This window comes from Myodes glareolus, chromosome 13 (assembly GCF_982192425.1).
Source record: "Myodes glareolus chromosome 13, mMyoGla1.1, whole genome shotgun sequence".
Taxonomy (NCBI): Eukaryota; Metazoa; Chordata; class Mammalia; order Rodentia; family Cricetidae; genus Myodes; species Myodes glareolus.
Window position 1 is genome coordinate 68072565 of NC_142038.1, and position 64045 is coordinate 68136609.

General features: G+C 37.9%; 2 protein-coding genes and 1 pseudogene across 2 annotated transcripts; 2 read left to right on the forward strand and 1 right to left on the reverse strand.

The window, feature by feature from the left end:
- Positions 1 to 16796: 16796 nt before the first annotated feature.
- Positions 16797 to 17590, reverse strand: LOC125410141 (acyl-protein thioesterase 1 pseudogene; annotated as a pseudogene).
- A 19494-nt stretch (positions 17591 to 37084) lies between these two features.
- On the forward strand, positions 37085 to 37729 carry LOC125410139 (ferritin light chain 1). Its single transcript, XM_048449534.3, has one exon. The coding sequence runs from the start codon at positions 37116 to 37118 to the stop codon at positions 37644 to 37646; it is 531 nt and encodes a 176-aa protein (XP_048305491.1). The 5' UTR covers positions 37085 to 37115; the 3' UTR covers positions 37647 to 37729.
- A 14900-nt stretch (positions 37730 to 52629) lies between these two features.
- On the forward strand, positions 52630 to 58477 carry LOC148120048 (sperm motility kinase X-like). Its single transcript, XM_087896276.1, has 2 exons — positions 52630 to 52752; positions 56739 to 58477. Exon 2 carries the CDS (start codon positions 56750 to 56752, stop codon positions 58475 to 58477), a length of 1728 nt encoding a protein of 575 aa, XP_087752402.1. The 5' UTR covers positions 52630 to 52752; positions 56739 to 56749.
- Positions 58478 to 64045: the final 5568 nt, after the last annotated feature.

Sequence of the window (64045 nt, forward strand, 5' to 3'; positions counted from 1 at the left end):
TTCAAATTGAGCTTGTTTTGCCTTTTAGACCTTAGTTGGGGAAGATAAAGATATACTTACAATGCCTACATTGGAATGATTCCAACAACTAAGAACAACTAAGCAAGTGCAGAGAAAGGACTCATAAAACAGGGAATACACATATGCACACACTGACAAGCTCTCCATGGGTTGCAGTGTAATGTGCTACAGAGTAAGTCCTTTAGAAAATGAAATTAGACAATATCAAATATAGAAATGATTTTTTTTGTTTTATGGGTGAATCTCTTTTTTAGCATTGAAAAGTGGTTGCCTGATTTTTTACACTTGGCCTAGATACGTTGGTAGACATCCTGATTTCCTGATTATGGTCTCAAATTGGCATGCTAACTCCAGGTTAAATTTCCTGATCAAAAATCATTTTTTCAAGCCTGGCTTGACTACATGACCACACCCTTCGCTATTCGTGGGACTTTGCCCTCCTGTGTCTTTTAAAGAAAGAACCTGGTGAAAAAAAATATAGTCATTTCTTTCTTCCCTGCTGCTAGAGGAACACGCAGAATTCCAATAGTGCTCATATGAATCCTAGTCCTTAGAAAAGCAGTAGTGAGCAAATAAGTAAAAAAGTGGTACTGTACCTATGAGCAATTATCCCAGAGTTCCCCATTAACATGCCTGAACTCACTGAGATCATTTTGATAGGATCTTTTTAAGCACCCATCATTCATTGCCTGGTTGATACTATAATGATGAATTTTGACTTCTGCAGCCTTTCCATATCAGTCTCTGCTTGAAGTCCTTTGTTCAAAATTGACATTTTCCTCCCTATTGTCTGCCTTCTTCTTCACTCTTCTCTTTTCCTTGTTTTCCCTTCAATTTTTATGGCCTCATGTGTCCAACATTGACTTCAAATATTAAATAGTGATAGACTCGAATTCAGTACCAGACAATGGTCATAAACTCCTGAATCTCTGGCCTCCATCTCCCTACTAGGTAGTGGAATTTCAGGTTTGTGATACCATGGTAGACTTGCAGAAGTATTTTCTCCCATAATTGTCATGTGTGACTCTCTCTCTCTCTCTCTCTGTCTCTCTCTCTCTCTCTCTCTCTCTCTCTCTCTGTGTGTGTGTGTGTGTGTGTGTGTGAGAGAGAGAGAGAGAGAGAGAGAGAGAGAGAAAGAGCAAGCGAGAGAGAGAGATGTCTATGTGTGTATGTGGTATAAGTCTATGTGTAGAAGTCAGGGGAGGCTGTCTTGTGTTCTTCTTGCTATTCTTTCATTTCCCTTGAAATAGGTCTCATCATTGCACATGGAGCTCATTTTGTTTCCTTCTCACTTCATGTTAGTGACCTGAAAACTCTTTCAATGCTCTTGTGACCCCTTCCTCAGAGTTTGGAAATGGGACATGCTTGGCGTCTACAGGTGCTAGAGACCATACTCACGTCCTCATTCCTGTTCGCAACTTTAAAAACAGATATTTTACCTTGCAGCACGCTGTCTAGACGGACAAATGGTTCTCAACTCCGGATTTACCGAAGAAGCCTGTCTGTATATATCACGTGGCAAGGACAGGCAGAGAGATGACAATGGAAAAAGAAAACACTCTGCTCCTGCAGAGGTCCCATGTCAAACAACATACAGCCATGCATAACTCCAGCTTCAGAAAGTCAGGCACTTCTCGTCATCTCATGCCTGCATCCACTGGTGCATGTGCGTGTACACACACACACACACACACACACACACACACACACACACACGGAAATAAAATGATTGGTGTAAGTAAATAAATCAGTTGATAAGTTGATAGCCCAATGTTTGTACACACACTCATAACCACACACTCATAAAAGGGCCCACCCATATACAAACATTTCTGCACACACTCACATAGTACACACATAAGTAATTTTAAAAGAATCACCAGAAAATAAAAATGGATGTTTGAGAAGGGATTTTGGGGAATATAGGAAATAAAAATCTCAAGAAAGAAAACCACAAAGTACCTGGAAATATAATATAATATCTTATATAATAATTTATTGACAGCAATGAATTGATATGCAAAACATTAATTCCCCTAGATAACAAAGCAGAGTTAAAGACAACCCCATTTTATAAGACAACGAAATATTGCAGTTCAATTTAAAAAGTAAAGAGCTATTTGAAGATCATCACGGGATGTTTTTACATTCCTCCCTTAATCCCAGAAATGAACAGACCTTGAAGAAATAATTCATAATTGTAAATTCTGAATATTCCAGGGACATAAGACTGAATTTGCATACATCAACTCAAATAGCTAGATGGAGCTAAGCCAAAAATAGATTTAAATACAAAAAGAAGTTAATAAATCCATAAGTAATTCAGGAAAGTTTAAAATTTATATTTTAGTAATTAATAGATAAAGGAAACAAAATGTTTAGTGTGCAAAATATTAGCATAATTAACCTGAAGCAATAAGAAGCTCTCTCTATATATATATGCATTTAAATGACAGAGCCATATTCTTTGAAGGCCCACAAGCAAAATGAAAATGGAAAATATATTAGGTTTCAAGTGCATTATAACAAATTTAAAACTATTAACATTATATAGCCCCATTTTCTGTTCTCAGTGAGATTAAATTCAAATAATAAAATGATAATGTAAATGAGGAAATAATATTAAGAAATTAACTCCTTAGTAACTTAGAAGTAAAGAAAAAACATACGCAAGTGAATCGTATTAACAATATCAATATTTTTTATGGAAAACAGATAATTTTCTCATACAATCTATCCTGATTATAGCCTTCTCTCCCTCTATTCCAGCCAGTTTCTCTTCATTTTCCCTACGTACATCTGGATCCACTTCCTTTCTGTGATTAGAAAAGAACAGGCTTCTAAGAGATAACTAAACATGCCAAAATAAAATATAATAAGATAAAGCAAAAACTATCATATTGAAGATGAACATGGCAACCCAAGGGAGTGAAAAAGTCCCAAGAAGAGACACAAGTGTCAGAGACCCATTTGCTTGCACAATCAAGAGTACACAAAAATACTGCTAATGTAATAGCTCTAATATATATGCAAAGGATCTGGTGCAGACCCCCTTGAAGAAGAGGCCCTGTGCCTCTTCTTCAGTCTCAGTGAGCTTATGTGTGTCTTGCTTGCTATATTACAAGGACACCTTGTTTCCTTGGTGTCCTCTAGCCCTTCTGGCTTTTACAATCTTTCTGTCTCTTCTTCCTCAGGATTCCTAAACTGTGAGGGAAGGAATCTGATGGAGACCTGGAATAGACTCTTTCTCTTCATAATGCCTGGCTGTGGGTCTCTGCATTTGTCCTCATCTGTTGCCAGAGGAAGCCACTCTGAAGGGAAGTGGATAAGACACCAAATCATGAGCATGCCAAAAGATCATTTGGAATCCTTTTATTGATAGAAATTTTGGGGCCTGTACTGTTTGGTTTTGCCCTATGTTTCTGGGATATCTAGTCTCTGGTTCTTGGTTACCCTAGCAGTATTGAGTATAGATTCCTTCTGATAGAGTGGACCTTACGACAAATCAGATGTTAGTTTTAAACTCCCACCAGTTCTGTGCCACCATCACCCAAGCACATTTTTTAGGCATGACATACAGGTGGACACTTTTGTGGCTGGATTTGAATTCACAGTTTGTTTATTTGTTTGTTTGTTTTCAGTAACCTGAAGAGTACTTTACTGCAACAAAATGACTAGAATATATGAAGCAAGGGCTCATGGAAGGTACAGCTCAACTTCTACGTGTTCAGTGAGTTGTGTGGACATTGTCCTCAGCAATGTGACTGCTATGTCGGTTTGCAGAGAACAACCCTTTGTCTTGTTTACAGCTTGGGTTATTTGAAGATTTCTAAGGTCTGGTCAATAATTCAATTGGAGGCAGCCAAATCCCGCTACTGGTGCCTTGCTTGGCTACAAGGAATGGCCGCATCAATTTCCTTATTTTCCATCTGTAGAAGTCCTCACTGGGTTTACCTTCATAGATTACTGGGAGATTCCACTGCAGTAGTTTTTGTTATTACACTCCAAGTGCCCAAAATTCTTGTTGTCTCTCCCTGCATTTTCTTCCTCCACTCTTAGCAGTTAATATCCACTTATGAGTAAATACATAAGATGTATGTCTTTCTGTTCTGGGTTACCACTCTCAGGATGTTTTTTTTTTTCTAGTTGCTTCAATTTACCTGCAAATTTCATGATGTCATTTTTTTTTTTAGTAAATTTTATTAAATTATAAAAGTTTCCATTTCCGCCCCCCCTCCCAACACCCTCCCACTCCCCCCACTCCCCCCCCTCCTTCCCCTCCGTCCCCCAGGGCAGTCAGGGTTTCCTGCCCCGTGGGAAGCTCCAGCTCCCTCCCCCCTCCCTCCAAGTCCTGGAAGGCGAGCGTCCAAACAGACTGGATCCCCAAAATCCAGCATATGCAGAGGAAACAGGTCCCAGTGTCATAGTCAATGGCTTTTCAGAAAGACCCCGGGCCAGCCACAGTCAGAGAATCCGGCCAAATTCCGAGAATCTGGCTAGATCACGTCCTCGTTCAGTCCCAGTCCGACTGGCCCTGGTAAATTCTCATCAGATCCGTTCCCTTGTATCAGTGGGTGATAGCATCCCTCGCAGTACTGATTTCGTCTTTCATGTTCCTCCTCCTTCCGCTCCCCCTCCGGACCTCGGGGGGCTCAATCCGTTGCTCCAATGTGGGCCTCCGACTGCATAGCCGTCCTTCTCCAGACAAAGGATCTATGGTGATAAGCAAAATATACATCAGTATGGTCATGGGCCACGGCCGATTCAGGCACCCTCTCCTGCATGGGGTGCATGGGGGGGTGGGAGGGTCGTTGGAGGGGGAGAGGGCTAGAGAGAAGGGAGTAGGGGAGGAACGGGGAAAGCTTGGTGACCGGGGATGGGGGGGAGGGAGGTAGGGTGAATATGGGATCAGGGAACAATATATTTCAACTAAGGGAGCCATTTTAGGGTTTACAGGAGACTTGATTATATATGGGATCCCAGGTCCAAGGAGAAATCCCCCAGATGATGTCATTTTTTAACAACTGAGAAATACTTCAATGTGCAAATATACCATATTTTCTTAATTCATTCTTTACTTGAGTGGCTTCTACATTGTTTTAAGTTTCAGGCTATTATAATAAAAGCTACAATAAATAAGGTTGAGCAAGTCTCCTTGTAGTAGGTCAGAGTGTCCTTTGGGTATATGCACAAGAGTGATTTATCTGGGTCTTGAGTTAGATCAATTCTCAACTTTCTGATGACTATCTTGATTTCCATAGTGACTGTACAAGTTTGCACTCCCTCCAGCAATGCTGGAGTGTTCCCCTTGCTCCACATACTCACCACCATGAGCTGTCATTTGTGTTTTTGATTTTAGCCATTCTGACAGGCGTAAGATGCAATCTTAAAGCAGCCTTGATTTGCATTTCCCTGATGGCTATGGATGTTTAACATTTCTTTGAGTGTTTCTCATCCATTTGAGTTTCATCTACTAAGAATTCTCTGTTTGAATATGTACCCTATGTTTTAACTGGATTATTTGAGGTTTTTTGATATCTAGTTTTTTATGTTCTTTATTATTTTGTATATTTGTTATCTATTAGAAGTTAAGTTGGCAAAAATCTTTTCCTCTTCTGTAAGCTGCTGCTTTATCTGATTGATGATGTCCATTGCCTTACATAAGATTTTCAGTTTCATGGTTTCCCATTTGTTAATTATTGATCTTATTGCCTGTAGTATCAATGTTCTATTCAGGAAATTGTTTGCTATGCCAATGCATTCAAGACTATTCCCTTTAACTGCCCTTCCCTTGTGATCAGATTAATGACTACATTATTTGTCATCATAGACCTTTCATCCAGTAACTGATAGAAACAGATGCAGAGATCCACAGTTAACCACTGGACTGACTTCCTAGAGTACAGTCATAGATAGGGAGGAACAATAATATGAGCAAAGTGGTCATGACCAAGATGGGTAAACCCAGAGAAATGGCTGACCTGAGCTAGTAGGAGGTCACAGATGCTAGACTTCCAGCAGATGAACTTGCATAGGACTGAACTAGACACTCTGAATGTGGGTGACACTTCTGTGACTGGGGAGAGCTGTGGAGTCACTAGCTGTGCAATCAGTATTTATTCATAGTGCATGGCCTGATGCTTGGAGCTATTCCCTGTGGAGGGATACCTTGTTCAGCCTAGATACAGGCAGGAGGGCCTTGGTTCTGCCTCAAGTGATGTGACAGACTTTGTTGACTTTCCATGGAAGACCTCACTTTCTATGAATAATGGATGGGGAGTGGGGTGGACAGAAGTTGGGTGGATCAGAAGGAGGAGAGGAATAGGAAACTTGGATTGGTATGTAAAATAAAAAAAATTGTTAAAAAATAAAATAAAGACTATTTCCCACCTTCTGTTCTATCAGGGTCAAAGTATCTGGTTTTATACTTTGATCCATTTGGACTTCAGTTTTGTGCTGGGTGATAAATGTGGATATATTTATATTCTTATAATTGAGATGCCCAGGTTGTCCAGCACAATTTGTTGAATTAAATTTAAATAATCAAAATATTATTGTAAATGAGGAGTGAGAATTGAGAAATTCATTCCTTAATAAATAGAAGTAAAAGAAAAAATATATGGAAGTGTATCACATTAATAGACTCACTAGTTTTTAAGTATAAAATTTAGGCAATGCTGAGAGAGTATATTTTTATTGTAAATTGTAACAAAATATGTAATATCTTTTAGTAGAAAACCCGAAAAAAATGTCTGGAAAGATGGTGCAGAGAATAAGACAACAGATGAAGCCTGGTGATGGTGACACACGCTTTTAATCCAAGCACTCGGAAGGCAGAGGCAGGCAGATCTCTGTGAGGTCAAGGTCAGCCTGGTCTACAAGAAATAGTTCCAGGACAGGCTCTAAAAAAAAGAGAGAACAGATGAGGTGGAATGAGAATTTGAAGTAAAATCCTAAGAACTGATGTAGAAAGTCTGTGAGGCTTTGCACTGTAACCCAAAGCTGTGGTGACAGAGACAGGAAGATCTCAAAGCCTTGAGAGCCGCATGACTAGCTTTGATGAGAGATAAGTTTCAAAGAAATAGAATACTTAATGATAGAACAGGACATTGGAAATCTTCCTTTGACCTCCGTAAACTTGTGCACACCAGAGTGATCCCATTCACACACAAATGCACAAAAAGCACATGAAGGCGTGTGTGTGTGTGTGTGTGTGTGTGTGTGTGTGTGTGTGTGTGTGTGTGTCCCAGCAATGTTTAAGCATGCATGGGCAGCCCATTTGTGGTAGTTCTCCAGTTGTTCCTATTCCGGCAGTCCTAGATGCCTGTGTTACTGTCATACCCAATGTTCCACAGTCTTCCTTTGTGCTGTCTATCTAGTTTCTTGGAGGGCCTTCCTCTTTGCCTTATCCCTTGCACTCCTCCAAGCAGTGTTATCGTCAGGTATCTGCTGTCATTCACTCTTTTTTTCACTTTGATTATTTTTTGTGATTCTATTGAGCTATACATTTTTCTCTGCTCCACTCCTTTCCTTTCCCCTCCCCTTCAAACCTCTCCCATGGTCCACATGCTCCCAATTTACTCAGGAGATCTTGTCTTTTTTCACTTCCCATGTAGATTAGATCCATGTATGTCTCTCTTAGGGTCCTCATTGTTGTCTAGGTTCTCTGGAATTGTGATTTGTGGGCTGGTTTTCTTTGCTTTATGTCTAAAAGTCACTTATGAGTGACTTATGACATATGATATATAAATAGCAGCATTGTTTGTCATAGCCAGAACCTGGAAACAACCTAACTACCCCTTGACTGAAAAATTGATAAGGAAAATGTGGTACATTTACACAATGGAGTACTACACAGCAGAAAAAAGTAACGACATCTTGAAATTTGCAGGCAAATGGATGGATACGTAAAAACATCATATTGAGAGAGGTAACCAAGACCCAGAAATACAAATATCACTAATTTTATAACATGGCCGAAGTTCATCTTATAACATGGCCTAAGTATCTCAAATACCTTTGCAGCTTACTTTGTAGCTTACTTTGTGCTCTAAATGGAGATGTTTCTTAATGGCATCATTGCACGGCCTCTCTATTCATGGGACACCTAGAATCCTCCTGAGACATGTCATCTCAAACACATTCAGCTGCTGTTCTGAGAGCCTTTCATTGTCCAGGTTTTAGAGTTGTAAAGAAGGTAGCTCAAGACAAGTGTCTCATATACTTGCAATTTTGTTGTTGTCGTTATGTCTTTTGCTGACTAAACCTTTCCTAGTGTGTGGAACGCAGCCCCTGCTATCCTTATCTGCCTCTTAATGTCTGAAATGGTTCCCTCTTTTGAACTGACGTTTCCTCCCAGATAAACAAAGTGGACTGTTTGCTTGAGGTTTTGATTCTTTATGACAACGTTAAAATCCTTGTGTGCTATTCCCATGTGTTGTATCTCAGTCTTCTCAATGTTTACTTTCATACCAAGGTTTTCACTTACTTCCACCACTCAATTTATCATGGCCTGCAGCTCATTTTGACTTTCAGCAAGCATTGCTGTATCGTCGGTGAAATGTGAGTTATTGATTCGCACACAACCTATCTGCACACCTATCTCCTCATCCTCCAGGGCTGTTGCTATTGTTAATTCCAGGAAAGTATTAAAGAGTAGTGCAGAGAGGATGCATCCCTGCAGCCTTCCTACGATTGCCTTAACCTGATCACTTAGTTCTCCAAGACTTTCACTGATGCAAAAGTATCTTTATAGGTATTTTCTAATAGTCCTATAATTTTCTCTGGGTACCTGTAAGGCATCATCGTTTCCCAAAGTAATTTCATCCAAATGCTATCGAATGCCTTCCTGAAGTCCATGTAACAGACATATAAGTCTTTTCCAAATTCTTTGTATTTTTCTTCCAGTTGCCTCAAAATGAAGATCAAATCAAATGTGTTTCTCTTAGTTCTGAATCCACACTGGGCCTCTGCTATGATTTCTTTGTTCTGCCTTTGATCCCTTGCAAGATAATGAGGGAAGACCTTACTGCTATGGCACAACAAACTAATGTCCCTGTAATCTGAGCAGCCCAGCTTTTCCTTCTTCTTGTATATGGGAATTATGACTTAGTGCTTCCAACCCATGAGAATCACTTTGTATTCCCATATCTCTCTGAAGAAGTGCCTCAGCCCCAGCCTATTGTAGTTGCCTCCAGGTCCTCCACCATGCTATCATCCTCTCCTAGGCCTTCCTGCTTTTTCCTCTCTTGGTCTTCTCTATTTTACTTCTGTCACTATTTAATATTTCCTCATCATCTCTGGTGTACAAGTAAGTGCCGAAGTGTTTCTCATTTTAGTCTTCATTGACAATATTAGGGTCATTGCAAAGGAAGGACATCCAAGCATTGTCTCCATCTATGCTTTACTCCCCCTGTTCTGTTAATAAATGGCCTTGTCCATCTTTAGTGACTTAAATCTGAGGAGCATATCTGGCAGTTATGTCAAAGAGCTTCGTAGACTATATGTGTTTTATGGAGTCTAGCCTCTTTGACCTCTTTGCATTTTCCTTGTATATACACTTCTCTATCCTTCTTTGCTTGTCTTTTGACCTCCCTACACAGATAGTTGTGGTGCTTTGCTATCTGCAGATTGCCTCTTCATTTGCTCTTAAGCTTCCTTCTTTATTCTGTCTAGTTGTTTACCTCTGTAGTAAGCCATTCTACTGGTTTTGCCCTTTTTGCATAACCAAGCATCTCCTTTGAAGCCTCCTGTATAGATCTTTTGATTTTTCTTCTATTTGCTTTCTATATTTGTAAAGGGTTTTTAATAACTTCCCTCACCTTTTCTTCAGTGGTTCACTTATTCTCTCTCCATACAACTGGGATCATTGATTGTTTACTATCAATCTTCCGGTTCATCTTGCCTGGCATGCCGCTCCTAAGTTTCGGTTGAATGTTGACCATAGAAAGTTGGTGATCTGACCCTAAGTCAATACTAGGAGATGACTGGCTGCTTTGAATGCTAGATAAGAGTATTCTGTTAACCAGAAAGTAGTCAATTTGGCTGTATGCTCGTTTGTTAGGGTATTTCCATGTACAGCATCTTGATGGTTTGGCATGCTTGAATTTTGTGTTGGATGTTTACAAATCATTTACATAGCAGAGGTCAGGAAGTCGTTCCCCTCTATTGTTCCTTTGTCTGAATCCATATGTTCCCATGACACTATATTCCATTCTTTCTCTGGATTCAACTCTTGCAGTGAAGTCACCCATAACGATTAATATGTTTTTCTTATGCACCCTGCTGACCTCGTTTTCTGTGTAGAAACTGTTAATGAATCCTCTTCTGCTTCCACTGTTGGCACCTTTACCTGTATGATAGTTACTGGCTGTGTCACTGTCTGAAATCTGGCTGATAAAATTCAGACATTTACAAGTCTGTACCTGAGCATGCATTTTTGAGTCAAGCTGGATAGCACTAAAGCTACACCTGCTGCATGTTTTCCTCTTCACCTCAGTTTATCATATTGCATCCATTTACTGCAAGTTCTTGTGTTCCTGTCCAGTGCGTTTCTGCCAATCCAACGACATTCCACCTGAAGTGGCTGAGCTCATGCATGAGCAGACCGGTTACCTAGACTGTTTTTAGTGTTCTCACATTCCAGTTAGTATTGTCGTGACTCTTTTTGGCCTGAGGAAATGCCGTTCCTACCCATTTCTATCAGTTGCCCCCTTTTTTGGCTTTAAGAGAGAAGCATCATCTGTCATGTGCTTAGGACATAGGGGTACTGGGACACTGTCAGATTTTGGGTCTTTAACCCTCGTGTTTCTGTTGAACTTGTACATATTTGGTTTCATGGTCTGAGTTGATGAGGACAATTGACCAGGTGTATGTGTGTGTGTGTGTGTGTGTGTGTGTGTGTGTGTGTGTGAAAGTGAAATCCATTGTAGCACAATTAATAGGCAGGAATAGGAAGAAAAAGGAAGAATTTTAAAATTTATATAATGTATTGCTTTAGTTTCTATATGAAATCTATCTAGGCTAAAAATGAGGAAAATGAGATTTATGACCTTGTTGTATTTTTGTAGTACTATTAAGTCTTAAATATGTAGAAATATATTTACTCAAAAAAGTGAAGCTGTTATATTTGGAACATATCAAAAATGCATGCTGCCAAGGTGTTTCAATTACAGTAGCAACAAAATAAAAATGTAAAGAAATGAATCTAGACTAAGGTAAGGAAAGGTCATTCACGCTTCTTAAAAACTGTGCAGGCTAGAACCCCTGACCATCTGCAGTACAATATGTCATCATAATGAGCTTCCATAGCTATGTTTACCAATCACTTTCATTTCCATTCAGCCATAAAGAAACTCTGAACTTTGAATTTCTAGTTTTAATCATAATCTGATTGTCAATTTCATAAACACCAGCCATTATAAACAAATCATCCTCCAATATTTAACTACATGTAAGTGCACTTGGTCAAGTATGTCTATGTGTGTGTGTGTGTGTGTGTGTGTGTGTGTGTATACACACACACATACAGTAATATATATAATGTATCACTTAATTCTGGTTCTCCAAAATCAAAATAAAGTCTACATCAAAGAATCCATCATTGAAGATTTAAACAATTTTTTTCTTAAATGTTTTTCTTGAACTTGAATGTATGAATAATAACACATAAAAATTTAAGTCCTGTTGGTCAATTCATACAGGAAAATTAACATTTTTGACTCGACATTATGTCAATGATCAAATGGGGGTCATCAACTTGCCTAGAACTGACTTAACTTTATAGAAAATAGCTGTATGAAGTACTGTATTACATGTTTAAACTTGTTATTTAAAAATGCATTTAATCCATTTTTATAAGAGGGAGAAGTGATAAAGATATACTTTCATAACAAATATCAACTCATCTCAGAAACTTTATGGTAAACAGAATAAGTGCAACACAGATAGTGACTACAAAGGAGGGAATATTAAAACAAAATACACAATTCCTTGATAATATCATGCCTAAATTATTAATTTAGGATATAAATCACACTTTTGGTTCAAACAGCTTGTTATAGAATTGATGTTTTCTACAAAATATTTATATGGATGTGAAAATTAGTTTTACATTTGGAAATATCAAGCTTCTATCAATGAGTGCAGTAATAATAAAACAAAATGTACACAAGGTCATGTAAGTAAAGGTAGGACATTCAGTGTTTTTGAGAGAATCAAGAAGCAATGGTGCAGTATCTTGGACTCAAAAGAGTAGAATTATAACTGAGAAAGTATTTTCTCTGGTATGAGAGGGCAGTAAGGAAATTCATTCATTTGACAAACACAGGGAATAAAAAGGAGAATCTACCAAAGCAGAAAGTCAGAGAAAAGGAAGCAAAGCCCTGTGTCTCCACTCTCCACTCTCCTCACTACATTTGAATCTCTAGAAGACCCACCACTTCAACAACTCTCCTGGAATGCAGAGGGAGATGATCACCCAGAGTAATACTAAATAAGAAATGGTCCACAAATGATGAAATCAGATGTTGGTGTTGATGATCTGACAACTCCATGGTCTGACAACTCCAAGAAGTTTTCCACAACACAACAATGAGAGCGTGATATGCAGACCAGAGAAGGATGGGGAAATTGCTGAGTCGTGTAGCAGGTGAAAATGACTCATAAAGACTATGTGAGGACTACTTAACAAGAGTCACAGAAATTGCAAGCAATATATTAGTTTAAAACTCTAAATCGCTCCATCATTGTCAACTGGAAATCAAATCACCTCTGCTCTGCCTTTTCCTGGTATTTTTGAGACCAGATGTAATTGCATTTCCAGCAGGCATCCATCTCCCAATCACCCTGCCTCAGCTTTACAAACACAAACAAGAGCCATTGTATTTGCCCCAGCTTTCTTTTCACTCTTTAGTTTATACAACCAAAGATTTTTGATCCCTGTCCAGCTTTCCAATTTTTCTTTCTGTTTTTTTAAGCCTACTTTAAATAGGGCTTTTAGGCAAAATCTTTTCTAAGACACATTTAAGTCTCTGACCCACAGAGATTATTCTGCAATTCAATTGCTCTTATAGTAAGAACTGCACAATGTAGTGCTGATTGATTTCTGAATGTTCATAAGTATTCATTTTACTTCACTTCCTGATGCAAAATAGAGAGATAATTTTCCTCTTATCTTTTTATGTGCCCTTTAATACATAGCGTAAATCAAAATTAAAGCAGTATGACACAGTTAAATATATATTCTTAACAAATTATATATGTTTAAATTAATTTTGCTTTTAATTTCATTTAACTAAGGTATAATCTGATGCTAAACTAGATTTTGGATTTGTAGGAATTGAAGTTCAGGTCGGGAATAGCATTCAGCTCAACTGAAGTGGTTATTAGTTGGGTAGAGACTATACACATCAGAAACTCATCTCTTTTGCTATGTCTATAGCAGGAGTAGTCATGTTCCTTAAAATTCCTGAGGGCCAGAGGTTGGATATTGCAGCTCAGAATACATATATTGCTAACCTGTTAGATTCTCATTAAGCTCACTGGAAAACTGGCTCTGGAATTAGATTGCCCCATTCTGCTTTGGACCTTTATGCCTAGCATCTTCCAGAAGCACTGGTCCTGAGTCAAGCTGGCTTCTAGTTCTGTAACTGGTAGAGCCAGCAATGAGTTATAGTTATTAAAACCTTTGGAAGAAGAAGTTGGGAAGGAGACAAGCTTGTGGATTCTGGAGGAGTTGAAAGAAGGTAGTAGGAATGAATAGGATGAAAATACATGGTGTATGTATATAAAATTTTCAAAGAACATATTTTTAAAGCATTATCACTGGGGAGAATCCTAAGAGAGGCACACATATATCCCCCTGGGAAGGGGAAGTAGACAAGATCTCCTTAGTAAATTGTTAACTTTTATGGGTGTAGTGAGTAACCAGGAACTAAGGAAAGTCCCAGGAAACCTCAAGAATGACTCCATCTAAGAATCTAAGCAGTAGTAGAGAGGGCATGGTACACTGCTCTTCCCCTGTATTCCGACGGAAGACTACGATAATTGTCATCATAGAACTTTGATTCAGTAACTGATGGAAGCAGTTGCAGAGATCGACAGCTAAGCCCTGAGCCAAACCCCTTGAGTCCAGTAATAGAGAGCAAGGAGAGACAGTATGATCAGAGAGGTCAAGACCAAGATGGGGATTCCACACAGAAAGAGTTGACTCAAGCTAGTGGTAGCTTACTGACCCTGAAAAGACATCTGAGGAAATATCATTAGACCAAACTAGGCCCTCTGAATATGGGTGACAATTGTGTGGCATGGTCAGTTAGACTACTAGCAGTGGAACCAATATTTATCCCTAGTGCATGAACTGACTCTTTGGAGCCCATTCCTTAAGGAGGGATACTTTCCTAGGCTTAGGCACAGTGGGAACTTGTCCTGTCTCAAGTGATGTGACAGACTTTGTTGAATCAGCATGGGAGGCCTCACCCTCTCTGAGGAGTGGATGGGGTGGGGTGGGTAGAAGGTAGGAGGAGTCGAAGGACTGGAGGGAGAGAAAACTGGTATTGTTATGAAAAATAAGATTGTTTTTAAAATAAAAAGGTTTTAAAAAAGTATTATCACAATATAAAATATTTTGTCCATGAGAAACATGAGAATATAAATTATACCCATCCAAGGTTTATTGTTTATCCCACAATATAATATTCCTATAATGAAAATTGGACACAAATTCAGCAACAGGAAATCATCCATGGAGAGACAGATAGGAGCCACTTTTGGGGACTTTCTGAATCAGAAATTCTAATTTGCTGCCTCAACAGAGTATAATTCTGTTGCATATTTGTAAATCCAAAATGTGTTGCAGGTACCTGTTGTTTGTCCTTTCATTGGGGCTACTGCAGTGTGCGCTGTTGCAAACATTAGATACTGATTCTATTTGTTACTTATTATTAATTCCTATTCTTTTGTTTGCATTATACTTAATACATTAATTCACTCAAAAATCAAACATACAGAACAGATATATATGGGGAATGATCTAAAAATCTAAAGTGTCTAAGGAGAAAGAAATGACCAGACCTTTCTTGTTTTCATTTTTTCTGTGATTGTGTTCTATTATCCTTTTATGACACTAGAAGAAGAAGAATGTCCCTGGTAATACATATTTTAGGAATTGGATGCATGGGGCACAGAGTGGGGAAGAGAACAGGGAGAAGCAGTGGAGCAAAACCAGTACATTAGGGGTTGACAGCAAGTTTATTTCTTCTTGCTTTCTTTTTTTTTAAAGCCAGAATTAAGTTTTATTTCACATTGATAGAAACTATGAAAAACATGACATTTTCCCACATTATAGCACAAGAATTCAATGAAATATTTTTTTACCTCAAATAAAATTTTACTGATGGTACAGCTGAAGCAAGTTTATGTTCTTCAAAGTAAAATAAAATAGTAAATGATTGAAATTGTTTTAAATCTAGATATAAGTGTATGGCTTCATTATTAACACCCTATCTAGTCCTCACCAAATGATCTCCATATCAATTAGCACCTGTTTATAATGATGCTTCTTAGCATGGGCGTGGTCAGTTGGAAACAGCAGGAAAAGTAACAGTTCAGAAATGACCATAATTTTTGCAACATATTCAGCTGTGCATATATAGATATATATAGATTCTAATTAGTCTTTATTACACATAAATTAATTTAATTTTCACCAGTATTCTAGACATGTTGATGATTTAAAACCAAATAATTGCTATTTTAATGTTTGTACAGGAGACTAATTCTCAAAAACTAAGATGAAATTTCAAATTAGTTACCAGTTAAAAATAAGTTCCTGATTGCTCATCTTGAACAGTGTTTGGTTTCAAACATAACATATGTATAGATAATATAAACTTTAAACTTTGCTATAACATGTAACTGTTTTAGAAATTAGACTTCAAAACTGGTCTTAAATATTTATTTGTGAACATGCCAAGATATTATTTACCCCTTAAGTTTTTTACAGAAAAATAAAAAGCACAGAATTATTATCAGGACTGAAGATTCTGGCAACTCTATAGTCTAAAGATGGACTAAGGTGCAGTTATTTGAAGTATGTAAGTCTAAGTAACGTTTGATTTCTTTTCAGATTACTTAGATCTGAAATAGTGTATGTCTGTGATTCAGAGTGTCAGATTATAGTATATATCAACAGGTTTTTATGGCAGAGCCAATATTGGTCTTCTATTAAAGAAATCAAGAAACAAAAACTTTCAAAAAAAGGAGAAAAATTAAGTAGAAGGAAAAGAACAGCCTGGTTCCCCAGTAAAAGGGCCATTAATTGAAAAGAACAGTATTATTTTTCTGACATTTGCTAGCATTGTTCCTGGTATCAGGGAGAATGTAATACCATCTAATTCTTGTGTGTTGCAGTCACATATACGTGAATACACCTATAAAATACAGACCCTGTACAGCAACTAAACAGTGTAGAGTGGAGCCATAGTCACTCACAGCATAGCAAGTCACATACAGATATCTCAGCAGCTTGTTAGACCTCAACAGATTTTCAGGAGCACATTAGTCATTTTTAAATGATGTAATAAAACTCTGGTTGTGGTATTTTATTTTGCTGAATCAATGTGAAAAAAAGAAGGTAGCTGCATCTCTTCATCTACTTTAATCCCAGTATAGTCTATATAATTGGGATTGTATAAAACAGATGTATGTATAGAAACTTAAAAGGATCATTTCCCATGAGGGAGACATCATTTAGTCTGTATCATTGGTATATATTTGATAAACATTTTAATACTGCAAATATTAGAAGCTTTAAGATCAGGCAAGAGAGAAGGTTTACACTCTACTACAGGGCTGCTGGAGAGCATCTACACAAGGCCTCTTAGTGATGTCAATCAACTGGAGGTAGGAGTTTATCAATGAACTGCTTGACATCCATCATTTCCTGCTGACATGAGCTGTGCATCACGCCTTCATAGATTTTGAAGATTACATTGGATGAGTTTACTGTTTCTCATCAGTAAGAGAACCAAACATTAGGGGAACTAAATGGTCACAATCTCCATGGCACTGTAGAATAGAAATGTCTCTATTAGCACTATTGATAGGACCCTGTGGAAATGAAGCCCGAAGTGGAAGCCAGCAACTAAGCGCAGTGACACCGGCCAGTTTCTGCTGTGTAGTAAGAGCAGTATATAAAGACAAAGTGCCTCCCTGACAGAATCCTCCCAAAATAATTCTGTTAGAGGGAATGCCATTCTTCACCTCTTGCTCTATCAAAGCTTTTACATTTTCTGCCGCCTGCTTAATTCCAGATTCATCCTCCTGAGAATCTGGTGAAAGTCCAATAATATCAAACCATATGAAATATGCCATATTCATATTTAATGTAACAGGCATGATGGGCACCTGTGGACAGATGTATTTGATGTGGGAACTTCTGAGACCTGCAAAGGCTCCTGCCCATCCATACCCAGTATCTCCCAATCCGTGTAGGAAAATAATCGCAGCGGTGACCTTCCGGTCAGCAGGCACGACGGGGCAGTAGGGCCCACATGTTGTTTCCGCACATCCACCGGCTGGCGGTCAGTGAGTCGGAAGCGGAAGGGAGTTGGCTTCTTCTTGCTTTCTAGCCTGAAATTAATTCAAGTAAATAAAATAAATTCCATTACTTTCTCTAGCTCATTCAAAGTCCAAAATGATTGCCTAGATTCTGTGATTTTATTTTCACAGTAGCATGTCTATAGAGAAGTACTCTCATTTCCACTGATAGAATGCCTGAAGAAGTTATCTAAGGCTAAAAGTTCTCAAGCAAGAATTAATGTTTAGTGTGTACTTTGGGTTTATTTGACAATTTTGTTCACCAGAGAAGTTGACCAGTGACCCATATTTTCCATAGACAATCTATAGTTCACATCTGTCTAGGTCTTTATAATACCCTTTCTATTGATGGTTACCTGAAATGACACAAAATCCTGATAACAAAGCAGCAAAGAAGGTTTGCCAGTAAGCCTTCCTCTAAGAATCAAGAGAAAAAAAAAGATGAAATAATTAAGTCAGGTGTGTGAACTTGAATCCCAGAAATAAAATCACAAATATTTGTCTACAGTAGATTTTGATTTTCTTGACTTATCTGTAACCCCCAACCTTAGTTGGTTAGTCCAATGTCAACTTGACAAGAGGTAGTGTCACCTGTAAGGATGCCTCCAAATACACTAAGGCATTTTCTTAATTAGTTATTGATGGGAGAAGTCATTGTGGATGCTTCTATCCCTGGACTGGGTTCCTGGGTTCCATAAGAAGTCAACCTGAGTAAGCCATGGGTAGTAAGCCAGTAAGTAGCCTCTTTCATGGCCTGTTCATCAGCTCCTGCCTCTGGGTTCCTACCATGATTCAGGTCTTGCCTTGACTTCCTCAAGTGATAGGCTATAATCTGAAAGTAAAATCCAAATAAATATTTTCCTTCCCAACTTGATTTTTGGTCATGGTCTCTCATCAGTTAAAACCTTAAGACACAACCCTATTTGTTCCACTCAATATTAATATTTTCTCTTCTGAATTCTGGGTTCTTTCTTATGGATCAGATAAGTATGTGTTCTAATCATAAACAATGAATTATTGATCTTAACAGAGAAGGTGATTCTTGCAGACCAAATTGTCAAATAAGTCAAATTCCTCATTTTACGTAAGCAAGGTGTAGGGTTGACTAGTGAGGCACAGTCTACCGTGAAAACCCGCTGAAGGTGGTTTGCACAAAGAAAACAACTACAAACAAAGCAACCTGCACAGTGTATTATCCTTTAAGTTCATCTCTTCCAGACAGTAATTTTTTTTTTCACATTTCTCTGCTGGACTGATCCCACAAGAACCACACCCAGCAATCATCAGGGAGCCAGAGCATCGGGAGCCTCAGGGCCCAGGAAGAAACACACACAGGTGAGATCTGCAAAGGAAGAGAGGGAATGGTCAAGTGAAAATCCGTCTTTGTGAGACCAGACTAGGTTTCCTGACTGTCAGTCTTAGGAAAGATGGATTAAAAATTTGGTAAATTAGAGCTTTATTTAAGGTATGTATAGCACTTAGAAGCAGGATAGAGCTAAGCATCTTTCTTCTTCATTATATTCTGAGTAAAATGACCATTTCAAACTCCACTTTCGATCAGTAATCCCTCAATTCAATTTAACAGAGCTTACTCAGAGCAGCTCTGTCAAATGAAATAAGAAGTCTTCCAGGAAACTGGAAATTCCTGGTTCTCAACCCTCAGAAGGGAGCTGTGCAGACTCAAATACGGCAAATTTCAAAATAGTGTAGTGAATAGATTTTTTTTTCCTTCTCAGTATTTTTTTATTTGTATTATTATATGTGATAGAAATACAGGAAAATACATTTGAACATTGCACAAAACTGGGAAAAATATAATTAACAAGGTTATTAAGTATAGTACAATGTAGTTTTATGATTTTCAGAATGCATAGTAAGAAGTAACAATTCTGAAGCTGTTTCATTACCTGAGACTTTGAACCACTCACACTTTCCCAATGTGACTTTGAACTTAATACATACTAATCTCATATAGGCCTTATAGTAATGCAGACACAACTCTTTACAATATAGAAAACCTGTCTCTGTATTATTTCAACCTTAACAAAAATAGCTTCTTGTTTGTCTCCACTATAAGTTAGGTCTTTGTATATGACTCTAAATGAAAGAATACAACATGATAAAAAAAAAAAGGTAAATCCTTTGTAGGCTCTAATTTTCCTTGTTATGTGTGTATAATCATGTGAGTATGTTGAAAGCTTTTGAAATCGGTAAAAAGACTGCTAAAATCGACTGCAGTGTATCTCATCACTTTAGGATTATTTCATAGTCCAAGCTGTTTTTCTTACTAAACGGTGCTGTGAGATCTCTGTGCTCTTCTTTCCCACCTTTCCGTTCCACACTGCCTGTCTGGTTCCTGTCTCCTTCGGAGTGTTTTCAGGGCTGAGTATTCAGTCACACTTTTAAAATCTACATAGATTTTAAAATCTACACATTCCAATGGTGTGACGTGATTTGCTACAGCAGTTTCTATAAACGTATGCACTATAGTCCGTGTTAATAAAGGGTTCTGATTCTGAGATTCCAAATCCTTAATTATTAAAATAATTTCAATATTTACTCAGATTTCAATAAGTAATATAGATTTTTATAAATAATTGTAATTCATCATAAATATTGTTAAAATAATTTAGATATCTTCTGGAATATAGAGACTGATTAATAAAGTGGTGTAGTTTTCCCATAAAGAGTTATTATCTTTCCTTAGCTTGACTTATTTCTGATGAGCCAGTGCTTCATATTTAATTGTGTTAACTACAAACGCTTTGAAAAACTTTTGTAATCATCCTGAAAGCTTATAATCATTTTTCCTGTACTATAAAAGTGTGAAAGTTCTTGACCCTGTCTGCAAACCTTTACTTTTTTATCTTACTTCACACTGAAGAATTACAACACTGGGCTAGAAATCGTTGTTTTCAGTTTTCCGTTAAAAACTACCAGAGTTGTAAGGAATCAATCCACTTTTCACCCAATTCCACAGCAGACAATAGTAACTAATGTGTATTTTCACAAAGATGATAAGTCTAAGTATGAATTGCTAAATTTCTAAACAAAATTAAAAAGTAGATTAAAAAGAAAAGTAGGAAACTTAAAAGCCCGAAAGTATAGAGCATCGCCTGTGGTACAACTGATAGTTTGACATGCAGCATAGAAAATGAAAATCCAAACGGAATGCACACTCACCTACATAGACACAACAAAATGAAAGGAACGATTCAGACATATCTCCTTATAGTTGTTGAACTTTTATTATCTCTGAAATAATTAAAATATTTTCAATATCAATTCAGTACTGATACCCTGACTCAGTGAGACTTACAAATTTATGTTTCTTTTCAGAATTTTAGGAAACAGAATCAGAACTTTGCAGAATAGAATATGCTAAATCGAAGAGTATTTTTACACTTTTTTCTATGACTAGTAATAGATTACTTTGTTATGTCAACTGTTTACTTGCTGCTAAAATGTGATATTTGAACATGAAAAATAATATGACCCTTTATTAACAGGAAAGTGATAATAAAATATGATAACATAAGTGCTTCTTCCTCCTAACTATGCTGATTTGCACTGCTTGAATTCTATATGTCCTTAGCACCATACAGAATAGTGAATCCATTTTCAGATACCCTTGAAGCTATATATCACCTTGTGACTAAATTATGGCCAATATAATATAAGGTATTTGTTATGGAAGTATCTAGGAATACCTTATGTCACAGAGTATGTGCAAACTTTGTTTTCTCCATTTACATTTTTCTTCATTCTATTCTGTGCTGAAAAAAAATGCCACTTTCTAGAATCATGATGACAAGTCAATGTTGTAGAGATATTCCTGCCTCAGTCATGAGGAATTTATTGTAGAGTCTGGACATATAACCTGATATAAGTTAATTTCTATATTGCTTGAGCCACTAAGACATTTGTTGGACATATGACTAATAAACAGTACACCTTCTGAAATTATAAATTCTCTAACTATAATTCTGTAATTGTAGAACTAGTAAATTTATTATAAAAACTGGTAGTAAATAAAAAGAATTCTGTTTTTTCCGGGTATTCCAACTATAGAAACCTATAACTTCTTGTCTGGAAAGTTTGAAAGAGCCAAATAAATTTATATCAAAAATTGAGCCATAGGAAAGAGCTTAAAAGTTGGTGAAATGGCAACCAATAATTTCCTTCTGAAATTGTAAGCTCACTGAAAAGAGTTGGTTAAAAGTACTGGGTTTTTCAAGACTTAGTTTATCCTTTGACATTAAAATAAAATCTTGGAGGCCACATGGTTTATAAAGGACAGAAATTCATTTGGAACATATTTCTAGAAATTGATGGATAAGAAAGAACGGCAATGGATTCTGGGAAGATGCTTCCTGTTTTGTCAACTATGGCAGAAAGAATGAACATCAGTATTTTGTGCAGAGATCAAAGCAGAGAGAATCACTCTCATAATGAATCTGCTCTTGCAATATCACCACGATCCACTTCATTATCTGTTTATCAGAAAGAATTCTCATGTCCTAATCACCTCATAAAGACTGCTTTTACCAATACTGTTATTATGACAATTAAATTTCAACACATATCTTGGAGAGGCTATCCAAGGACTAGTACTTACTGTCTAAAGAAGATACTTGATTTATTGTCAAGGTAACCAGTGTGGATTAGCAAAATTGGAATGGATAAAATATTTCATATAAAAGACCAGAGAATTTATACTTAAAATATAGGTTTAAAGAGATTTTCTGCTAAGGGAACATAACTACAATTTTACTAGAAAAAAACAAATAATTTTATAGTGTTAATAAATCTATCTCCTTGTTCTCCAAAACCTGACATAGATTGGTCAACAAACAGCAGTAAATTGTAACCCAAAGAAATCTCAGGGTTCTAAAATATATATCCAAGAGAAGAAATCACAAACCACAAACAAAAACAAAATTCTTTCCAAGGGCACAGAATATACAAAGAGCAGAGAAAAATAAACCTTGAAATAAGATGAAATCAGGGTTCTCGTGGATATGGTAACAAAGGTGCTCTTCCCTTGACTTAATTCTGGAGTTTCCATGTTTGAGGAAATAGGGATACTATGGAATTGCCATTGCCACATGTTTTTACCATGGTTCCCACCTGAGTACTACATGAGGAGGTATTTAGCCACACAGTGAAGAATATTGAAGTTAGCACTTATTTTGGAAGTTGATGGATATTTGACCTCTTTTCTATGTTTTTTTAGTAATAACATCTTTATCAGAATGACCTGTTCACATATGGAAAAGCAAAAAACCCAGAATAGCCAAAAAAAATCCTGTACAATAAATGAACTTCTAGAGGCATCGCAATGCCTGACTTCAAACTTTACTACAGAGCTACAGTATTGAAAACAGCCTGGTGTTGACATAAAAACAGATAGGAAGACAGGAGGACCAATGGAACCGAATCGAAGACGTGGATTTTAATCCACACACCTTCAAACACTTGATTTGTGACAAAGAAGCAAAAAATATCAAATGGAAAAGGCATATTTAACAAATGGTGCTGGCATAACTGGACATCAATATGTAGAAGAATGAAATTAGATCCATATCTATCAGTATGCACAAAACTCAAGTCCCAGTGGATCAAACACATCAACATAAATCCAGCCACAATGAATCTCATAGAAGAGAAAGCGGGAAGTACACTTGAATGCATTGGCAAAGGAGACCTCTTTCTAAATATAACCCCAGCAGCACAGACACTGAGAGAAACAATTTATAAATGGGACCTCCTGAAACTGAAAAGCTTCTGAAAAGCAAAGGACACAGTCATCAAGGCAAATGGACAGTCTACAGAATGGAAAAAAATCTTCCCCAACCCCACATCAGACCGAAGTCTGATCTCCAAAATATACAAAGAAATCAAGAAATTGATTATCAAAAGAACAAATAAGCCAATAAAAAATGGATTACAGACCTAAACAGAGAACTCTCAACAGAGGAACCTAAAATGGCTGAAAGACACTTAAGGAAATGTTCAATATCCTTAGTCATCAGAGAAATGTGAATCAAAACAACTCTGAGATTCCATCTTACACCTGTAAGAATGGTCAAGATCTAAAACACTGATGACAACTTATGCTGGAGATGTTTTGGGGAAACACTTTTGCATTGCTTGTGGGAATGCAAGCTGGTACAACCCCTTTGGCAATCTAGAAAATTAGAAAACAACCTTCTTCAAGACCCAGTAATACCACTTTTGGGTATATATCCAAAGAATGCTCAATTGTACCACGAAGACATGTGCTCAACTGTGTTCATAGCACCATTGTTTGTCATAGCCAGAACTTGGATAAAACATAAATGCCCCTCGACCAAAGAATGAATAAGGAAAATGTGGTACATTTACACAATGGAGTAGTACACAGAAGAAAAAAAAATGACATCTTTAAATTTGCAGGCAAATGCGTGGAGTTAAAAAACATCATATTGAATGAGGTAACCCAGACCCTTAAAGTTAATTATCATATGCACTCACTTTTAAGTGGTTTTTAAACATAAAGCAAAGAAAATCAGCCTAAAAATCGCAATTCCAGAGAACCTAGACAACAATGAGGACCCTAAGAGAAACATACATGGTTCTAATCTACATCAAAAGTAGTAAAAGACAAGATCTCCTGAGTAAATTGGAAGCGTGGGGACCGTTGAATAGGGTTGAAGGGGAGGGGTGAGGCAACGAGGGAAGCAGAGAAAAATGTATAGCTCAATAAAGTTGATAAAAATGGTTAAAAAAGAATGAACTGTTCATTTTCATCATAATTATAAGAGAGTCATACAAATTGGAGAGTACAAAGACTGTTTTCAGTATTTTTATGAGTCAGTTTTGTTATTTCTTACTGCTTTATTGTATTATGTTTTGGGCACGATTTTGACTTTTGGTTTGTTCATAATATTGTGACTACAATCAAAGTGAGAGTCATTGGACATTTCCTAATATTATCTACCTCTCAGTTGTTGCTTTTGGTATATGAATGTGTATGCATTTATAAATTAAGAAGCTAAACATGAGACTAGCACTCAAAAGTTTTGAACATAACAATAATATATTGCCAACAGTAGGTATTATGGAAATGATGTTTTATAATAGATTGTACAGTTTGTTCAATTAGCATGACTAATATTTTATACTTGTGGAATAATGTCTCTTGTCCATCCCTACCCCTTTGTGCAATCGCCATTGTTTTATATGATTTTATAAATCTGCTTGTCTTAGAAACTACATATAAGTAGAGCACACAATATCAGCCTTTCTATTGTACTTAATGCCATCTAAGTTGAGTCATGTGTCTTAAACGGCAGGATTGCAATCTCCATCCCCCTTCCTTATCACTTTCCTCCTCATAATTAAAACTGGAAAGGAGAAATCTTCACTTTGTTTATTGCAGATTTGTTCAGAAGAGTCAAGATGCAAAATCAAACCAATGTCCTTCACTAAATGAGTGGATAAAGTAAATGTGATACAGTCAAACAATGAAATACTATAACTAGCTTCATTTCTTCCCTCTTTCTATCTTTTTGTTAGTAGGCAGATACACAAGAAGTCACAGAATAGCTTATAATTGAAAATATTTAGGGATAAAGATCTCAAACATATGAATACAAAATACATTTATCTACTATATCGTACACAATACCAAACATATTTTACATAAAGGGAAGTAATTGCTTTTCTTTCTTAGTTGAACTATATTCTGTGTTTCTTGTTGCTCACAGGATAATTAAACTATATTTACCCACTCACCTTCAAATTTAACCAAATGAACTATATCTTAGATAGTGCCTTAATTAGGGATTCTATTGCTGTGAAGAGACACTATAAGGACAGCAACTTTAATAAAGGAAAATATTTGAGTGTCATACAGTTTAGAAATTCAGTCCATCATCATCAATGTGAAACATGGTTGTATGCAGGAAGACATGGTGCTAGAGAAGAAACTGACAGTTATACATTTTGCTATTCAGGCAATAGGAAGTGGTCTGTCTCAATGGGTATGGTATGAGCATTAGGAGACCTCAAAGCATTCCTCTACAGTGACACATTTCCTCCAACAAGGCCAAACATATTCCAGGAAGGCCACACCTCCTAATAATGCCACTCTCTTTAGGGGCCATTTGTTTCAAACAAGCACAGAGGGGTATAATAATAACCTCATAACAATTTCAAGTAAAAGAACAATAATTATCAAAAAAGTTTACACATGACAAGATGCAGTAAGAACTTATATTAAAACTCTACAGTGAGACACAGAATCAATATGTATATATGTATATGACAGGAATTTATTAGGTTGATTTAGATATTCAAAGAGGAATTATCAACCCACTAGCCATTCACAGGCTGGAGATCCAGTAAAGCTGCTATATCTTTATTCCAGGAAGTAGGGTTGCTCAAATTAAGACAGAAACCAATAATGTATACCTACATGCAGCCTGGTTCAGAACCCCCAGTCCTGAAAATGCTGGACAGCTGCTGGTACAGTCCCTCCTCTAAAGGTGAAGAACTGGAGTCTGATGTCCACTTTCAACTACAGAAGAAAAATCTGACAGAATAAGAAAGTTTTCTTTTTTTAATCATGATTTTAGCAAGGGTGACTCGATTCTAAATACGATAGCAGTTTGGAAGTAAAAGGTAGTTTAATATGTTACTTTGAGCATGAAGTCAGCATGCATAAATACAGACCATCTGTGTAAAGGGTTTTTCACAGTAACTCTAGAATGGATAAAAACTAAGAAAGTCAGTCTGTAATTCTCACGTAAGGGAGTACTGAGGGAGAAGGAGATTTGTACATATTTACTCTCTCACAGTGCCTTCATTTTTCCAATACTATCACACAACTGAGACAGAAAGTTGATGCATTCACTATGGATTATCATATATATATATATATATATATATATATATATATATATATATATATACACACACACATGTATATATGTGTGTGCGTGTGTGTGTGTATATATAAAAATTTAGGTGATGGCTCGGCATATTCAGAAAAATACCATCTATATACTTTTATATGTATTGGTTTTTGTGCTCAAACTCAGCAGTTTGTGGGTTTTGCCTTGCAAAGTCAAATGGATCCCTGTAGTGAAGCCACCTCAATCTTATGTATGGGGAGAGGGGCAACCAATTTTTGGATAGAACTTTCACTATTATTAATAAACACCCAACTAATTAAATGCAGTTGTAAAATATTAGGCAAGTGGACATATCTAGTTTTACTATTTAAAAATAATTTATAACATACTGTATTAAAGAACTCAGAATCAGACAGAGTGGTAACATGGGGACAGGTCAGCAGTACGGCAGAGACAAGAAATAAAGAGTTGTAGATCATGTTAAACTACACACAAATTTTAAGGTTAGAATAATCTACAATGCACCCTGCTCCTAAAATAAAAATAAAACAATATTAATAATAAATAATAAACTTAAAATTCTGTGTCATTTTATAAGCAATAGGATTATAAAGAAACAAACAAAACAGTCACATGAATTACAGTAAAGTGTATCAATATTGCTGGACAAGTTGTGAGTTGATAATTATGAAGATTATGAATGTCAACAGAGTATATTTTGCTTTTTTGTATAGGAAGATGTCATTGGTTTCAGTCTTACATTTTTGTAAAACTTGACTTAAATTTTCAGAGGAAATGTTTTCAGTTGGTAAACCTCATTCAGTGTTAACATGTTCTCTCTTTCCAACACAGCCTTTGAAAGATCAATGCCAGGAAGTTTTTTTCTATTCTTCTCTCATGAATATGCTCCCAACGCAGTCCCACTCCTTCCCTTTATCTCAGTTCCCCACCCACACCTATCCTATGCCCCACATCTGCTCTCATCTGCTTCCCATCAGAAAAGGTCAGGCTTCCCAGACATATCAACCAAACACACCATATGAAGATCCAATAAACCTAGGCACAAACCCCCGTATCAAGGCTGGACAAGGCAACCCAGTAGGAGGAAGAGTCCGACAAGCAGGAAAAAGAGCCAGAGACACCTCTACCATCTCTATTAGGAGTTTCACAAAACACCTAAGCTAAACAATCACAGCATGTATGCAGAGAACCTAACTCAGACCCATGCAGACTCTAAGATATCCAGTTCAGTCTCTGTGAGCGCCCATGAACCTACCTTATTTGATTTTGTAGGACATGATCTTTTGTTGTCCTTGACCACTAAGGATCCTACAATATTCCTCCCCCTCTTGTGTGGGAGTTTCTCCGAACTCCATCTCATGTTTGGGTGTGGGTCTCTGCAATTGCTCACATTAGCTTCTGCATGAAGCCTTTCTGATGACAATTGGACTAGGCACGGATCTATGAGACTAACAGAATATTATTTAGGAATACTTTCATTGATTTTGTTTCAACTGTATTTTGTATATCCTAGGTCTCTGAGTCACCTGTAATAGTCTATGTCAAAACTTGCATTCCCTTATATTTTCTCTGATGCAGTCTTTCTGTGTAGAATTTATGTGTTGTAGTTTTGTAGCCTAAGCTAGTTTTAGAATTGAAATTCTCCTACCTCTACTCTCAAGCACTGGATTATTGGCATGCCTTCAAATTTGTTCTTTTCAAATATAACTTTTTCTTTATTTTTTTGAGAATTTCACATATAGGTAATGCATGTGCATGATTTATTATTCCCAGTTCGTTCATTTATTCACATGTTCCCACTCCCTCTCAAAATCCATGCCCTCTTATACTTTCCTTATTATTATTGCATGTATACTTATGTAAATACAATCTACACGGTCCATTTAGTGCTGCTAGCCTATATATGTGTTAATAGCTGAATATTTGGGAGTGGCTATCCTCTAAGGGACCCATTCTAAGAGAATACTAATAATGAACTAACTAGGTATTGTGACAGAAGTACTGGACTTAGTGCTTCTCACGCTGAATGATTCCTCTTATCCTCTTTTAAACAGTTTCTTTTAAACTATAATCAACTATTAGAAAGCAACTAAGTTTCACAGAAGATAGCAAAAATACATAAAATAAAGAGAATAAGATGAGTCATTTAAAAATTTAAAAATTATCACAAATCACCTTAATGTTATAATTGAAAATTCCAACATTTAAATTTCAGAATTTCTGGAGACTGGCTCCACTGTATGTCCTCTTAGCATGTCTGCAGTTGCATTTGCTAACATTTCTTAAGAAAATGGAAATGTTAGATAAGCTTAGATAGCAAGTCAGTGTTCTGGGTAGATTTTTAACTAAGCTAGTGACTATTCCTCATGATATTAACTAACAACCTATTTATTAATCAGACTTAGGGGAATCGTGGATCTTATTCAGTTCCAAGTTTATAGTGATTCAATAAATGTAAATGATCCTTGTGTCTGTAATACATCATTCACAGAAATTTGTGGGTCATCACCTAATTCTCTAGGATACTCTTTCCCTTCCACATCACACATATCTTGGGGTTGGAACATAGAGGTTTCCTTCTCTATTAGAAATTATAAGAGGTATTGCTAGCTCGCCTGAGCAATGACATTGCTGGATATTTCTCTTACACAACCGGATATTGATACGGATTACCTTAAGTAGCCTCCATTATCCTACCAGCCATGCCTCATAAACTCATGAAGATCATGTTCAATTTACAAAATATGCATTATTCGGTTATATATAATATCACCTGCTAAAAGCATATTATGGACAGAATTACTGAAATGCACCTACTTCTCCACTAATAGGAAAGAAAGAAAGAAAGAAAGAAAGAAAGAAAGAAAGAAAGAAAGAAAGAAAGACAAAAAGAAAAAGAGGAGTAAATGGTTTTATTGTTGCAGTTATTTTTTTATGTAACAGGGAAAGCCATATTCAACGCTGAACAGCTCAGAGGTAAACAGTTTTGTCTTTCAACAAAAGTTTCTTAAAACAACTGAATTACAATGTGTGGCTTGAATGTGTCATTTTTCTTGTTTTCTTGTAGACATCTTTAAGCTTTCTTAGATACAATGTCTTTCTATCTTTGGCTGGTCGGGAACTCACTGTTGTGAGCAGACTAATTGTGCACTTGTGAATTTATGTTGTCCTCTGTCTCTTCAGTGCAGGTATTATTTGTGTGAACCACCAAACCTGAGTTTCCTACTCGAAAAAATACATAATCCACATTAAAATTCACCATCTCTCAAACAGAAAGTTAAGTTTTTATGCATAATAATAAAGATGTATAATGATACCTCTCTTGTACACAAAATTATTTGTATAATTTAAATGTAAAATTGTTTTGGTTTATTTGACACAGTAGTCATTTAGTTGTATATAATTTCTTGCATGTAGATGTGTAAATGCATGACTTAGAACTTTAGTTTCTGCAGTATATACAGATGTACTTCTTATTAAATATATAAATAGCAAGCATTTATACAGTGTCAAACTATTGTAACTATGAGTTTCTTTAAAATAATTCACATACACAATCGTTGCTTACACTGTACCTTTATTAACTCTCACCAGAAGGGACAACAAAGACGGGGGCAACCACAGGCATTCAGTGCAGAGAACCTAGTGCATATCCATTCTTTGTGCACCTAATAAATTGTGCTTTTGCAGCTCAAACTCAGTTTTGGGTCTTTGCTTCACAGAGGTAAATGGACTATTGTAAGAGCTCACCACTCTTGTGGATGAGCAGAGGGGCAACAAATTTGTTGACTGCATTTTTCCTTTTTTCTTTTGCTTTTTTAGCATAATTCTTTATTAATTATTTGGGAATATCACATCATGAATCACAATCCCACTCACCTTCCAGTTCCTCCATATCTGCTTTGTACCCCTGCAGCATGTACCCCCAAAAGAACCCCATCCAAAATTAATTAAAAACAAAATAAACAAACAAACAAAAACCCACTGTACCCCTCTATAGGTCTCGATTCATCCTAGTGGCATCAGGATCTGTGGTGTGTCATTGCGGAGTCACAGGTTTGGGTCAAAGTCTCTGGCACCCAATCACTGCATGCTCACTAAAACTCATCTCAGATATCTTGCTGTTGCTCCAAATCTCCTACTATCTCAAGTGATCATCTGAATATTTTTTAAGTATGCAAAATAAAGTAGTTATAAATTATTATTATAAAAATAATTATTATTATTATGTATAAATATTTATATTCCTTCAATGGCTAAAAGGATTCAGAGGAGTGATATTGGCCTCCTTTGTTTGTTGTTTCTATATCCTGGTTTTAGCATTTTTATGTAGTAAAAGTATTCAACACATGCCAAATTAACAAATGTTAATTATTTCCTTCATATAGTATCAACCCAGTAGAATGAACAAATAACCAAGATCCTATCTGTTCTAGCCGGATAATCTCTAAGGAATTATTCAGCACTGAAGTTACTGAATAAAGATTTGAACTTTCCATGATGTTCCTCAAAGGAAAGAAAATTATGAATGAAGTTGGGGGGAGAAACAAAAATTGTTCAAGAAAGTAATATTTTTATTTGCATTTCTGCTTTAACCCCATGAATCTAAAACTCTAAAATGACCAACTCACCCTTTGTCTAAACAGAAATGATTGATGATTATATTAAATATAACAACATGAATTAACATCATGGCTGAAATTCAACACCTGCAGATCTTTATACTTCAAATTGCAAGAAAAGAAGAATTTCTTTTTGAAAATTTGACTAAAAGTGTTTAAAAAACATTCAATATCTTGAATTATAAACCTGGAATTTCCAACTCAGTGCCACATTTAAGTGATAGCATAAATCTAGTTAATGTATAAATAAATATTATTCCTATCCTGTCCAATTAGATGTCTTTAAAAATCCATTTCAATATGAAAATATATCCCAGTTTTGAATGTCTGGCTCACACAGGTCATGGTCTAATACATACAATACTAAGGAAAAAAGAAAAACAAAGGAAAAGCAAATGATGAAGTATGTCAAATAATTTTAAGTTTGGAAGAATGCTTATAATTTGTTGTTGTTTTATTCAATGATTAATGGCAGATGGTTAGCAATAACTGGCTATACCACATGCCATCAGCTTTAAAGTTATGTGCCAAAATGGGTATTGACAGTATCCAGAGACTAAGAACCATAACAGCATTAATATGTGAGGTAGAGCATGAGATGTCATGTTAAAAATAAGGTTTATTTAAATACATATATATATTTCTATATGTATATTACATAGAAAGTTTGATACATATATATGTAAACCTATATATATTTATAGGCACATGTACACACAATATTCATATTATCATATATATGTATATATACATTTTATCAGCTTGAAAGACATCATTGAAGCTTTTTATTTCAAAGTTTTTTCTTGTTATTTTTTAATTTTGTCAATATTGGTAAACAACCTAAGAAAGGGGTATATTGGCCCAAGGTGAGAAATAAATGTTATAAGTAAAGTTTTGTTCTATAAATAGGGTTCCTAACACTACATTCAAAATATAATTGACCTATAGTCATGAAACTATCCTGATTAGTCAATACATTTTTCTTTGTCCAATATTTCTAGACTATCTTTTAAATCTTTTAAGCTATTAAGAATACATTGTGATTTAATATTGTGGAAATTCTACTCCTTTCATAGTTTATCTGTATATTCTTTTGGTTCTCTAGAGTAAACGGGAGAGAAATAAGGGTTTAAAGTATCTGGCCGATTAGTTCCTTTAAGCATCAATTTCATGACAATTTATAATTAATTAGTGTTGTTTACAATATTTTATATTCTACTCCCCCAGATTAAAGGGCTGAATTTGGCACAAACATAATAGGCATGTCAGTATAAGAGAAGTAGAAGAGAGGAGATCTACTCATTGGTCCTCCTGGGAAGAAATAGAATTTAATTCAGGTGTCTCTTTGCTGCTTGTTTTCATTGCAAAGAAATGAACTAATGCCAGTCATTCACATGAAACATGGTTCAGGAAAAGAGCGTTTTTCACTAGGATAAATAACCTCCCTCTTCTAAATAGAGAGCCCACAACAGAAACTTGGCAAAAGTTGCTGCTAATAAGTTTGCTCAACTGAAAGAGAGATGTAGCATTGTTTCTCTTCCAGGAGAGGAATGATTAAAATGACTCCCCACACCAGGTGCTCCGTGGAGCTTCTGACCTTCATCCCCATATAGGTTTGGAGGTGTTCCTTTAGTTTTGCAAGGATAAACCCTGCCTTCCTATGCCTCCACAAAGTTTAATTTTAGTGACCTGGATTGTGGATGAGTGCAATCACTTTTCTTGCCATTACGGCTAAATTTTCAGCAGAAGATTCCAAAACCTCATCTATAAATGCTGGATGAGCATCAAGGAAATTAGAAAAGATGCCAGCATTTGTGTATATTGCAGATTGTGAGTATGAATCTGCAGCCTGGTATTTGCATTCACATTCATTTAAGAAGAGACTATAAATTTGATGGAATATATTAATATTGTACCCAAAGTCTTATGATATCCTTAAAAATAAGTATAAGGGTACTGCATACCTTTGATTATCACCATTGTTTTAGTGATATGACACTGGAATTTGAATCACATACTGATATACAAAAATGTTGTGTTTTGTATTGTGGTCATGGAATGAAAGAACGGGAATTAGGAAGATATATATGCTGTCCTCTTTGTAATATGCTATAAGAAACAAGAATATATTTGCTGTTTGGAATGAACAGCAAAGTAATTGAAAAATGCATTGTTTACTTTTTGATGTTGTGGTGTGTGTTGTGTTATTTTTCTTTCATCATTAATTGATATGTCTGTTCATCCATCTATCTATCTATCTGGCTGTGCATACATTTTTAGACAAGAATCTTCAATCCTTAGTATAAACTACATTTGCAAAGTATGCATTTTATATTTTGTATGCATTTAATTTTAGTAAGTCTATAAAACAATGGATAACTATAATGGTTGCGTATTATAAATCTATTAAATTATACGAAGAATTATTGCAATTCTATAAATAAGAGTATATTAAACTCACAGTTCTAAGGACTTAAGCACTGGTTCTCAACCTTCCTAATGCAGTGATCTTTAGTTATAGTTTCTCATGTTGTGGTGAGTTTCAAATATAAAATTATTTAATAACGGTAATTTTGCTACTGTTATAAATCATAATGCAAAATTATGATGATATGTAGCCCTCCTAAGGGGTCACAACCCATAGGTTGTGATCTGCTGACTTAAAATGAAATAGTGGAACATGCTTATAAAAAGTGAGACCGGCTAAGAGTACAGTACGGAGGAACACTTTTCTAGCAGGTGTTAAGCTCCCCACTTCATTCCCATCACCCAAAATAAAAATTAGTAACAGCAAATGATAGTTTTAAAAAAAATAAAATGGCCCTTTTGTACTTATTGAAGGTAAAAAAAAATCAGTGGCAAGAGATGATCAGTAGGAGTTCAGTATCCAGCATTATTTAGAGATTTTATTAGAATAGCCTCCATGTATTATAGAAAGTGTCCACTACACTAGGGTTCCATACAGGTTTCAAATTGAGTTGTTCTCCAAAGAGGTACCATAAAAATCCTCAAGCAACCCAAACTGAGCCAAGAATACAGGTTTCTTTCCACAAACTGACCTTAAGACACCATTGATGTAGGCAATACCTATGTAACTCATTGAACATGGAAACACCAAGTTGTTGCTTTACATAGAAACTTCACCCCCATGTTGTAGCATCCATGACATAGAAAGGTTACCCAAAAAGTAAACAGCAACCCAGTCACAAAATCTTTGATCTATAATCTATGCTGATTGCAAAATATGTCATCACCTTGTGGAAGTAACCAACTGATGTGTGAGTGACTTAAGGCCTACTCCATGAGACGGAACCCACACTGACACTGCTTGAGTGACTAAAAAACAGAGTCTAGAAAGCCCAGAGACCTCGGGTAAAACCAAAAGAAAAAAGTCAAAGTAGTTAATTATTTGTTAATATAAATTGAAAATATAATCCTGTACAATAACTTTTATTAGGTGAGCCCTGAAGCTGTTAATGATTGTTTTATTTTCAGGGATTTTAAAACCTATTTAATTATATTTTTCTCAGTAATTTCTGGTTCTCTCCTAGGTCTCTGGAATGTCCAATCTCTGATTCCTGGCTAAGTTCTGCATCATCATTGCAGGCCAATGGATTGTAGGTGAAAGGTTTGGTGACTGGGTTGATGCACCAATCCCTCCACTGAACGGAAACCTTGCCTGGTTACAGAAGATGGCAGGTGGGCTTTACGTCCCCACTAACTGAGAGGTGCCTGTAGTGTTATCCTGATAATGTTACTCTGTGGAACTGCATTATGCACAAAGATCTAGAATTACAAGACTCAAGGAACTAAGTTTCAAAAACAAATAACTCAAAGTGCAAGCAGAATAAAACCTGGCAATGACAAAGGGAGGAGTGTGTGTATCTCCTCATGTCAACTCCTGGTTTACTCGGTAAGGTAAAACAGCAGCACCGGGAGTGTCCCCGCTTTGTTATCATTTCACCTTATCCCCTTATCTGCTTTAATATTATAGAATCACAAAGCAGCTGATTCTGCATCTACCAAAGTCAGTCATAAATAATCCACATCCTGAAATGTTCATCTTAAATTCAGAATGTTAACATGTTCTCAGTTATCACTTAAAAATTGATAAAGAAGACAAACTACAGAGAGATCAATAGTATTAGTAGCAAAAATGGATAATTTGTCCATTAGAAATGAAGCAACATTTAAAATTTCTAAAACAAGAACATTTTAGAAAAGTAATGAAAATATAACATTAAAACTACACTCTATAACAAAATTTAATAACACATTAAAGGAGATTTTTTTTTTGACAAGTCTATTTCTTAGTAGTACTTTTCTTGAAATCTTCTTTGGTGACTCAACCTACCAAATTCCAAAAATCTACCCCTGTGTGATTTATAACATGAATTGGACTTTCAATTGAGATTCAATGGCTGTATCTGAGTCTTACATTTGAGGGGGAAATTTTGGAAGTTGTTAAAGATGTGAATTTGAGTCCGATTATCAGATTATGTGCTTATGTCTGTGTCTGCGTGTCATGCTGAACAAACGGATGTAGAAACACAATACTGACTACTCTGGCTCCTATAAATCCTGGGAACCATGCCAATGCACTATTGAAAATTTCTGCCTTACAAAGTACACCAGAATGACACCATGTAAAAGAAGTGTTGGAGAGGTGGCCTGATAGGAGTCATGTGTTGTTGTGGAGCTTCTTACAATAGTGGTTGAAAAATATGTAAAGCAATATGTGGAAATTATGTGATTTTGGAAAACGTGGGAATGTTTACACTAAAAACAATGAAACAATTACTCAAAATTGGCCAAGTTATTTAAAATGGCATTGCATTTATGTGCTGAAACAGGTGCATGCATAAGCATGCCATCGTTAGAAGAGAAGTAACATTTTGAAAAATATTTGTTTAGATTTGTTTAATAACAGAATTATTATTTTTTGAAAAAGCAAAGCTTAGAAAATGATGGTGCTTTTCTCATTTTTATTCCTTACAATGGGGAGGGGACATCCAGCCTCTATGGATAGGAGGAAACTCTATATCACTCAGAAAGATCACCAGCACATTGCACAGTAGAGGCAGGCAGACACAACAGACAAATCTAACTCAAGTGAATAACTTCCAGGGTGCATAAATTCTGTTATCATATGTGCTTGGGAAGCTTCAATCCCAGCAAATACATTGGGATTGATATGAGCCTTGTCTTCATACATGAATGAGAACTTGCCATATTCAGCACATATTCTTGGAGACAGAGAAAACTAAATGGTAAGAACTTCATCAAAAAGTTTAGCACATGTGATTCATTATCACAGGAAGCATAGGTAACCTTATACACTCAAACAGAAAAATTTCCAGTGGCAAGTGGCCAGACTCAAAATATATAAACAAGTAAGATTGTATGAATTTAGAAGGATATATTTAGGAGCATATATGTATTTACATGATAATATTATACATACACACACACACACACATACACACACACACACACACACACACACACACACACACACACACACATGCATTAAATAGCTAGTGTAAAAGGGACCATGAGTTTAAGGATGAGTAGCAAGGGGTATATGGGAGGGTTTGGAAGGAGGAAATGGAAGAAAGAAATGTTATAATTATATTATAATCTAAAAAGTAAAATAAAACAAAATAATATTAATAAATGAAGTCGGAAGGAAGAACACTTATATAGCTACAAACTCATGTTACTGCTTGCTCAGCACATAAGAATGCTTAGTGCTGGCAGCCCTCGGAGATCCCGTGGATCTGTGTCTTGCTTCAACAGTGTTTGGACGGAACAGACCCAGGGCCTCCCTTTGTTAGCTTCCACCGCTCCTTATCTGAAGTCGCAGCTTCCGGGACCATCTCCCCGCCGCCTTCAGCTCCCAGGACCAGCCAGCACCATCTTTTTGCGGGTAGCTCCAGACTGTGTCTCAGCCATGACTTCCCAGGTTCGTCAGAATTATTCCACCGAAGTCGAGGCTGCCGTGAACCGCCTGGTCAACTTGCACCTGCGGGCCTCCTACACCTACCTCTCGCTGGGCTACTATTTTGATCGGGATGACGTGGCTCTGGAGGGTGTAGGCCACTTCTTCTGCGAATTGGCCAAGGAGAAGCGCGAGGGCGCCGAGAGTCTCCTCAAGTTGCAGAACGATCGCGGAAGCCGTGCACTCTTTCAGGATGTGCAGAAGTCATCTCAAGATGAGTGGGGTAAAATCCAGGAGGCCATGGAAGCTGCCCTGGCCTTGGAGAAGAACTTGAACCAGTCCCTCTTGGATCTTCATTCCCTGGGCTCTGCTCGCACAGATCCTCATCTCTGTGACTTCCTTGAAAACCATTTCCTGGATGAGGAGGTCAAGGTCATCAAGAAGATGGGCAACCACCTGATCAACCTCCGCAGGTTGACTTCTGGGCCCCAGGCATCTCTGGGCGGGTACCTCTTTGAGCGGCTCACTCTGAAGCATGACTAGGGGCCTCTCCTTCTGAGGGGCTCCCACCTCTGCTCTGCACCAGCCAGCCTCAGGACCTTCACCCGGACCTCTCAAGAAGCCACTGGGCAGCTTTGTAACGCCCTGGAGCCCCTCTCAAGTCTTGGACCAAGTAAAAATTAAGCCTTTTGTAACAGAAAAAAAAAAGAATGTTTAGTGCTTATTACTCCTAGTGTTTAATAAGTAACTAAAAGAAACACCCTTTTAGATCAGTTAACTAATAAATATTATTTCTGTAGACATGAACACTCCAAAGGAAAAGTGCAAAATTGTGAGTGGTCAGACTGATCAAAGGAGATTTTTATTACATAGGAAAAAGGATTAGAAATGTTTACCTTCAAAGATAAATAGAAATAAATATTAGACTCCAGAGAATCACCTTCCCCATTCTAAATTTCATAGAATACAAACATCAATGAAATAAGAGCTGTGATGCTGTAATGATCAAGAGGATAAACGTACATGGATTATTTAAGTTATCATAATACAATCAAAACTTTACAAGTCATCCAGAGACAAATGTATAAGAAGACAAGTGTTTTGCTTAGGTCTAAGTGTTAAATGTGGGCACTAAGAATGGAAAAGTGGATACTGGGGCTTTGCCAATGCATACCTGGTGACATAAGATTTTTCCTCAGAATCCACATAAAGGTGGAAGGATTGAACTGATGTCACAGAGTTGTTCTTTGTCCAACACATATAAACTATGGAATATACACCCACATATAATGTCTCTCTTTGTCTCTCTCTATGTATCCATCCCTCATACACACATACCCTCATACACAAACACAAACACAGCCTTTTAAATTATAAAAATCATATGTGAAAATTTTAAATAATACATAATAAAAATTAGCAATAGATAGAAAACTAATGGAATCAGAGGATTACTGTCTAGTTGGTCCAGAAATATGTCTGGGAATTGAAATTTGTTGAACTACCATCCCTGATGCCTTAGACACAGGCCCCATGAAAAAAATATCATTATTTTGAAAACAATTTTATGCAACTGAGAACAACAGCAATTAGAAATGTTGGATCAATGCTAGGGAAAAGACTGGGTAAGAAAGAATATAGTAAGCTTGGAGCAGTGGTAAATACTACATTGAAGGACCTTCTGAAAAATGTTAATCATGGATGTTTGACCTTGCCTAGTGGACAGTTTGTGCAAGACTGTACAGTAGATACTAGTCACATAGTATATTTAAATTATATTGTTGATGATATCTGTACAATCTGCAGGGGAGAAAAATAATAATCTCACTCTCATTTATTATAAAATCATCACAATAATCACATATTGAAGTTGTTTATTGCCTCCAGCAATGAATCTGTACAGCAAAGAAATTGAAGTTAGTATAAAAATGAACTATTTTGTTAGTTTGAAATGGCTAAGAGTCCTCTTGTTTCTTCAGTTGTATTTTTGTTTGGTTAAACTTGTTGTCATTATTTATTTATTCTCAGTATTAAAAGCAAGCAAAGGAAAAAAATCCCACTAAAATAATGAAAAATTATGAAAGTTTAAACTCTATTAACAGAATATGTTATAGTAGTATGAGAATATTGGATACAGGAAAAAATTCTTTTCAGGTGTTTGTAGTGGTCCAGATTGTCCCATACACAAAATAATCATATCTGTTTAAAATATGTTCTGGTAAAAAAGTCAAGTCATGCAAATCCATTCTGAAATTGAGAAGAATTTCAGCATATAATGGCAGAGTGAAGGCACAGAGATGTACATACAAAATATGTCACTAAATCAACTCCCAAAATAGAAGCATTCAATTTATATTTAAGAAAATAAAATATTAGATTACAAATGGTCTACTTTGAAAACATAGATGTAAGCAACCAACAAATGGACTGAGTGGACTCTATGTACATGTTTGGCAAAATAAATGTCATGGCAATAAAATTAAATGTGGCCATGAATTTGAAAAAGAGAAAGTGTGGGAGTGGTTTATTAGATGTGATGGAAGAAAGGGAAGGGTGGATTTAGTAACTTTAGTATGATCTCTAAAAATATAAAAATATTAAAAAGTATAGGAAACAAAATCTGTGACTTGCCGAGAGCTGTGATATGAACCTGATCTGCTTTAGCAGCAGCATGTGCTAAAAACATTTCTTCCACCCATAAAGTCCACATGGACCACAAATGTTGCTTGTTAATCTACATTTTAAATTAAAGTAGAATAATATCACTCCCATCCTTTCCGGTTCTCCCTGTGTCCTCTTCCTGAGAACCTCCTGCCACCTCCTCATGTGACCCTTCTCAAACTGATGGTTTGTTTTTCTTCACTTATGGTTGTGACAGAAACGTAAATTACATATCATGTATGTATTACATGTGTGTTTGTGGGGGAGGCGGGGAGACATAGAGAGAGAGAGACAGAGAGGGGGGAAGGAACAGAGGGACGGAGGGAGAGAAAGGAGGGTGGCAGGGAAGGAGGAGACAAAATATGAATGCTGCATGTGTATTCCATTTTCCTTATTTATGTGTTTATGGTATTTAGGCTGACTACTTCATGCTGAATAATCAATAAGGGCTCTGCCATTGGGAAAAAGTAATTCTTTAAGCAATCATACTTGTCTATTATTTTTTTCTAGATCTGGGATCCCATGAGATTTTCCCCCTTTTATGTTAGCATGTCTACTGATACTACCATTGTTCTTGTATTTTTTATGCAGCCATTTCTAAGAGAGTCTGTTTCACAGACTACTTCATGGTATTCTTGCAACCATATTTCTGTGTTGTGCTCTCTTCTGCAAATTCCCTGAATCATAGATTTAGGTGTGATATAGAAAGTGTAGCTGGATCTACTGGCGCTGGACTCCCCACTGCCTCTTGATAACCACGTGTTCCCTGGTTGCAGTATTCTGTGGTGGTCTCTTTTGCTATAAAAAGAAACCTCTCTGATGAGGGATGGTAGTTACATTCATTTGTGGCTTATAAGATAAGATTTAGAATGTAATAAGGAGTTATAAAGATTACATATTTTGTTCTGAAGAGTCATGGCAAAAATATTATGCTAGCATTATTATATATCTTAACATTGCACTAGTGAAATCACCAGTGCAACTATGTGAATCCTTTCACAGAATTCTCTTAAGAATGAATGTTATTTAAAAAAAAAAGTCTACGTAGTAAATGTTACTTTAGGGTCTGGAGAGATGGCTCAGAGGTTAAGAGCACTGGTGGCTCTTCCAGAAATACTGAATTCAATCCCCAGTAACCACATGGTGGCTCACAACCATCCAGAATGAAATCTAGTGTCCTTTTCTGTCATGTTTTCATACATGCAGGCAGTACATTGTATACATAATAAATAAATCTTAAGAAAAGAAAATGTTATTTTATTTAACAAGTAATCTTAACTATTCCAATTTGTGTCTTAATAAAGCCCTCAGACTCAGTATTTTATTCTTAAATTCTCTTGCAGTCTCAATTCTTCACTTCCTCTTACAATTCAACTCAGTCCCAATATGTTTTCAATATTTGCACTCAACTTAATTCAAATGTAGTATTCCATTTATTGTCCATGATTTATTTAGTTCTTCTTTTGCTCCACATTTCAGCAGGTTTTTATTCTCACTTCCATTCAGTTTTTCCTGATTGATTAATTTTCTCTAGCTTTCAATGTCTTGTGACACACTAGTTGTCTTCCCAACATTGATCATTCTTGGTATGTTTTTGTAGCTTTGCTCTCTCACAGAAAAAAAAATGTGGGAGATCAAGTATAAACTGTCCTAAGGTATTGCATTAGGAAGAAGGGGTCAGAACTCAGCCTGAATTCCGTGCCTTCAGAAAAAAATGCCTGCAGAGTTTGCTGGAGCTAGGATGGAGGGATATTAGTCCTTCTGAGGTTAGTAGGTGTCCATATTCAAAGGAAAAGTAAGTTTTTTTCTACTCCTCATGGTGGGAGGTATGATGCTAACTGGGAGCGAGTTGTCCAGTAAAGTAAGACTGAGAAATGGAAATGCTACCTTTCTTGATAATTAAGTTTCAAAGATGACTGCCAGGGGCTTGAAAATGGCAATTGCAGACCATCAAGTTAGAAGAAAGCTTTTAACAAAATTTACATCTCAAAAGCACAGAAACTAATTTACACTTATATGTTTTTTTAAGTGGATATACTCAAAGAAGAAGGCTACAGAGAGTGTGGAAGAAGCTGCCTGAAATTTACATAGACTCGGAGTTGAGGGGATTGTTAAGGCGAACATGGTGCATCAGGTAATCGAATTTGGAATTTAAGAATTCTGTAATTCTGTCTCTTGTTTTGTCAATCTCTATGGCTTCATTGTCTGAATATTGTTCTTAAGTCCTGTCACAACCATCTCCTGTTTATTTCAAACTGTCTAGTCAACTGTCCAAATCTTATTTTCACTTTTGCTTTCAAGGGAACTCAACATTGATGAACCTTCAGTCAGCTTATATCCCCAGATAACTTTGAACTTCTTCAGCCTCCCAGATGTGAGCACTGCTGGCTTCTACAACCGTGCCTACATTATGAAGTGCTAGAGTTAAATCTGGGGCTTTCCGCATGCTGGAACTCATTCCACCAACTGAGTTCTGTCTAAGTTCTGTGTCTTTCCCCACATTATTAAGTATATATAATGGTATAAACAAACAAAAGCATTTCTTTTTTCACTTTAAATGGAATTAGTCATTAAATTTTGAATTTTGAATGTATTATATTCTTATGATCTCATAAAAATATCCCCATCAAATTTGTTATTGTTTTGTATAACATATCATCTACTGTACAAATGGTCCTGCCTGTCATTGCTACCACTACCAGATTCTAAACTGTTGTCCTTTCTCCCTTCAGTAAATTTTGTTTTACCTGAGAAAACTAAACAACACAAAAACTGTTATATGTCTTTACTTTTTAGAATGCTTCAGGTACATCATTTGATAATAAATGTCCAGAAAATTATACAACACTCTTATACCCTACAAAGTCAGTATTTGGAGGTCAGCGGGCTCTGCTTCAGCTGTCGATTGTTGATGGGTTTCTCCGTGTCTTGATGTCTCACTTCATTCACCTTACTAAGATTCTTACCTCCGACATAGTTTTGGCTGACTTCCATGTGGTCTCACAATCCCAGACTACTATTTCTCAAGAAGAGATATTGTTTAGCCATGAAAATAGATGCAACTTCATTGACAGCCACATTCAGAGTCCAGTTTGATCACGTGCTCGTTCAGTCCCAGTCCAGCTGGCCTTGGTGAGCTCCCATTAGATCAGTCCCACCATCTCAGTGGGTGGACGCACTCCTCGCGATCCTGACTTCCTTGGACCTTGGGAGCTAAGTCCAGTGCTCCAATGTGGGTCTCTGTGAGCCTGGTTTGTTTGGATGCTCACCTTCCTAGACCTGGATGGAGGGGGAAGGACCTTGGATTTCCCACAGGGCAGGGAACCCTGACTGTTTTAGGACTAGAGAATGAGGAGGGGAGTGGGAGGGAAAAGGGAGGTGGAGAGGAGCTGGAAATTTTTAATAAATAAAAAAAATAGATGCAACTTTCTTTTGATTTGCTTCCACTCTCTTCTTGATTTTCTCCTTTATGTCATCATCATGAGTCCTCAAGTGCTGTCTGATTATCCCCAACATTAATGAGACTGAATTCAGAATCAAAGTTGCACACTGACCTTATAATTCCAAAGACAAAGAATGGAATGAAGGCAATGTTTGACAATTATGGATGATACTACAATGAGTAACATATTATTAAGGGAATGATTCATAAAACAAATGTTCAAAAAACTCACATACGTATATATGCAAGCGGTCATACACACACACACACACACACACACACACACGGACACATATACATGCAGCTCCAATATATGAATAATTTTTAATAACTAAAACCTGCAAGTTTTTTAAATAGCTGAAACAAATTTGAACATGTATGCATATTTTGTCAAAATAATAACTCTCCTTTCAAAGCAATATGTAAATATTATAATATATTGTACCTAAAAAGATATCAAAACAATCACATCATATAATATTAGCTGTCATGGTATCATAATCATGTGTACTTTCATTTTATTCAGAAGGTTCAGAAGTCTAAACATGTTCTCAAATTTACAATAGCATTAATAAATATACTTGAGTCTATATTACTTCCTCAAGATATTCTTTTATAAAATTCCAGGAGAACTGAGACTTTGCCAAAACTTCAAATATCATGAGAATGATGGTTCTGAAGATTGGTATAAAAATGCTGTATGACATTTGGAAGAAGTTGTTCAATACTAGATGTTACTGAAGATTCTAGAGACAGCATTAGTGACAATGATTGCCTACTGACAGTAGACACTCAGGATCTCATGAGAACACTTTAGCTTGTAAAGTTGCCATTGGATTGCATATAACATGATTTAGGACACAGAATTCAAATTCAAATTAAGTACAAAGTATACATTCTAAATAAATAAATAATAGTCATTGCATTTTGAAAAAAAATAGGCATCTACTTAGTCATGTGTCTACAAGTTAAGTCAAAGACTTAACAGAATATTTTCTTCATCCTTCTGCTCCTCATTTGGACCTTGGGGGGGCTCAGTCCGGTGCTTCAATGTGGGTCTCCTTCTGTATCGCCATCCATCGTCAGATGAAGGTTCTCTCTGGTCTTGCCTCCTTTGCTCATGTTCTCTTTCCTTCTGCTTCTCGTTTGGACCTAGGGAGTTAAGTCCAGTGTTCCGATGTGGGTCTCTGTCTCTGTCTCCATCCATCGCCAGATGAAGGTTCTATGGTGATAAGCAAAATATTCATCAGTATGGTTATGGGCCTAGGCCATTTCAGGCACCCTCTCTTAAGGACTGCGAGGGATGAGATCACCCACTGATACAAGGGGACTGATATAATGAGAGTTTACCAAGGCCAGTTGGACTGGGACTGAACGAGGACGCGATCCAACCAGATTCTCTGAATGTGGCTGGCCTGGAGTCTTTCTGAAAAGCCATTGACAGTGACACTGGGACTTGTTTTTTCTGCATATACTGGATTTTGCGGATCCAGTCTGTCTGGACACTCACCTTCCTGGACCTGGAGGGAGGGGGGAGGAACTTGAACTTCCCACAGGGCAGGAAACCCTGACTGCTCTTAGGGATGGAGAGATGGAGAGGGAGGAGGAGAGGGAGTGGGGGGAGTGGGAGGGTGGTGGGAGGAGGGCGGAAATTGAAACTTTTATAATTTAATAAAATTACTTTCAAAAAAATAAAAAAAAAGACTTAACAGAATAAAATGAGATGTGGTTTCAAAGGCAAGAAAGGCATACCAAAAAATCCTAAATCTCTGCATTTTAACTTACCCTCTTTTTCTACATGAAAAACAGAAAGTAGGGGAAATATTTTTAAAATCAAAATAGAGTAACTATAGAATACTATTTTATTAATCATTCAAAATTTGGGGTAATAACGTCCAGAGGGGAATATATAATGTGAAAAACATTATAATCTCTTCTTAGTATCATTTGATTTAACATTCTGAAAAAATATTTTGTATTATTCTACAAATAGCTTACATATAGGCAGTAAGAAAAAGTAACTAATTACACATTTATTCTTACATAAAATGCCAGAACATTATTATTACTATGATACATAGTAATTAGAAATATTTTAAATGACCAATGATAGAATTATTAACATTATTAAAATATCAGTATTTATAAAGATTTGGGTAATTGATTAATTATGATCATTAATAAATCAAAGTAATTTGAAAACTAAATAATGTGAGTTTGCTTGGGAAAGGAAAATTTTAAAAAGCACATGCAAGTTACATGTAAAATCCAATCACTTCGGCTGCTGAAAGAGACTGATAAAAAATCTGAGCCTAGCCTAAGTTACTTAGATACTTAAAATAAAAAAGTATGTGTGTGTGCAAGTGTGCATGTGTGTATGTGTGTGAGTGTGTGTATGTAATTTCATGGACTTTTAAATATAGCAAAAAATAGAATAGAAACTATGCTTAATACTTATTTTAGACTGTACACATATTGTCTTAGTTTGGATTTCTAGTTCTATTATGAAATGTCATGACCAAAAGCAACTTAAGAAAGAAAATATTTACTTTATCTTATACTTTCTCATCATAGTCTATAAAAATAGGAGGGCAGGGAAGAAACTTGAGACAAGAACCTGGAAGCAGAAGTTGATGCAGAGGCCATGGATAAATTTACTATTTTACCACTAATGGCTTGCTCAGCCTTCTCATTCCACACAACTAGATATACCTTGTCGCATTAATCATCAGTCAAGAAAATACATCAAAAACCAATCTGGTGGTCATTTTCTCATTTGTAATTTTCAAATTATGTCTAGTTTTTGTCAAGTTGATAAGAAAAGTATCTCACAGAAAATGCAAATCAAAACAATTTTGAGATACCATTTTACACCTGTCAGAATAGCTAAACTTAAAAACACCAATGATAGCCTATGCTGGAGAGGATGTGGAGTGAGGGGAACACTCATCCATTGTTGGTGGGAATGCAAACTTGTACAGCCACTGTGGAAATCAGTGTGGCAGTTTCTCAGGAAACTGGGAGTCAACCTCCCTCAGGACCCAGCAATTCCACTCTTGGGAATATACTCAAGAAATGCCCTATCATACTACAAAAGCATTTGTTCAACTATGTTCATAGCTGCACTATTTGTAATAGCCAGAACCTGGAAACAACCTAGGTGCCCCTCAATAAAAGAATGGTTAAAGAAAGTGTGGAACATATACACATTAGAATTTTACTCAGCAGTAAAAAAACAACGACATCTTGAATTTCTCATGCAAATGGATGGAAATAGAAAACGCTTTACTGAGTGAGGTAAGCCAGACCCAAAAAGAGGAATATGGTATGTACTCACTCATAAGTGGATTCTACCCATAGTTAAAGGTCTTTGAGCCTATAATTCGTGATCCTAGAGAAGCTAAATAAGAAGGTGAACCTGAAGAAAATCATATAGTTGTCCTCCTGGGTATAGGAAGTAGTCAAGATTGCAAGGCAAACTTGGGTGCACGGTGCGGGGGGGGGAGGGTGGAAGTAAGGGGAGATGGTTAGGTAGAGGGGAGAGGGGGAGGATTGGGGATGGCGTGGGGGAATGAGATGGGGGAAGAAGGATGGATATGGGAGCAGGCAAGTATATATCTCAACTAAGGGAGCCATTTTAGGGTTGGAAAGAGACTTGTTTCTGGAAGGGTTCTCAGGCCCAAGGAGAGGTCCCCAGATTCTTCCCTGGGCAGCAGGGGAGAGAGTGCTTGAACTGGCCTTGGCCCATAACCATACTGATGAATATTTTGTATATCACCATAGAACCTTCGTCTGGCGATGGATGGAGATAGAGACAGAGACACATATTGGAGCACTGGATTTAACTCCCTAGATCCAAATGCGAAGCAGAAGGAGGGAAAACGTGAGCAAGCTAGGCAGGACCAGAGGGAACCTTCGTCCGACGATGGATGGCAATACAGACGGAGACCCACATTGGAGCACTGGACTGAGCCCCCAAGGTCCAAATGAGGAGCAGAAGGAGGGAGAATATGAAAAAGGAAATCAGGACCGCGAGGGGTGCGATCACCCACTGATACAAGGGGACTGTTCGAATGAGAGCTCACCAAGGCCAGCCAGACTGGGACTGAAGGAGCATGTGATCAAACCGGATTCTCTGAATGTGGCTGACATGGGGGCTGACTGAGAAGCCATTGACAATGGCACTGGGTCTGCATTACTGGCTGTTTGGGATCCTAGTTTGTTTGGATGCTCACCTTCCTAGGCCTGGAGGGACGGGGGAGGAACTTGAACTTCCCACAGGGCAGGAAACCCTGACTGCTCTTTGGACTGGAGAGGGAAAAGGAGGGCGGGGAGGGCGTGGGGGGGGGAATGAGAGGGTATGGGGAGGAGGGGAGGAAGTGGAAATTTTTATAAACAAACAAATAACAAAAAGAATTATAAAAAAAAAATAAGGAATGCACAGTAGCCAGCCACCAAAGCCGCAGCTTTAATACTATCTGTACCGCTTAAATGCTAGCTGTGCAGGTTAACGACCCATGTGATCAGAAAAACAAAAACAAAAAACAGAGATAAACCATAAAGAAAGATTCAGGTTAAAAAAAAAAACTCTAAAAGCTTGGACGTGTGTTTGAAAATATATGTAGGCTTGGGAGAAGAAAAACAGATAGAGAAAGTTCTTTTAAAAAGAAGCAGCCAGGTTCGGTGGCACACACCTTTAATTCCAACAATTGGGAGGCAGAACCAGGCAGACCTTTCTGAATCTGAGGCCAGCCTGGTCTAAAGAGTGAGTTCCAGGACAGCCAAAGATGCATAGAGAAACCCTGTATCTAAAAACTAAAAATAAAAGAGAATAAAAAAGACAGCCACACAAAGATGGAAAATACAGAGTATCTAGATACTATATGTTATTGTGTTCTCTTCAAACTGTTTGACTGCAGAGGAAGAAGCAACAGCCGTTAAAAACATTTGATTATAAATGCTACTGGGTTAATCCAACCTATATATTTTGAAAATGCTTTGACTTCAAAATGTAAGTCAAAAGATATTTTACTTTATAGAAGGGGTTTTGCTTTTGTTTCCATAGGAAGCGAGAAACTATGGATTAATTCCGTGTTAAAAAAAATCAAGTTTGATTAAGGAAAGCTCACTAAAATTTTCCAATGGAAACAGATGGCCCAGATGATCCAGCATTTCAGAATCCTCTCCTGTAGTTTCCCCTGAGTTCTGAGTTCTAATCCAGAACAGCCTCAAGACTACTGGCTGAGATGGTCAAGTCTGACAAATACTCTAGTAAGGATTTGACTATAATCCTAAATTTTCCCAAGGTCCTCAAAGGTTACAAGCAACCCCAATCAGCAGGAAGTAGCCTAAAAAACTATGACCCTATTCCCAAAAACTGGATTATGAATCTTTGTTGAGAGTATTGATACAAGCCTTTTTGGATAATATTCAGGAAATTTTCTAAAGAAAGGAGATTATATTTAGAGTTCTTTTTTTTTCAGAAGAAAAAATTGGTAATGCTGTGTGATAATGCTTTTGTACACTATAAAGACTTGTCACGCATATTAGTTTAAAGAAAAAAAACACTGATGGACCAGTAACCAGGCAGGAAGTATAGGTGGGGAAACCAGACTAAGAGAATTGTGGGAAGAGGAAACACAGAACCAATGAGAGAAATCAGCCAAATGCAGAATAAAGCCACGTGGCTAAACATAGACCAGAAGGCCAAATGCAGAAAAAAGCCATGAGGCAAAACATAGACAAGAATTATAGGTTAACTTAAGTTGTAAGAGCTACTTAATAATAAGCCTGATACAATAGTCCAAACAGTTTAAAATTAATATAAGCCAGTGGGGTTCTTTGCAACTGATAAGCTGCAAGACCAGGCAGGAGAGAAACTTCCATCTACACTAGTCATTGCAACTATATTAGCATGTCATCTCCAGAAATTCATAGTTTACATCTGCTAAATTTTAGTGTCATATATTCTGTAGGTTTTGCTAAAGATTCTATTACAGGTCTCTACCATTAATTCAGTGAGGAAAATAATGCTTTTAATAGGTTATATTTTCTATTGTTTTAATTTTAGTCTATTGATGACCTGTGTAGATATAATAAGCAGGGACTATTAAATGATGTACCTTTCAAGTTTACAAAGTAAAGGTTTTTACATAGACCTAGGTACTGACATTCATGATGAGAGAGAGACTGACAGGGAAAGGTCTGCACACATTTAAGGAGAGGTGGCAGGGTTTTAAAGAGAGCCTTGCTTTTCATTTCAGAATAGTAATTCTTCAAATATAAGATTCCTTGTGTCCTATAGACGCTCCATTTATGGGTGATCACAGCAGTGCACAGATATTGCCTGATGACAAATTTCACTTAGGACAAACTAGAAACAGATCAAACACAAATCCCACCTTCAGAAATTAAGTCTATTATCAGGACTGAAAGGAGACCATGGAAGGGAAGAAGTGAGGCTGTGATATGGCCTAGCTGAGATATCCCTGTCAAAAAGGGACAAAGAAGCAAAGCTTTCTGCAGTAGCCCTGCTCTCACAGGACCCCACATGCAGTTCAGGTGAGTGCCAAAGCATTGTAGAGCAGACACAAGTCACCTGAATTTATCCTAAACAATGAGGGCATCCCGATTGGCTACCCAATGTGCTTTGCTCGGTTCCAGATACATCACCAGTCAAGTCATAATATCAGGATACTCAGGGCAAGTTGAGTGGTAAGAGACAGTGTCAGTCCTGGCAAATAAATTGGTGGGTGTCAAGTCCTTCTATGTATCTCCTATCCTACACTGAAAGTCACTGATGACTAAGTATCAGTTCCTGAAGAGTACCTTTGATCACAAAACCAAAACATTGGCATATCACCCTGAATATACTGACAGGACTAGGTTTCAGGGCCTCTTTGTTTTTACCTGTCTTGCACACAAAGCCCCCACATCATGTGTACATTTGTGTGTATAATTTAACTATTCAGGTTTAGGAACTCAGTAGGCACTGTGTGTGTGTTTGTGTGTGTGTGTGTGTTTGTATGTGTGTGTGTCTGTAAGGCAATCTATAAGTAGATGAATCTAATCCAGATTCATGAATGTTTGTGTGTGTCAGGGACTGACAGCATACGCTCACACATCACTACAGCTATACCAAAATGAAATGTATTAAGACTTTCATGTGCCCAACATGACATATACACAAACACACACCAACCTACATATTCACAGAGAAGTACACAGACTCATGAAGTCACACATGGGTGCAATCATGAACATACCAGAGTAGGTGCTAGGTATTGCTAGGTATCACTTACCTTACACTAAAATCTACTCACACATGGCTAGGACTTATGTCCTGCTAGGTACTAACTATTCTATTGCAAGAGACACACACACATACACACACAAGTATATGTGATATCATTTCCTGACTTTTCCCCCTACACAGCAAAGCCTCTCAAACTCATCTATGTAAGGGGATCACATTCAGCTAGTTATAGCCTCATCTTAAGCCAAATTCACAAACAGACACAGACACAAATAGATGTCAGGGACTGCAGATTTCCAAACCATGAATCATTTAAGACACACAAGAAGAGAAAGAGAGAGAGAGAGAGAGAGAGAGAGAGAGAGAGGTAACAACAAAAGTGCATGAGACCATGAAAGAGAGAAAGTTTGGTGTGGTGTGGGGACCATTTACTGAGAGTCATTTACTGAGAGTCAAAGCCCCCTAGACACACACAGGACCATGATGCAAGGTACTGCTACATTTCATATTTTTTTTCCAACTAAAGCCTTACAAGAAGGGCTAGGTGTCACGACTTATAGATCTCCCCAACCATATAGCCACAACCCCCACATTCATAGGTTGGTACCAGATACTGCTCAGAATCTTCTCTTCTATAGCCACTGACATACATACATGGGTGGTGATAGGTCATGTGAATTGCTCCCTCCATAACAACTGGAGCATCCATGAACACACACACAAACACACTTACCTGCATGCATGCAAACACACATAAATACACAAAATCAGATGTTAATGCATCATGTTGTGCCTGTTATCCCTTACAGACAAACTTACATAAACATAAACTGGTAGGTGGCAAAAAATTCAATTTGTTTTCCCCCGACAGTAAAAGTCACCGATGACTAAGATTTTCTTCCGGATAAGTTGCTTTGACTACACAACCAAACTTATGGTATATAGCCATGAAAATACACATAGGGAGAGGTGTCAGGGTCCTTTGTTTCTTTCTGTCCAACATTAAAGGCCCACATAAATGAATTCTCTCCTTCCCCCTTCCTCTCTCTCTCTCACACACACAAAGATACATAGACACAGTTACACATACAAGCACACAAATAAACACACATACACACACCTAGGTATCATCTCTCGGTACAAAAATGAAGCAAGTTGAAAGGAGAGAATTACATATATTATTTACAAGTGACAATCTAAAAAAAAAACACATGAAAACAAACAGTCTTAAAAAACTAGTTTGAGATTCAGCACTAATACTGAAGAAATGTACAAAATGCATCCAAATTTGAAGACAAGTTCACGAAGAGATTGACTGTTTCCCTATGTCTCCTAAGTGTACTAGAAAATTGTAGAGTAAGTTGGAGAAGTTGCTACAATGGAGAAATAGAAATTTATTAATTAAAATGTCCCATAACAAAATGAGGGCAAGAAATGAGGAAAGTCAGTGAGGAAAATAGTAGTTTGATATGGTTGTGTTCAGTATTACTTTAATTTTAGGCTATTTATGACCAGTGTCGGTATAACAAGCCATGACTAATTGATGATGTAACTTTCGCGTTTATAAAGTAAAGGTTTATACATAGACTGAAAAATTGGTATTAAGGAAGGGAGGGGGCTCTTAAAGAAAGATCTGCATGCACTCAAGACATGGTGGGAGATTTTTAAGAGAGCCTGATTTTTCGTTATAGACTATTATTTCTTTGAAGACAGGAATTCCTGGGGTCCTGTTGATGTTGCATTTATAGGTGTTCACAAGAATACAGTGTACAAATACAGTCTTTCACCATGGAAAGACAAGAAAAAGATTAAACAAAAATTGCAGCTTCAGTAACCAAGTCCATTTTCACAACTGAAAGGCAATCCTCTAAAGGAAGAAGTGTGGGGTGATGCTGACTAGCTGGGATGTCCCTACACAAAGGAAACAAAGAAACAAAGCCTTCTGCACTAATCCTGTTCTCACAGGACTCCATGTGCAGCCAAAGTGTGTTTCCAAGCATTCTCGTGGAGACTCGAGACACACGATTTCAACCTGACCAATGAGAGAGTCTCGATTGTCTATCCAATCTGATTGGCTCAGTCCTGTACATGTGACCAATCAGGTCAGAGATCAGGATGCACAGCACGAGGAGTTGCTAGGTGCGTGGCTAACAGACAGTTGGTGCTAGTCCTGGAAGGTTGAAGGCCGAGCTTTCACTTCGAGGACACCAGTGGCAGAGGCAGTGCCTACAGAGAGTGTTTGAAGCTGCGAATTTGGAGAAGGCGCTTCTGATCTACTCAAACAACACCTGGTACTGCCTGATTGACTGTTGTCTTCCAAGCCGTTTTTGTCTTAATGGGACCCATATTATTCTCTCCCCTCCACCCCTCTCTCTGATTACCTCCCTCCCTCCCTCCCTCCCTCCCTCCCTCCCTCCCTCCCTCCCTCCCTCCCTCCCTCCCTCTCTCTCTCTCCTAAAAACAACTTTGGAGTGGGGATTTGGCCACCAGCCCTTATTCCTACTGATTGACGATTAAGGATCCCAAGACTGGATCCCGAGCTACCTAGGATTCTGTTCATCACTCTTTTTTCTAAAGAGTCTGTGTCAGCTAACATACCCATGTCCCAAGACTGTGGACTTCCCCAGGTTGACCATAGTTCTCTTCTGTGTCTTCAGTGGCTTGTTTTAGGTTACATTTGTCCTTCTGTTCTTCAGTAACGAACTGAGCTTGAACATGAGCATAGCCGTTTTCATGTGCTGTTGAATTTGTGGAAATATTTCAAGTATTTGTAATATGGATTTTCATATCTAAGTATATAGACTGCCTGTTTATAGTTTCTTTTGATTTTATATTTAGATTATTTTCCTCTATTTATTACTTATCTACAAGTGGATTACAACACACACTTATGAAAATCCAAAGTAAATTTGTGGGTGAAAGTCAGGGTATTATTTCCAACATGTGGGATCAAGGGAGAAAAGTTCAAATCACCAGGTCTTATAGTAGGCTCCTATAGGCTATGTAGAACATGTTGAAAAGTGTCTCTTTCTTCCTCCTTATTGAATACTTTGACAAATCTTAGTGTTAATTCTTTTTGAAAGTCAGGTAGAATCCATACATGAAAGCATTCATACCAGTTTTTCATTTTCTTGACATGTTGTCATTGAAAGTCTTCTGTGCAATGTATTTAGATTGTTTTCCCCTTCCCAATTTTCTTCAACACCCTTCTATCTTCTCATACCATCTAGAGTTATGGTCTTACAAACTTTCTATTATTAAAAAAGAAAAGAAAAATTTAAATAAGGAATTAAGACCTGTAAAATGCCCCCAGTAAAGGACAATGAGCACAATAGTCTGCCACATTTCAATAGAGTCCATTTTGTGCTTGACCACAATTCCAATGCATGTATCCAACCAAGAGGAGTGGTCAAGTTACCCAGTGAGAATCCATTGGAGCAAACTATTTCCTTTTTCCCATTAGGAAACAAATGCTGATGTTTTCCTGTTTGGGGATGGAACCCTGTTTTTACTTCCCATTTTCAATGCCAGAGCACCCATCCTTTGTATGCGTGTGTATATTGCTGCAGTCACTTTCAGTTAAAGTGTTCATCAATTTATTTGTTTTCTTGGAATCTTCTGCTACATCTGGCCCTGAGTATCTTTCTGCCTCCTCTTCTGACAACCTCAGCTCCCTGATACTTGAGGGAAGGTTTTCACAAAGCTTTCCAATTGGGACTGAGTATTACAAAACTTTACACTCCCTCTGCATTGCTGTAAGACTCAGGGTTAGATACATCTCTCACTAGAAAGGGCTTCACCTCTATGCGCTGTTTGAGACATTGATCACTTTGTGTAGCAGTATGTCAACAAAACTCATTTTGTTCACTCTGTTGCTGTAGCAAAATAATAGTAGCAGGTTTTCCTGTAGCCTAAGACCTTTCCTCTCAGTTCCCTGCCCACATGATTAGTTTCAGTAATGGTGTCCATCTCCTGGAGATGCCTTAAATGCAGTCAAAAAGTGACTACTTAACTGCCATTGGACTTACTCCAATATTGCTTCAGTCCATTGTGCTAATGGGTCACCGTTGTCCTAGGGTTTGTAGCTGGATGATGTTGAGTATTATCTTTTTCTTCAGTAGAATGCAGAATACATTTCTGTATCATGATTGTCAGTCAGTAGGGCTGAGTTTTCTAGCAGTTGAAGCACCAGTCAACAACTCCATGTTGGCTGGTATACATGAGTGTTGTATTCAGCAATACGGCATAACAATAACATTACATCAAAGCAATAGACTTGGCAGTAGAGCAGAGCATTGTGGTTCTCATGGGGTCAATTTTCTGGTATGAACAAGAATCCAATTATGTCAATGTACTGAAGTGAATTTCTTGGGACTTTTTTCAAAGAATATTGAACTATCATGTTTATTAATCTGCACAAGATTTTATACACTAACTTTTGATTTCTGAGAGATTATACATGTTTAGAATTTTGGCATTTGCTCCAATTTCACAATTCATGGGAGCATAGGTTTTCAAAATACTTCCAAATGAAGGATCAGAGTACCAGGATAGTCAGGGACACCATGAATACCCAGCCTATAAAATCCATTGACTGGTACTCATAGTGGTTCAGTGAGATTTAGGGAGCCTGCAGGATGGGGGTCTTACCTAGATCCTGTGCATATGTTATTTCCCATATCCTTGATATTATGTGGGATTCTTAACAGTGGGAAATGTGGTCGCTACCTCTTAAGCCTACTTATGGTAACGTTTCTACTTCTAGGTTTTGAGTTCAGCTTTGATATGATAGTATGTGCACAGTTTTATAAGAAGCATATTTGCTGTGTTTCATTGATGTCCTGGGAGGCCTGCCTTTTACTGAGGAGAGATGAAGAAAGGGTAAATCTGGGAAAATAAGCAGAAGAGCATGGAGCAGGGGAGAATGTGAAAAGTCAAGTCAGGGTAGAACATATGAGAGAAGAATTAAAAATTCATCTTACTGTTAAAAAATAGAAAGATAATAGTACTAGGAAACTTGACTAATTGGAATGAGAAATGTGTTGACATTATCAACTCCTAAGTAGTATTTTGTTATATCTCTACATAGAGAATAGAGAAACCTTGGAACATAGGCTTCATTTTTATCTGATCAGGAATCATCACATTTGTTACACCTGCCCTCAAAGTATCTTTACAAAGGAGAAGACTATAAAAAAGTAAATTGAAAGATCATGTATAATACCTTTAAAATTATTGAAAGAACAAAAAATTAAAAATTCAAAACCAGTTGTAAATGTACAAACAATTTAAAGTGTATGATTGATACCATAGATTTCTGAAAAATATTTTGATCATTTGAGTTTTCAGGAAAGCAAGTGAATAACACAGAATGATGTCTCACATTATTTAAAGACCACTTTTCATTATGGTGCCCACAAGAGTCATATCACTATATTCACCACACTGTCTCAGAGGAAAATATACAATTTGGGGACAGGAAAAATAGGTAAATTTGATGACATAGTCTGCTAAAGGATTACATTAGTATCTGGTAATGTAAAATGTTTTTCTTAGAAATGACATTCCTTTTCTTCAGCATAGGAAAGCATCTGCAAATTGTGCATCATAACTTTTCCTATTTCTTCTGATTTTGTTATTTCTGCAGGAATGCTGAATCTCCTTTGCTATTTGTACTATGTACATATACTAAGAGTTTTTCCAAAGTTTTTGTAATTGTATGATTTCCACTGATTAGGTTATTAAGAACTTAATAATAGATAAATATTCAAAATTCCAACTAAAAACTTATTCAGAAATGGTTCAGTTTGCATAGAATTTTTAATTCATTTGATCTACAGATATGTTTATAGAGTAAATAGAGTATAATCTCTATACCAAAATAAAACCCTTGTTAGTTGCCAAAAATGTCTTCCAAATGATTTTTTAGAAGTAGCAATACTTACTGTATCAAGACCAAAGCTTGACTATAAATTTAAATTGAATTTTCTCCTCTTTGATCATTTTGGTAAGGTTGTATCTGTATCGCTTTTTCTTTTCAATAATCAAGCATTTATCCCGTTGCAATGCTCAATCTGGTCTATTTCCTTAGATTCAGTTCTCGTCTTCAGTATGTTTTCCGGGATTTCTTTAGAGTTTGGTTTATTCTTATTTTCTGTGACCCAGAAGATCACTGTAAGGTTGTTCGTTCTGTCACACTTGTCCATGAAGAAACAGAAAACTAGAAGCTTTACCCCTTGACTTACTTTTCATTGCTTTTATTCTGATTTTTTTTCAGTTGACATTGGCATGGAAATTATCAAGAACCTTTCAAGCAAGAACAGAGAGGAGGAGACCATGCAGCTGGCCCTGAATGCCAGCGCCTATGAAGAGGAGACCATTACAGATCACTACATCATGCTCAATACCCTCGGCAAAGGGGCCTTTGGTGAGGTCAAGCTCGCTTGCCACCTCCTCACAAATATGAAAGTCGCGGTTAAAATCCTTGCGAATGGTGAGGGGAGTGACTTTAATAACAGGGAAGAACTCAACATCATGAAAGAGCTAGATCACCCGTACATAATAAAGCTCTTCCACATCATCGACAGCAGAGATCACACCTATATGGTGTTGGAGTTTGCTGTTCACGGCGATCTAGTCAAGCATATTGAGCGGGGTGGCCCTCTTCAGCAGAAACAGGCCCAACACATCTTCTGCCAGATGGCGTGTGCAGTGCACTACTGCCACGATAATGACATTGCCCACAGGGACATCAAGCTAGAAAACATCCTTCTTGATGGCAAAGGAAACATCAAACTGTGTGACTTTGGCCTGGCCATCAGAGTCAGCTCTGGGCAGAAGTGCAAGGGATTCTGTGGCACTGTTGAATATGGTGCTCCAGAGCTATTCGGTGACACGGAGTATGATGCAAGGGCAGCTGACATCTGGAGCATGGCAGTAGTTTTATATGTAATGGTGACAGCGAGCTTCCCATTCAAAGCAAAGACCTATCCAGACATGAAGGAGCTGATGCTGAATCCCATCTACTACATTCCTTCCACACTCTATCAAAACGTTTTGCTTGTGCACCTCATTGGGCGCTTGTTCACTGTGAAGCCTGAGCAGAGGCCCACGATTTGTGACATTAGGCAGCACGAGTGGATCAAAGAGAGGGAAGAATTTTGGAAACTCCCATCATCTTCAGAGTCATTCTGTAACAAACCCAATCCCATCATTGTGGGGGCTATGTGGAAAATGGGCTACTATCCCAAGGCTGTTAGTGATAGTCTACGTGAGAAAAAATTCAATAACATCATGGCCACGTACCTAATTTTAAACCACAAGTTACCCCAGGACCACACTAAATCTGTGAGTGAGCCTGCCATTCCCACCTTCACCTTGCTGGCTGAACATCAGGGGCATGATGAGAAGTGTTCACGCAAAAAGGGGATCAGAAGCCTGAGCATGCCTGCCACCTTGTGCTGCCTCCTGAAGGAGGACAACCCTCCCCAACCAGTACCCATGTATGCTCCAGAGGTTACTCCTCTCATGAGTAAAAGTTTGGCAGTATGTAGCATGGTTTGCAATGAGTGTTCCTCAAGAGGCTCATTCTCTGAGTGCATTTCTTCTCCACAGTGTTTGTCCTGTGAGAAACCCCAGGAAGTCAACACCGTGAAGAATAGCTCAGATGTTCAGAGTACACCCTCTGTAAGGAAGGAAAGCGAGACACCTCAGTGTATGAGCACTACTGAAACCCATGAAACTCAGAGATCTTCTCAGCAGACAACATCCAAGAAGAACTTAAAAGGTGTCCTTCCTGAAGATGTAAGTGCAGCCTCTGCCAGCGGTCTGTCCAAAGGCTGGAAGAGGGTTAAGAAGAGAATTAGGAATAGTGTGAGATTTCTGTGCTGCTGTCTGCCATTCTCACGAAAAATCCATGTTTCTCAGAAGGAAGAGGCACCATTGGAAGGAGAGAGAATTGCAGGTGCACACACACATCTAAATGGTGTGCCCAAGATGCACATCAGTGTTTATTAATCTACTTCTTTTCTAAGGTCCTTTGTGACCATCACATGATAGTTAGTGTAAGTAAATTAGGAAATTTTTATTTAAAAAGGAATTCTCCATAGCACCACCACCACCATTAAAATGAAATGCTTCAGCCAAAAATGGACAGCTGAGGATGAGAGGCAGAGGCTGCAGAGGCAGCCAGAGCTTGCGTTGACTGAAGGAAGGAAGAATTATAGAGAATCAACGGCTGTGAGTGAAGAAAAATGTAAAGTCCAGGAAAGATTCTGAGAACTGGAGCCACTTGAAAATGGATGGTCCAGAAGGATATAAGAGTCAAGACTCTGAAGTATATATTTCAAAGTTCATAAGACTGTGCCTTCCAAGACTGGCAGTAGTGGCACAGGCCTTTAATCCTAGCACTCTGGAGGCAGAGGCAGGCAGACCTCTGTGAGTTCGACACAAGCCTGGTCTACAAGAGCTAGTTCCAAGGCTACCAAGAACCACTGTCTTAAGAAAAAAAACTGAAAAAGAGACTGTGCCTTCCATATGTCACTATCGTTTTATATGATGGGGCACTGTAGAGGTTGAGACATATAGTTGGCATCTTCCGTGTGTGAAGGAGATAGCCAAATTGGGAACCAAGCATCAAGTCCAGATGGCACAGTGTCCAGTAACCCAGCAGCGCAGTCTAGCACAGGACATGGTAAGCAATCATATACACAAGGTTTCTCCAGAGAAAACCATGGTTGACAGGAGGTATGTCCAATGGCTGGCCTTCGAAAGCATCCTTCTCACACAAATTTTTCCCCAAATCTGCCCATGAATCAGAATTCCCAATGGGTCAGTCTTCATGAATATACCACAGCACTATCATCTGTCTTTTCCTTCAAGGTCAGGTCAAGGGAGATATTTTTACACATTGGACAGAGTTGAATCTCCTCCTCCCTTGCCCCCGTCCCTGCTGATGTGTTTGCAGGCTGCCTGTATCCACTTCCCTCTTTCCATGGGAGACACTCCTATTGCATGCTGATTCAGTCTTGCCCCTGGTGAAAGGGCCCTTACTATGGGAGTGCTTGTCAGAACCATATTTCTCTCCTAACATGAAAGTAACAGCATATAGGAGGAAAATAGATACCACTGTGGGAGAAATACTGGTATGTTGCTCCAGTTTACAAGGTGGGTATTGCTTGGTTTTCTTGGTACACAACAGACACATGACTTAGTCTGCAGTATGGGAACTACATTTTGTTTTGATCTTACATCAGGGGTCAAACTGGAAAGAACCTTGTGTCTGTAGATTGAAAATATTCAGCCAGGATCTTCCTGTGAAAGTTGCATTGATGTTGTCATGGACACCCTCCATGCAGATCACTGCTCTCTGCAATGAAGAGTGGCCACTCAGCAGGGACTGAATGCCAGGGCTTATCTGGCAGGGCTGAAGACAGTTTTGAGACCATAAACTTTTGTATTATTGTATGAGGGATGTTTCTGTGATCTTGTTTATATTGACAGGGGTCAAAAGAAAAACAAGCACAACACTGCTAAAGCCAGCGATTTCCACTCCAAGGAACATGGTCATTGAGCTCATGATACAGAGGGGAGAGACAACAGAGACATGGATTCAGATTGATCTTCAGAAAAAGTTTGGTAAACAGCATATCTCTCTTCCTTTCTCTCTGTCCCCTAGCTGTTTTGGAGGAACAGTGTGTGTAAAGGATGAACATCTTCTTGCACCTTTATGGAAGGACATCACTGTACAGATGCGCGAAGCTTCTTCTGTAATCCGCTGAAGAACAATGAGAATGAGGGTGCACACAGCCTTGCCAGGAAAACCAGCTGAGAGTCACAGGCTTCCTTGCTTTTGTCAATATACCTGTTCTAGATCAGTGGGTGATTACTAAGGCAAGTACCATTCGTGATATACTTTACTGAATCCAGAGCCTGGGAAAGGGAGCCTTGGGTGCTGTGGCCAGGTCAGTGAAACCCAGGACAGACAACTCATTAGAATCCTTGGCTCAAGACTCAGCTGAAGTTATCTACAAAGGCAAATCTCCGTATGAAAAGATGTTTATTTATTTTATTTTGACTTTTGCCTTGGGACTGATGGGGACCTTGATTGTCCCTGATACCAAAGGAAATTGACTGCCATTAGACTTTTCCCTGAAAGAACAGATGTCAGCTGAGCTTCAAACCACCACATCCATCACTTCCTTCCTCTACTGCCTGTCTGTGGGGGGAAGAAAGCAGGGGCAGTCGCTACCAACTACTTGTAGCAGGATCTTCACACACATCCTCTGCAAACTGCCCACAGGCCTCCTCCTCACCCGGCACAAAGCTGAGTTCTTAGATGCTCTTTTGGACTGAAATGTTTGGTTGGTACAATGCTTAAAGTACATCCCCTGGCCACTTGGCACAGCCATGATAAGTTTTGTACAGGTGGGTCACATGGAGTTCCAGAAGTCAACTTCGAATGTCTTATTGGTTCCCCTTTGTCTCCACTTATCTGCAGGTTCTTTGGGACACGATCTTTTGTGGAAGCTCATTTTCACCAAGTATGTATCCTGTCTAATGTAGACAAAAGGATGTGAGATGAGGTGCAGGGAGCAGATTGCCTATGTTTAGATATGTTGGTGGGAAAATGCTTTTTTTCATTTCTTCCCAGAGTCTGATGCCTGAAAATTTGCATAGCTGCCATCAGAAATCATTCCCTGTCTTCTGATGTTCCTGAAGAGATCCTAGTAAAGTTGGCCTAGGGAAGGTCATATTGAAAGGCAATGAGCATTTTACCTGTCGCTTTAGTCCCTGAATTCCAATAAAGAAAACCTGCCATTATCTACCAAGACCGCAGGTCTTGTGCTTGTTGACATGGAACTCTCAGCCAGTTTCCTCACTGATCTACAATATTCCTTCTCTTATAGGAGCCTGGCCACATCCTGAATCGTCACCCAGAGGATTCCTAACCTGAGGACTTGTTCACTCAACACTCGTGTCAGTGATGGAAAAGATCATCTCTGAGTTCAAGAACGCTCAGAAGTTCTACACAGCTTTAGGAGGACAATCTGTGCCAGGCAGTGAGGTGGCTCACATTCCAGCATCCAGCTCCAGAACCTGCTTCAATTCTCATCAAGAGCTGAGGATAACAGAAACATCCCCATTTGACAGTCTCCCAAAGTATGTGTTACATTTGAATCTCCACCACACTTTGTTGCTGTGTGTATTTTGACAGGGAAAATGTCACCTCTGCTTCTCTTTCTTCAGAGATGATCCAGGAAACCTACTTGAACTGATAAAGAACGTGTCTTTGCAGAGTCTTGGAAAGCGAATGTGCATCTTTCCATTGCCTCTAGACTGGATTTCTTCAAAGGGCAGTATCCATGGTCCATCGCCCCTGGCACCAGTCACATGACCATGGCGCACTTGATGCTATCCACTTGTCCTGTTCCTCACTGGTGTTGGATAGAGACAATGTAAACACGAACAAATGCTGAAGCACCCAAGCAGATTACCAGCTAGATCTACACTGACTGTCAAAAAGAGCATTTTTTGAGAGGAATCCAAAGGAATATGAAGTCTGAGACATCCCTGTTTCTCCACTGTCATCACTGTTGTTAAGCTGACAGATTTCTTCTTGGATAGACTCAGGAAAATGCTTATCCATTATTCAAACACCAAAGGTAACATCCAGCTGGGACTAATACTTACAATGAAGGCAGAGGGCAGGTTCAGTTTCTCCAAACCCTGCACTGCTGGTTCCAGACCTTCACATGAAGCCTAACAGATTCCCAATGTCGGACAGTGACAAAATTGAGAATAAACCATTGGATTCAAACACACATCCCAGCAACAGCCTTGCCTGTATCATATCAACTGACTTTTGTCTGAGGCACCCTTGGATATCAAGGCAGAGAAAATGATCTGTCCACAATGATCTGTAGGACAAGGACCCGTCAGAAAACTGAACACAATCTCAAATACTGCACCTGACCCTTAATACAAACACTCCAGAATTCATGTATGAGATACAGAAGATCCCTACGTAAGCTTTCAGCCTCTTAACGAAGATAGAGCCAGCTCAAAGAAGATATACTGTGGCCACATAACCTTTAATGCCATTAGCCAAGAAAATATAAAACCTGAAGAATTGCTGTAGGGGACTCCCTGATTAGGACTTCTTGAAGAAACCTGAACCCTGCCACAGCCCAGAAGACAACAAATCCCTGTTCTAAGACAAGATGGTGGTTCTGTGCTAGGCAGCAGGAAGGAGTGTCCAGGCTGCTGAGCAAATGTGTTCTCCTCACCACTCTTAACACTTGTGATCCAAAAGATTGTTGTATGAAGATATGATAAAGAAGCAGAATGAACACCAATCAACGCTGGGGGCTCACTTAGAGCTCTGACAGAAAACTTTGCAATTAACTTTCAAGTATCTCAGCCCAGAAGAAGACGGATACAGAGGGTAGAAAAGCTATAGGACTTGCTTGAGCTGATGAGCCTCCTTCCTGCTGCTGCTGAAGCCCAGAGAGCCTAGCTCTGCACACTCCCCAGCACTGCTCCGCTCTCTATGCTGGATATCAACCCATGCGGATCACACCCTCTTGCTGCCCCACGGTGAATACATGGAGCCAAGCAGTGCTGGACACCCCACTCATCCCGTAGGTGTCAGACCCTGATGGAAATCCGCAGCCCACAAACCGCATGTCCATTTAGATATCAGCCATTTCCTGTCTGTTTTCTCTACCCCCACACTCACATATTGTTTTCCATGTAGGTATCAGGTCAAGACATTCCTTCCCCTACTACACACTGTTAGGGATAAAGGTCCTACACAATGTCCCTTCCCAACTCCTGTGCTGAACATCCTTGGTAGTAATTAGCACTGTATTACATTGCCTGCCCTGACACCATCTCAAATGCATTGGGTGGTATTAGAAGCTGCTGGATTCAAGCTCCCAAACAGCCCGAAATAATTCCTTCCTTGTCAGGCCTTGCTTCCCACGACTATGAAGACCTACATTTAATAGATACCAAATCCTAGTAGAACGCCTTCCCCACCCTACCTACAGAAACTTCTTAGGGCATACTAGCTGGAAAATTTGCCCCATTGTCACTGACTGCCAACTGCTATTTATCAGTCATATTAGACCTGCTACAGCAGGCAGTCTATGTGCAATGGAAGATGGATGAAATATTCTGGAGAGTCTGTTGCTACTTGTGTGGATGAAGTGAACTAAGGGTAGGAGGAGACAAGTAGAACCAGAAACCTTTCTTGTACACATGGTAGTATTCCACAGTTGCCTGTCCATTCAAGGGTGAAACCTAGTTGTTAATTTGAGGTAGATATTGGGGTCCTCATAAGCATTGATAAAATGGCGGTGTATGTTGAGTCACGGGGGCCTCTAGCATGGCCTGATAGATCGCATTTGATGTGGAATGGTGTGGAGTTGACGAGCTAACATACACTGCCAGTTTAACAAAACAAAGGACACCCCTTTCCCAAGATCACTAATAGACTTCCAGATATTCGGCCTTTCTAGTCCACTCCTTTCTGCTGTCCCACAAACAGTGAGAGGGTGCAGGCTCTTCTTCACACTGCTA

Excerpts from the sequence above, each read along its gene's own strand:
- LOC125410139 (XM_048449534.3), top strand. The coding sequence starts at position 37,116 with ATGACTTCCCAGGTTCGTCAGAATTATTCCACCGAAGTCGAGGCTGCC.
- LOC148120048 (XM_087896276.1), top strand. The coding sequence starts at position 56,750 with ATGGAAATTATCAAGAACCTTTCAAGCAAGAACAGAGAGGAGGAGACC.